The sequence below is a fragment of the Emys orbicularis genome, chromosome 15 (genome assembly GCF_028017835.1).
Source record: "Emys orbicularis isolate rEmyOrb1 chromosome 15, rEmyOrb1.hap1, whole genome shotgun sequence".
Taxonomy (NCBI): Eukaryota; Metazoa; Chordata; order Testudines; family Emydidae; genus Emys; species Emys orbicularis.
The window spans coordinates 33784329-33853003 of record NC_088697.1 but is presented as its reverse complement, the minus strand read 5'-3'; the positions used below and the strand labels follow the sequence as shown (position 1 = coordinate 33853003).

The following is a 68675-nucleotide window of genomic DNA, read 5'->3' as shown; positions in this document are numbered from 1 at the left end:
AGTTTAGTTTGATTTAATTCTGTTAATTTCATGTTGACTGTTTCATCAGTCATTTGAGAAGTTGTTCTTAGCTGACCAGGACCGGCTCCAGGCACCAGGCAACCAAGCACATGCTTGGGGCGGCACCTGGTAAGGGGCGGCCAATCTTGGGGGGGCGGCGCGGCATTCCGCGGGGGCGGGTGGGCTCCGGCGGCGCGGCGCTCGGCGGGGGCGCGGCACGGGGTGCGGCGCTCGGGGGGGGGTTTTTCCGGCGGCGCGGTGCTCGGCGGGGGGGCGGCGCGGGGCGGGGCGCGGCGCTTGGGGGGGTGTCTCGGGGGGCGGCGCTTTTTTTGCTGCTTGGGGCAGCAAAAAAGTTAGAGCCGGCCCTGTAGCTGACAACAGAATATTTAGCACTCTAGGAGGCGCCTTATCTCAGTGATGCTGATGTAGCAGCACATGGTGCTGCTGTGACGTGTTTTTCTGTTCATCTTTAAATATTGAAAATATTTTCAACTGTAAAATCAGTCGCACACAGCAAAACCAAGGAAGCTGCTTGCACTTGGATCATGAAAGGGGTGGGAAACCAGTGGAGGAGGTGTTTGCTGATAAGGCAGGTACGTTTGCGCCTCCTATTGTGTCAGAACAATGACCTGAGGTCACCATAAGGCGAGAAAGTGCCAGATTATCATGGTCACTAACGTAAGATATTGGGGATCTGAAGGCATGGGGTTGCTAGGAGCAGAGGCAGACTTCAGCAGTAGGATTTAGATGCATTAACAGTGCTGTGTGGCTGCCCACAAGCCTGTTTACAGGCACTCTGAGTGCATGTGCTTTTCTTTTAAATGCACCAAGCTGGGGGCTCTCCAGTCTCGTGTGGAGATTTTGCAGGAAGGAAATGGCTGCTTGAGCTGTTCTGGGTCAGTTCTCTGTAGGGAGTGGTGCTTTCAAAGGAAGCTAGTGCTTGGGGGTTGGTGTGGCAGGTGCCTTGTGCTTGAGGTTTGGTTGTTACTTCTCTTAAACCTGCTCCACGTGAATTTCTTGCAGTGCCAGTTTAACTGGGCTCCTCAGTGACATGCCAGAAGGATTTGACTGCAGACTCGTATAGAGACACTAGACCTAAGGCCTTTGCAGGAGTGCTGGCTTTTTCAAAATGAGCAGCTTCTGGGAAACACTTAATCTCTTGTCTGAACTGGCCCAGCTCATGTCTGTGCTGAACATCTGAATTGTTTCATGTCTTCGTGCCTAATCTCGCTCTCCCAATACTTTCTGTCCAGGACACGGATGAGGAGGAACCGTACTGATGGAAGGCCAAAGCTGCAGATGAAGGGAGAATGTGCAGTATTGAAAATCCCTTCCAGAAGGCCACTAGGACCCTTGGATACCCAGTGGCTCTTGGCGCGTTGGGAGAAGAATTCTGAGATGGGAGAATCAACTTTTATTCAGCCATAGGAATGATGATTTTAAAATCTTGTTATTTATTGAAAAAAAGTAAGTCTTTTGTATTCAAAACCCACTTGGCAATATCTTAAGGCAGAGGCAGATAAACCTGAAATACAGTTTTCAATTTAAAGAAACCACAGTGCTTCCAATTAAACAAGCTCATTCTCTCCTAACAATCTGACTCAGCACATTCTCTGGTGTAGAGTTTGTGTCTGTCGGATTGTTCCCTATATCACATGACTGTCTTCCAGTTTCCTTAAGTTGAAATTGCCTAAAGCACAGGCTGCTTAGGAGTGAGAGGTAGCGCCTTAAGCAGGTGGTCTTGAGACACATCTAGCAAAAGTGTCTTGTGTTACACTGGTGCAGCCTTGCTGAAGTGTTACACCAGCATAACTGAGGGCTGGATTTGGCCCACTGGGCAAAGGACGTATCTGAGTGTGGGCTGAAAGGAGCTTGCTGCTTTTTCATTGCTTCCTGGTGTCATCTGCCTTATAATGATGGAATAACCAACTTGTGCCTCCCCTCCTTTCAGCTAAGGTTTTAAAAAGCTGCCAGCTGCATTGTAATGAAACCCTGGTATTATTTGCTTTGAATCTTCATTACCCAGCAATCTGCAGCACCAGGTAATTCTGTGCCTAGAATGAAGTTCTTTGTAAAAAATGAAGTGTGACTAATTTGCGGCTATTTCCCCTCTAATAATGGCAAATAGTGGCTAGGGTGCCCCCAGCTCCGTCTGCCTGGACCATTATCTCAGGGCAATGTCTAAGGAAAGAACCCTTTGGGCTCTATTGTAAAAACCACCAAATTCCTCCCCTTTTCATAGGCTCAGACGTTGAGAAAACAGCTGAACAAACTTCTGCTCAGTGGGCTTCGAAATGGCAAAAGTGACCATTAATGCTGCAGTGGCTGTCTCTCTTGTGCTGAGCAGGGCAGACAGCATCTGCCTGCACTGAACATTGATGGACATTGTTAGCCGTCGCACTTGTCACATTTTATTTTCTCTTCTACAAGTGTTATGGAGCTGCGAGTGGAGGAGAATGGTGCAGAGAGCTTCCCTGGTCCATAAAGTGAAATGCCTCCATATGTAGCTGCCTTCATCATAGACAGGCCGGGAGGTGTCTAGTGAGTCTTGTGAAATTCATGGGTGGATAGAGGAAACTACCGAGAGGCTCTGAAGTTGCAGAATGAGGTGAACAGTGCATCAGTATATTAGCAAATACTAATGCACATTACAGAGGGAGGGCTCAGTGCATTGCTTGGCTGGGTAATCACTGAGTGCTTCAGGGGGCGAAAATTCTCCTGACTTTTCCTCCACCCGCAGCTCCAACAATAAGTATTGTGAGGACAGCGGTGCTATGCTCATAGTATTGTCTCCTGTTTTAGTTCTGACCTGTCTCTGTAGTGAGCAGCAGAGTCCTGTGGGACAAGGAGCAGTGTGGATAACATACAAGGCTCTGTATTCTTATGTTTCCAGGACAGGCTGAGCAATACTTACCACTTATTGCCATCTCAGGAAGTCCATTTTATAGCTTCCATCCATTGAGGGCTGCATGGGATACCCCAGTACAGCTCCCAGACTGACGAACAGAGGCAGGCGTCTTCCTGCGTGCGTCCCCCTCTGCAGGGACTGCACCTCGGCACACAACTCTGATGTTGCCTGTGGAACTCTTGGGTTTCTGGGTGCCCCTCCTGCTTCTGTGCAAGTCTGGGCGTGTTACCATTGAATTAGATGGGAACAGAGTTGTATCTTGTCCTACCCCTTCCTTTGCTCTTCAACTGAGAAGTGGCTTGCCTCATTCCGGCAGTCCGCCTGTGCCTCTGATTGCCTGTAAGCCTAAGCATTTGGTGCCTGCATTTACACAACAGCAGGCAGGTTTAAAGATCCCAGTCTCTCGTTAAATGAGAGTATTGTAAAGAGCCTTGTCCCACCTGCTATACCCATTGGGCTGGGGCCTGGCGGAGTTGCCATAATACTCTGCAGCTCAAAACTTGCTGTAACTTCAGGAGTGAGTTTGAACTTTTACATGTGCAAGTGCTGAATGGGGAATTACGAAGCTACCGGCAGGCTGGCCACCTCACTGCTGCCCCATAGTCTGCAAGGGGTGGAGTATCTTCTTTCACCAACCCTGCCCAATAAGAAAGAGAGAGAAGGGGGGAAGCAGTGACATTCATCTCCGCTATCCCACTTGCTTTCTCTGTGTGGCATTAGCTGGATGATCCCTTTCGCTGTAGATGTGCTGCTGTGTCATGGCCAATATATCATTTTGTTTCATTCCAGGCCACATTTTTCTTTATTTGGCTAGAAATAGGCAGACAGGTGGCTGAGTTTGAAGAGGAGCTTGTGAAGATATCTGGCTTGACTGATCGCTGTGAGCTTAAGAAAGAGTCATGGTGATGATGGGAAATATGCTTAGGAGCAGATTTAAATAGAAGAGAGACCACATACTCCAATCCCCATCCACAAACTCTGGCACGGGTGTCTCATTGTCAGCATGGTGCTATGTAGCCCATCAATGGGGTGTAAGCTGTAGTGCCATATGAATCTGACTGTCTAGTCCAGAGGCTGTGTCTTTAAGTAGCATAGCAACGTGGTATTCAGGGCTGGCTCCTGGTAGCTGCCTTGACCACAACGCACAATGATAAGAATTTTTCCCTTCCGTAGCTAAAGGGTTTTTATAAGTTTGCACTTACTGGTGATGCAGTGACTGTCCAAACCAAAAGTTACTGGCAAGCTAAAGGGATCTGGTTTTACGGTCTGGGCAGTAGCTAACTGCTCAGTGCTTTGCAGAAATAACCTCACGTTTTTACAGAACTTTTCACTGCAAGGGAGGCCAAAGCATTTACAAACAATGGCCAAATCCTGCGCTCGATTACGCTGGTACAAAGTGATACTAACTTCCTGAAGCTCGTGGCTTTGCTCTGAATTTAGAATGTGTGTCAGAGTAAAATTTGGCTCTTACTTTGTCAGCTATATGGAAATCCAGCTCTGGATGGATCACACCAGCAGTGTAACAATACCCATGTAGGGAAAGAAGTGAAGCAGGATATATGTTTGTGACGCATGACCAGAAAGGGTTAAACATCCTGCAAAAACTCAAAAGACATGGGGAGATAATGTTTATGTTTTTGTGTATTTACATATGTATGAGTAGGGTCAAGATGTAATCAACAGTCCCTGCCTGTGCTGTATTCTGATAGTTCAAGTCAAAAGAACATCCTATCATTTAAATAAATTTTAAACACAGGATATCTCTGTAGTCATCTCTCTTTGAAATGTATAGAAAATAATCTGTGAATGGTGGAGGAACAAGCAAATGGCCTTATGTTAATTCTACAGCTAAGTACTGGTGATGGACCTCCTTCAAAGTCATGCTAATTACTTTTTGAACTCCAACTTGTCAAAAGACATGAAATTGTACAAAAGATCATTGGGTCCTGATTCTGTCATCACAGATCTGCTTAGGCTTCATCAGGGGAAGTTTGAGGCACAAGATTGAGGTCCCAATTATGCTGGTACGCCCTGAATATGATTTTGGACATTGGACCTATGAACTATTTCTGAAAGAACTCTTTGCAACTACAAAGCTCACCATCTCTGCTATGAATCTGAACCTCAATAAATTGAACTCATGTCTGTATGCGTATTGAACTTTTAACAGACTCTCTCTTGTTTTTTAATAAAGTTTAGTTTAATAAGAATGGGCTGTAGCGTGTATTTGGGTAAGATCTGGAATATTCATTAACCTGGGAGGTAATGTGTCCGATCCTTTGGGATTGGTAGAACCCTTTTTTTATATGAGGAAATAAGTTTTACAGAAATTTTCACCATACTTGACGTGTGCACCTGGATGGGGGCCTGAGGGAACTGTGGTGTTTGAACTTCTGAGTAACCAGTAAGGTAATAAAGAAGCTGTTTTGTGCTGGCTTGGTAAATCTAAGTATTGGAATATCCACCAGTTTTATGAGGATTATCTGCCCCATTCTTTGCAGTTCACCCTAATTGAGTGACCATAGTTGGCTCCCCACTAGGACCCCGATTTACAATGCTGTTGAAATTGGGAGTTAGGGTGGGGAAGGTAATTGTCAACAGAGCAGATAACTGTGTATGCCAAGTATCCTGCCTTTCCATTCAGAATCTAAACCGTAAAGCTAGTGGCATGACATCAAACACATGACTTCATAAAAGTTAGCATTTAAATAGCGGCTTCTTGGCACAAAGACATAAGCTGGGCTATACTATTCATACAGCGACCGTATGCGTTGGGGTTCTGAGCCTCATCCCTCCTTGAGCTGGTTATTTTATAACTTATTTTGTCCCAGGAGCTCAGGCTAAGAGTGAGGGGAGGCCAGGGAGCTGAATTTTGAGGATCTGTGGCCCCATTAAGAGGATACGTTTAGTAAATTTGATTGGAGCGGTCTGCTGTGATTAAAAGTTTGGGTTTCAGGCACGTTCTAAGTAGTGATTAGCAGCTTTTCCCCTGGTAATGTGAGTGCTGTGTGTATCTACAAGTATCTGTCTACAATCCTCTTCCCCTTTGTTCACCAAAACCCTGTCTGCCTTCTGATTGTTAGCACCTTCCCCTTTTAACTTTAAAGCGACCATCTCCCTGCGAATGGGACAAATAGATCTGAAACAGACTACGTTGTAAATCCGCACGTGCAACCTCAAGCATCTGATTCGCTTAGGCCATCGTAGAAGCTCTGTAGGTCTCTGAATTAGTCAGCGGAGAACACTTTGCGTGAGAAGCTGGAGGTCTGCTACAAACTGTCTGGTGAGTGCCTGAATAATTTTTATTCATTTTCTTTCTGAGAGCAGAGGTCGGGAATGTTTAAATGCTCTGAGCTCAGCTACCTAGCAGCTGAAAGCTCCCAATGCTCAATAGCAGGAGAACAGAAGGGCACTGTTGGTTCCAAATCCATTGAGTTAAGGTTCTCGCGAGGGACAATTATACCATGGAAGGATTGTGATATCTTAGTGTCATCATGTACTTGACAGAACCCCAATGAGCTAACTCCATTGTCAGTTGCAACACACAGCACCTGCTGCCAGATTTGCTGTGCGGAAATACATAAACTGAGTCAGTGATGGGATTCTGAGTAATAAGGTAATAAATACATGGAGGATTTGGTGATGCTAAGAGTCAGATTCTCCAATGAGCTCAGTGGTTGGGGGCCTGTTAGGTGCTGAGATGTTTTGAATCTCTGGCCATAAGTGTCACGATAGGAGCTGCTGGATAGTGAGCACTTCTGGAAACTTGTCCCCTATTTAAGTGCCTAACTGGAGATGCTGTTATGACAATCTAGCCCCACATGAGAATTAGGAGGAGCGTGACCAACCTGCACTGGGAATGCTGCAGCCAGGGATTTTGGAGCTGTGTGCATGAAGCTTTGCTTTGTTTATCATATGTACGTACAACACATGCTCCAAGCAAGCCCTGAGTGCAGGCTAGACCTCTCAGGCAGAACTGTAATAGGCAGATTCTAAATACTTAATTCTTTTTACAAACATTTTTTTTACTGAGAAGCACAAGCAAGGAGAATTACAGAGGTCCTTGCTACTGCTAGCTGGACTTTGATCCTACAAACACACAGAGGACAATGGAAGGCAGGGTCCATTTTGTACCATTGTATTTAGCCAAGCACTCGAGCAGCTTGGAAAGTCTTCATTTCTCAATCTCAAAAGCAATTTTGCATCTGTGGCAACTGGTGATGGCTCTGGATTCCATTCCGGGAGCCGCAGGGGCTTTATCAGTTTTCACGGAGCTGTGCAACTACAGTTGCATGAGGAAAAGAAATCTGCAGCGATGTCTGTCTGTGAGAAGAGGTGAAATCCTTTGTAGTGAGGATCTGCAGACTTGGTGTGGAATTTTCCTCTCCCGATTGGTTTTGTACTATCCCAGCATTTTATCATTTCAGACCATTCCATAGCACATGCATACAGACAACACACTCTCTCTTACATCCCCAGGTGTGTACCATCCATTTTCACTGGTTACTGTTGTTTGGGTGTTCAGCTCTGCAGAGCACAAAGGAGACAGTCTCTGCCTCATGGAGCTTGCCATCTAAATACCCCGGACTGGTCACTCGTTGCTTCCTACTGCGCCAGTGCTGAAAGCAGTGATTTTTATTCTCTGAGAGCGGTCAGGAATAAACACGACTTTACTTTAAACCAACTACACGAGGCAGGTTTACTCTAGCTCCTTTTCATTAGCATCCCTGTTTCTTGGGGATTGATAAACCCCATCTCAAAATCATATTGAAATTTGTTTTAGGGGCACTGGCTTGTCCAGGGCCACAGGAATGAGAGACAGACAGAAAGGGAGAAGATTTTCAAAATAAAAAACAGGATGATTTAGTGGTGACAGTTTTTAGAGTAACAAAATTCTCACACGAGACTGTACATGTGTTGTCTGTGTATAGTTTGCTACTCTTGCTATTGCCAGCTTTGGATTCAACAGTGACACTTGTGTGTATTTCACAGACTGAAGGATTTTTTCCCAAGAACTTCTTGTTCTTAAAGAGTTCATCATCAGATGCTGAGCAAAAGCACAGCTCTGAGTGTACCTGCATTCATTCAGCTTTGTGTTCCAAGACACTTTCTTGGAACACAAAGTGTCACACTGAATGCTTCTTCCACTGATTTGTTCCTGTAAACACAGAGCTAATTCTGTCTGATGCAGAAATGCAGCTGGAACAAACTTTCAGTCATTATTACAATTTTTTATTAATTTAGTAAAAAATGGGACATTTCAGGTGTCCCAAAAGAAGTTCTCCTTATAGAGGTTTCCACTGTTTGAAATCCAGCCCTTGTTGCTAGTGACTAAATGTGTTACTGTGTGATCTGACCACATTGAGGGGGGCTCAGACTTTTCCGGAGCACTCTTTAACAGGGAGATTATGCTGATATTAACAATCCAGACGCCTTAATCTTCAGACAAACACTTACTTCCTATCACCTGCCTCAGCATCTGTGAACGAACCCAACCTAACCACCTCCTATTTCTACAGAAACCTTAGGCCTCAAACCAAGCTCAAAGTTCATTACGCAAAAGGAAATTTTAAAACCAGAGCATGAGCTCTCGTCAACTTCCCCTTCACGTAGCTCAGAGTTGTCTCAAACCAGAAACGTATCTGACAGCTGCCTCTTGGTTTTCAAAGACTGTTGTAATGGCTGGGACTTGGTGGATTCATTAAACTAAATCCCTGAGGCTGAGGGAGTATAGGTCAATCCATCTCAGTGAAAGCAAAGGAAGTGTCAGTCCAGCAACCTAGTTCATCTCTGAATCACCTTCTTGTGGGCGATAGGCTGGGATGTGGCTGTGATACAATTACTAGACTGAGTGATGGAGGGAACTGCTCCCGAAGGTGGGAGCTCTACTCTCTGGGGTTGTTTCCAGCCCTGCCTGTCACCTGAAGGGAGTTTGTACCAACGCAATAGCGCAGTCACCAGAAAGTCCCCTGCCACCTGGCCCCTGCTTTGCCATGGTTCGGGTGTGCGTCTTGTTAAAGCTTGGGCCAAGGCTGTGCCTAAGGTGCTGTGCATCCCCTGGAGAGAGCAGGGGCCCATGCAGACGGTGTTAACTTGTCTCTCCCCTTTTTAGAGTGAAATGAGAATGGTACCTGCCCTGACGCTCATGCGGATACTGATGTCACTGGGTAAGCGGAGATCCTGCTTTTGCCCCCCTCGCCTGCACCCCTGGAAACACTGCCTGCTTTCCCCTCCCTTTGCTTAGAGATCCCCATGACAGTGAATTTCAGAGCCCAGGCCATCCACTGTGAGGGAGCTCATGGGTCTGGGTGCCTGGAACTCTTCTAGGCCTGCTGCTGAGTCAGTGTGGCCTGGGGCAAGTCATGTACCCCTCCTGTGCCTCAGGTCTCCAGCTTGCGCTTTGTGCTAGCATAGGCCAGGACACTGACGCGGCTCCATTCGTTTCCTCTGCCAGGGTTCTCCAGCAGCCTCCTGGGCAATAGCTGTGTCACTGCTTGTGCAAACAAGCCGAGGACACAGCCAGCTGGGTCTGAGAGCTTCAGGGCCGGGGGTGGGGAAGCAACCAGGGAAGGGCTGTGAGAACTGACATTCACACACTAAATGCAGCCGATGCCCCGGTGCTATGCCAGGCTGAGGGTGCTAGAATGACCCTCGCCACAAGGATGCAAGGCCAGTCCAGTGGTCAGAGCACTAGTTTAAGACCTAGGGACCTGGGTTCAAATCCCTGCTCTGCCACAGACTTCCTATGTGACCTTGGGCCAGTCACTTAGTCTCTGTGTCAGTTTCCCTCTGCACAATGGAGATAATAGCCCTGCCCTGCCTCCCCGGGGGGCTGGGAGGGGAACTGCGTTAGAGTGTGAGTGCTCAGATACTCTGGTGATAGGCAGCGGTAAACGAAAGCCATTCATGAGGAACCAGAGCCCTCTGCTTCAAAAGACCAACATGGCTGGGGCTCGTGTGAGGAGTGCTTTCCTACTGCCTGTTCCCTGCAGACGTGCCTCCGCTGACAGGAAGTGAGGCCGGGATTCCCCTGCTGGGAGTACCGGCCCTGTGGGGCTGCACTGCCCGGCTTAGCTGGAATGTCTGGACTGGCAGCGCTAAGGCTGCCACTGTGGAGCAGAGCGAAGCGGCCTCGTCCTGTCCCAGCTGGCGCAAGCCCAGTATGAATCCTGGGGTGCAGTTTTTGACACCCCTCCACCCCAAGATTTGGTAAAAGGGATCTTCCCAGGGCGAGGTGCCAGGGCAGCAGTGCTGGGGGCTCGCGGCAATGACCCTGTCCTGAGGAATGGCTGGGCCAGAAGCATTTAGTTTGTGTCTTGGCTGCACCACGGGCCCCTGCCATGGAGGGTACGAGGCGTGAATCGGAAGCATGGCCCTAGGGGAGGCCATGCCCATTAGGGGGGCAATAGCAGACCTAGCACTTCATCCTCAGCTCTGCCCACTTCCCAGAGGCCAGGTTAGCAGCAGCCCATCATGGCATCACCCTGGCTTCAGGGTGCGGAGGGACAAGGCCCCAGTCTGGGCGTAACAAGCTGTGACGTGTGCAAAGCAGTGGGCCTGCATGTGACGTTGCTTCCAGTCCTTTGAAATGCCCCTCACCTCCACCGACCGGGTCCCAGGGCTCCCTCTCTGGTGCTGCTGGGAGGGCAGAGAAGGAAAGCCCACTCTGCTGGCTTGGATGTCACGGTCGGTCGGGAGGCTCTATGACTCTACCAGCAGCCTGGGGAGACTTGGCCCCAGGGCTGGCTCTGGCAGTGAAACAGCTGCAGGGACCCTCCCTCTGGCGGGAAGGAACTGCCCTGGCGCCCCATGTCTTGGTGATGTTTTGTGAAGGAGCTGGGTCAGGGGTGCAGCTTTTGTGCAGTCAGAGGGTGGGGAAGGGCCCTGCCTGTGTGAAGGGAGCAGGGTCTGCCAGGCTGGATGCGGGGAGGGGGTTGGTCTCTTTGGGGTGGAAGGGATGTCTCGAGGATGAGCAGGCACCTGGCTTGCCCAGGCTGATCTAGGCAGCACTGCTGTTCTCTGCACTGTGCTGGATTCTTCAGTTCTGGGCTCATCCCTCTTCGTTCCTTGGTGCCTGCAGAGAATGGTGGGGTGGTGGCTGGCCTGGTCATCACTCGCCCCGAGCTGAAGGCTCGCTTAGGGGACTCTGTCCTGCTGGAATGTTTCTTCCAAAGCCTGGTGCCAGGGGACTGGAATGTGACCAAAGTGGACTGGATACATATGCCGGAAAACAGTACTCAGGCGGTGAGTCCAATTGCCGGGAAGGGCCCAGGGTAGCACCACAGGTCCAGGACAAATGGGACGCCTGGGGGCAGAGATAGTGTTCAGCACATCCAGCTCAGAGAGAGCAGCAATTTCTAAGGGAGCTGGAAATCCAACTCAGCCTGGGGGGGAGAGGCTGTTCCCAGCTGACAGCTGTGCCGAGGTCGCTGGGTGAGGTGATGCACCTCAGCCCAGTTCCTAGGTGCTCAAGTTACAGAATCCACCATATCAACTGGGACTGACTGACCCCTTGTTGGGCCTTTCAACAGAGAGCCAGTGGGACCTAGGCTGTGATACCGCTCACCCCGGAAGAGCGTCCCGCCAGGGCAGGACAAGGCGTATGGGTGGGGGTGCCAGGCGGAGCAGCAGACGGGGAGGATATTCAGAGGAACTAAGTTCACACTTGGGAGTGTCTTGGCATCCAGTCACATGTCACCCTTATCTTGGTCACATGACGAGCCATATCCCCTTGCAGGAGGAGATGGTCTTCTACTACTACAGTAACCACAGCGTTCCTGTGGGACGCTTCCGGCCCCGAGTGCAGTGGCTGGGGGATGTGGCCCGCAAGAACGGCTCTGTGAGGCTGCAGGATGTACAGGCGGACGACAGTGGGACGTACACCTGCGAGATCCGGGTGTTTGGGCGGAGCAGTGTCTTCAAAAACTACACGGTGCTGCATGTGGCCTCTGCTGGACGGAGAGGTATGCGCCCTCCATTGCTAGCTTATGCCTTCCCTTGGCTATCGGTCAATTTCACAGCAGCCTCACCGGTTCACCCCTTCGCTTGGGGCAGCCTCCCCTTCCCCAAGCCAAGTGCCTCCCTGCCCTTCCGTCTCTAGTGCCAGCTACGCCTGTCTGGCCTGGCCCAGGATGGGTCTGTGTTGGGAGGGTCCCGTGGGTCATGCCGTCTGCAGCCCTATGCAGTCACAGTGATGTGCAAGCAGGAGTGTGATGCTGGCTCACCAGGGCAGGTTTGCCACCAAGTGTGAGAACTTGGGCAGAAATCCCTGGGTTTGTGCAGCCCCCAGGCTCCGTGCTATGCTCCCTGGGAACGGATCTCTGCCCCAGTCCTGTGGGAACTCACCAATCTGTTACAAAGGGGAGGAGACAGCCATCTCCCCTGAATGCCTTTGGGGGTGATGTGCCCCTCCCCAGTATTGGGCATCCGTCAGCATGGGCTGGGCAGAGACTGACTCCTGATGGCTAGTGTGCTGGGGCAGAGACATCGCTAACCCTGCTGCATGTGTCTCTCACCCCCCAAGGGTCCGGATTTGCAGGGGCCCAGTACTCTGAGAGCACCGGTAGCAGTGGCTGGGGGGCCATCCTGGGCTACGTCTGTGCGACCACCTTCCTGGCCCTCTTGTTGGGATTGGGGCTGAAGAAGTTTCTGCAGAAGCAGAGGTAACAGGTCCTGGCTCCCACGGCTGCAGGGCGGGTGTGGCATCATCCTGCCTGGTGGTTATCTCCTGCCACAGGCCAGGATGGGAGAGGGGGACGCTGGCGGGATGCGGTTGAATTTCAGCACCTGGGGAATCCTGGCCTGTGACAGCTTGGGGTGACCACACACACTATCCTCTGCTGCCCCCTGGTGGCTCAGTTGTGTCTGATGGGCTTGCCCTGCCCTCTCCTCTCTCACCACTGCAGGGCTGCTCCTGGGGTTCCACACCGTGCTCCTTTCCCGGTCCCTGCCGAACCCGCCTATTCTAGGAGCACTGGCAGGGAGGGTAGGGGGTGTCCTCTTCTTGACATGCCTGATCCCACATTGCCCTGGTTCCACAGACAGATCTCCTGTCTGGTAGGGACGGGAGGCGGAGTGCTGGGGTCCCAAATAGCCTGGCCCATGTGCCCCTGCCTGGCCCCAGTGGATGGGGGGGAGCTGCATCCCTGGCTGTAGCAATTGCATATGGGGCTGGAGCACTTCTGTGCACCACAGGCTGCAGCGAGGCCAAGGTGTCTGGGGTAGATGCAAGGCCAGTCACTCAGAGTGAGAGTCCCTCCACACCTGAGCATGGGCAGAGGCCCAGACTCACCGGTATGGAATGGCTGAGCAGTGGACTTGGCCTTTCCTTGCTCCTTTCTGTCACCAAGGGTTCCTGACCAATGGGAAGGCCAGAGTGTCAGGGGAAATGCAGACAGAGCCAGGCACTAGCTCTGGAATTAACACCCTCAGGTATGGAGGGGATGGGTGGAGATGGCGGCTCCTGGGGGAGCCTGCACAGCTCTTCACCTGCATGCAATTGACGTTCCTTCCAGACCTACGGAGAGCGGGCCCCTGTCGAGGAGTCGGGATGACGGCAGCCGGGATAAAGCAGAGGTGAGAGCTCAGTCTCTGCTTGCCAAGCTGAGTGGGGCTAATGTTGCCGGACCCTGTAACAGGGAAACGCCAGAATCCAGAGGGTAGTTCCTGGAATAAAAGGAGGATTCGGGACAGCCGAGCTGCTATCCAGCCTGCCCCAGGCACTGAATGCGCCTGTTCACACACGCCTACGGCCAGTAAGGAAAGCCTGGCATTTGTTTTGCTGTATCATTGGCGTTAGTTAGGAGGTGATTGGAATTAACCCCAGATAATTCCATCCTGCCTGACTCCTAATTAGGAGATAATGTCCATGGAGCAAAGTGAGCTAATGGGCTCCTGCTGCTCCCTAAATGCCCAGGCAGAGGGGAGAGCTTTATTTTCAAAGCAGAAGGTGTGGGGCCTGTGACAATGTTCTGTCCCAGCCACTTCGTTGCTGTTGCAGCCCAGGACTGGTGTAGGATTTATCGTGGTATCGGAGGGACGTGGGAGAAGAGCTGCTACGTTCTAGAACAGACGACTGTGTGTGATATAACTAATGGAAGGGCAGTGCAGGGAGTGTAAGCTAGTGGTTAGGCCGTGGAAATGGGAACCAGGACTCTGGGATTCTAGTTCCACTTTAGCCACCTTGGCAAGTCATGTCACTTCTGTGCCTCAGTTTCCCTGTCTTCAAAATGGGGATCATGATCCTGCCTTAACATGCATGGGGCTTCATTAATGAATGTCTGTGAAGTGCTTTGATGTCCTCAGATGACAAGCACCAGAGAAGGGTAAAGTGTTGTTGTGGCCTTAAAGGTACAGAGGCCCTGAACACCCACAGCTGAATAGACTTCAGTGGGAGGTGAGGGCTTTGCATTCCCAGGGTTTGTGGGGGTCTGTTGTCCCATTAGGAATAAACAGGCCCTTTACTTTGTCTAACATTGTATCTATTTGTTCAACTTTCATCCGAGGATGCAAGGTTTTTTTGACACTAGGTACTATGAAGGCAAGGAGTTGAGTATGAATCCTAGCCAGCACAAGAGTCGCCTCTGCAGTGACACTAGCTAGGATAAGCTGATCAATGTGCTCAATCCTCATGCTTCAGAGCATGAGCTGCTCCCTGGGGTCAGGAAGGTGTTTCCCCCCAGAGGCGAGGACTGCCCCATTGGATGTGTATTGGGGGCTTTACACAGCTCCCTCTGCAGCATTTGGTGTTGGTGGTTGTCACAAGTTAGTGAGCATCAGTCTGCCCAGGCTGGGGACTCCGCCGGCCAGCATGCACTTTATTTACTGTAATGCAGGTTACCCTGGTGGTTGCTTTGATACAGCTGTGTTGGCAAGTGACCCCCCCTGCCCCTTGCCCAGCATGTCTGAGTGGGTGGGGAGGGGAGCAGGCCGAGGAGTTTGGAGCAGAGCTGGGCCCTCCGGTGAGCTATTCAGCGTTTGTCTATCATCCTGCCCACCAGATGCTGGGAACTCTCAAAACAGAGGCTGCCTGGTTCTGCTCTGGAGAGCTCACCAGCTGAAATGAGCCTCTGGAACGGGCATGTCACAAGCCACGCAGGGCCTGAGTCTCTTTCTGATCTTCCTGGCAGGAAGGCATTTACTCCCTCATTCCCTGTGCTGAGATGCTTCAGGCTGGGCAGGAGGCAGAGCTGGGGAGCAGAACGGACACGACCTACATTACCATGGTGAGCTCTGTGTCAGGAGGTCCAAGCAGCTGGGGCAGGAGAGGAGACCAGGGTCTCCTCAAAACACAGGGCCTGCCATGCACTGGCATGACCCCACTGATATCAACTGCAGGGCACAGTGTGGGCAGTTTGCCTCCAGGCCAGCTGTGGGGTTCTAGCCCATTTATTTGGAGGTGATGGGGGATTGGGGATGTAATACCAAGGGTGACTTCTGGATGCAAACTCTCTAGAACTCTCTGTGTAAGGCAGGATCTGCTCTCTCTGCAAGGCAACGCAAAGGGGGACCTGACCGACGTAGTTGGGTTGATCCACCTTTTTAGTATGGCTCAGGCCTAACACAGCCCTCTGGCTCTGACAGTGCTAATGGCTTTGCACTTTGTTCCCTGCAGCGCCCCTCTGCTGCTTTCCATGGGGCGGGCACTGCACTGCTGGAGAACAACGTGTACGTCCAGCTGCAGAGGAAGAAGATCCCAGTGGAATGGCTGGATGAGGGGAGACTGTGCAATGAAGGAGCCCAAGAAAGCAAGAAAACCTGTGAAAAGTCCAACTGCCCAGAGGAGGAATTCCCTTGTGCCCTGGATGGGGGGAAAGCACCTCTGAGCCCAGCCTGGCACGACAGCCAGGGACATTGACCTCCCCCAGGGACAAACTCTACCCACTCCGTCAGCGTGCCACAGGGCTGCCTCTCAGTCTGTACAGGGCATGGGCCATATCACACTCGCTGTCCAGGTTATAATCTATTTGTGCTGTGACAGCACCTGCCAGCCCCAGCCAGGACCGGGCCCCACTATGCCCAGCGCTGTGTAGACTTGCTGCTCACTGAGGACATTTTCGAAAGGGTCACTTCACACTCTGATGGGGCTGCTGCTGCTTTCGCATCTGCGCCATGAGCCCAGCATGGCCTGGCCTGCGACAGGGCAGTGGGAGGGCACTCCTTGCTAACTGGGGCGGGCCAGGAGTGGGGCACAGGAGGGCGATGAAGGTAAATGGACTTTGCTCTGGTTTCACCCTCATTCTGCAGGCGGGCAGTGCCCTGTGGCAGAGCTTCCAAGCTCTGGCCGGTGCCGTCAAAACCCAGCGAGAGAGAACTCCAGGGAGAGTCCCACCTCCAGACAGGGAGGAGGGGGTGATCAGGTGTTGGGTGCCCTGCAGCTGCCTGGGCTGGCCTGCTGCATGGGCACCGAGCGGGCGCCAGGCTGCCAGCCTGGCACCTTCCACCAGAGCCACATGGGAAACAAGCAACCCAACGTCCTGGGGAAATAGTTCAGTGGAACTGTAGCAAAGCCAGTGCTCTGTGTGTGTAAATAGACGTGCAGCACCACCCCCTACATGTGTTTGTGTCTCCATTGATACACTTGCAATAACTAGGAATATTCCAGATCTGTAACGCCAGGGGCAGGGGCTTTTACTCTGTTCTACCTGGACAAAATCTGCATCTGAGGTTCCAAGTTGCTAGCAAACAACGGGACTGGTTCAGCCCCTTATTTCTGAGGGGGTCGGCTCCCTGCCCTGCCCTGGTCTCTTCCCTTGCGCTGGGGTTAGAACCCTTCTCCCAGAGCACAGCCTCTGCTGGGGCCAGCTCTCCCTCCAGGCTCTATATATAGATGTTTGACACCTCCACGTGCAGTGATCTGAGATGGGCTCGCTGCATTCCTGGAAAGGATGGGGGACCACTCTCTACTCTTAGCCTGAGCGCTGGCACATGGGCCAATGCAGCAAAAGTTGCTATATGCTGCGGTCGTTTGTTTCACATTGCCACCCCACTCATTTTTTGTTGGTGAGGCAGAAGAACCAGAGTGAGTGGCTTAAAAAATATGCTAACAAATTTGTATTGAAGTTGAAACAAATAGAAAGCTGTAAGTAATGACTAAGGGCCTGTTATGTCAGAGCTAACAGTGCCCCAGACAGGAATGCCTGGGGCTATTCATTGTAGCTGGGAGACTTCATGCTACACAATCAATAGATCTGCTTAGTGATTTAGTATATAATAATCCTGTACTTTAATGAATAATCTGATACTTCAGGTGCCTTCTCTCTGGCAGGGTCACGAGGCACTTTACAAACTATAGGCAGTGCTCAGCCCTGCACCGTGTGTGTGTGTGTGTGTGTGTGTACACACACACACACGCTTCCCTGTTCGTGTCCCACAGTTTTGCTAACCTGACTCCAGGGCGAGTCTCGTGCTATTTGGGGTTTGTCTTGAAGCCCGGCTCTGGGAGTCCTGTCACTGTAGGAGAATCTCAGCTTTCGTTTAACAAGCGAGAGCTTCTAGCCCTCATGGTTGCAAAGAAAAGCTTGAAAATGGGACCCAAGTGCAACCTAAAGGCTTAGACACTTGAAGGCAAAGAAAACAAAACCCAACCCCAAATCTCACAACTTTTAAGCCAATCTCATGATTCTGGGGGCCCAATTTGTGATTTTTGACTGCCTGGGCCGGCCGACGGTGCCAGCGTGTCAGTTCATGGCAGTTTCCCTGCCTGCCTAGCTGAGCAATGGACTGTTGCCAGCATAAGGGCAAGGAAGGAGGTGCTGAGCACAGCTGGGAGTCTGATCCTGCACGAGTGCTGCTGTCCGCTGAGTCCTGCCTGGCAGGAGGGAACGGAGCTGAGCACCTCGTTAGCCTGACGAGGAGCCTGCTCCTCAGACACGGGTGCTCCTGTCCTCTTTATTCCCTGAGCTCCTGTGCGCAAAGGACTGACCATGCAAGTGGTTTGACCTCTCCCCTGCTCAGTGAAGGTGGCCTCTGCTAAGATGGCCTTAACCTGTTCCCCTTTCGACACAGCATGGTTCAGAAGGCGGCTTTGATTTCTGTGTAGTAGGGAACACATGGACTCCCCCTCCCACATCCTGGGGACCAGCACCCTTGTGCTCCCTACTGCACACGGATCAACGCCACCACGCAAACTATGCTATGTGGGAAAGGGGAACAGGTTAATGTCCTCGGAGCAAAGGCCATGTGCTTGCATCTCACAGGCTGGTTTTCGTGTCACAGCTGGGACATGGTGTCTGTAGGGATTCCCATGCCCTGGCTTCTCCCAGCACATGCATTCCATGGATGATGTACGAACTCTCCCCAGCTTCAACCGACTAAAGCCCTTTCCCGTGCTGCTGTAGGCTGGAGCCCCTGTCAGTTCAGAGGCCCAGGAGGGGAGGAGCCAGGGGATACACAAGTGCTACACTGCCGGGGGGCTGCCCAGCAAGCCTCACTCATCCACTGGGTGCCTGGGATTCACCAAGCTGGGCCCGCATGTTAGGGAATGTGTTCCGTGGGAGTGTTCCCTCTGCTTCCTGGCTGGCGAGCCAAAGTGCAGGGCGTTACTGGTGGGTCCTGCAGCATCAGTTCCCTCCCCGTCCGTACTCATTTACCCCTGGGCGTTAGATTAGATCCCATTCCCTCATCCCGCCCATCAGTGAATTCAGTGCTGGTGAAAAACCGAGGGGCTGGCAGGGTGGGCTAGTCCCAGGTATGGTGGGGGCGGGTGCTGCGTGAATGTCCCTATGCTGCTCCCTACCGAGGGAGCGAATGTCCCAGTGGAGCACCCAGGCCCTGGAGAGCCCATCAGCCTGGTTGAGGTGCAGAGTCAGTCCGGGACACGCCCATGGCATGAACCATGGAGTAGCTGGGAACACCTTGTAGCCATTCGGGTCGGATGCTCGCCCTGCTCCTGAGCCCTCACTGCCTGCCCCCTCTGCACCGACTGGGAAGAACAGCAGTGAGAGTCATGCTGTCTGGGATGGGGGAAGTGAGCGCGCACCCTTTGCTGCAGCCAAAGCTGTTCTCAGAGGCCACACGGAGCTGTGATTTACCTCTGTCTGGGCTGAGCCTGGTCTCGGCACCGCCTGGCGTCTGCTGCACGCGGAGAGCCAGAGCGGGCTGTGCTCTGCAGGAGAGAAAGGCCAGAGGTGGGCAAGCTCCATCCACGTGGCTGGAGGAGAATTCTGCCCCCAGAGCCTAGGAGAGGGACTCATTGCTGCATGGTCTGTCAGTGGGGCAGCCCCAGACAGGTGTGGCTGATGCTCCCCGGGATGGGTGATGAACGGAGTTCAGATGTGGGCTTGGGCCACAGGAAACGTGACGCAAGTGGCATGCACCTAACTGACCCGTTAGAGCAGGAGCCCTACACAGGCGAGGCCCAGGGCTGTAATAGCAAGGGGGCTGCTAGCCAGCACTGGGGCCTGGGCAGAGCAGTGTGTGGCGAGCTTGCATGCTGATGGCAGCGTCGTTTCTCTGGCCTGGCTGCGTTTTCCCCAATGCTCTGCAGAACAAGGCTCAGAGTCCATGGCTGGGTGGGAGCTGAGTTCCCACGTATGTTTCAGTCTCCACTAGGCCGCGAGAGATTTTCCTGGCATGTCTTCATGCCAGTGGGTGGCGATCGCAGCGCTCATGTTCCTCTCCAGCCCTTAGCAAAGGGAACTGCATTCGCCCCAGAACTTTCTTCCAGGAAAGCTGCCCCTGCCTCCGCCCACCCAGTAAGAGCCCATACCACGGCTCTGCGCTGGAGATGCTGCATTGCCTTGGCTGGCCGCTAGGGCCCTGTGTCTGGTGGTTTATTAGCTCCTGGGATAGCGGTGCTCAGGTTGTTAGCAGCTGGGTGTGGAGATGTTAAGGAGGGTGGGTGGTGGTTTGCAGCCTAGGGCCTGGATGTCACAGCCTTATAATGGGGAAGGGGAACTGCTGGCTCAGCAAAGAGCCCGTTCCCTTCTCCTTTTGTGGGGAAAACAAGGGAAACCCCGTCAGAGCCCAGGGCAGCGTTTGCCCTACCAGGGGTCTTCTCCTCACCCCACTGCCAAACAGCTGTTATGCCAGAGCTCCGGTGTTTCCCTGGAAAGCGTGATTGGCAGTCAGCCCCTTGCCCATCTCCTGCCTCCAACTCAACACACCTGCGCAAGGTCTAGCAGGAAGTAACTCTCTGCTGTAGGGAAGCCAGGCAGGGCTTGGGAAGCTGCGAGATAACACCCAAGGTAACAGAGCCTGCACAACGTAAGGCATGGTGGGCAGGCCTGCTGGGGGTTAAACTGAGCCAGAACACAGGCTGCATCGCTCAGGTATGTGCTTAGCTAACGTGATAATCACCAGAGCACGCCGGGAGTTTCTGTAGGAGAAATAAACCCTGCAGATTACTTAGGCCAGAAGGTGAAGAGAGACTAACAGTTTGCAGTAATACAGCCCTTCCTGCCCTCATCACAGGCACTAACTGGCTCAGGAGGAAACCCACTCTGCTCTTTGATAAGGTGGCAATTTTAAACCGGATCAGGCACCAGAACCACCTCCCAGAGTGCAGAGCAGGAGAGACGCTGAGAGCATGTTCCTTTGCTTCCGAGGAAATTTTGATGCCCTCCCATGTCCTTTGATGGAATCCACCAACCATAAAATTTACTGCTTTTTTTTTTTTTTTAATAGCAGCAACCCTCCAGCCGGCCATATTGGAGGTTGGGAAATAAAGCAGCTCTAAAATTATATGTGTCTTGGAAATAACCCAGTGCACTTGAAAAAAACAAAGCCAAACAACAGCAACAAAAAGCAGCCACAACAAACAGCACAATCTTCGCCATACACAAAGGTCCTTGAAAATGAGCAAGGAGCCTTGGTTTGTCCGGCTCACCTGGTGCCTTACTGGGCTCAGCCTGCTTGTCTCTCTGGGTAAGTGTCTATTGCACATCTTGCATGCAGGCATCCGCCAGGGACCCAGCAGCCCACAGCTGGGGAGCACCATCCTCCTGAATGCAGCTTCATCACCCCCAGACAGAATCCCGGGGAAGGGCCGCGGCGGGAGCGTGAGGGACGGCGGCTGGGGACAGAGAGGGGCTAAGGTGCAGTTTTTATTGACGTGACAGATGAGAAAGTAACCGTTTTTTAAAGTCGGCTCCGTGGCTGTGTCTGCGTCTCTAAGCCGGCCTGCGTAGCTCTCTGCAGTCTCTCCAAGGGTGCCTGCTGTAGGTGGGGTAGTGCCTGGTGCAGGTGGAACGGCTGGGGGTGCTGCTCCTTTGATCCGGCAGGTTGAAAGGCAAAGTGTCGAACGGGTGTGGTGTGTGTTTTAATGCAATCGAGGGGCTGCCCCTCGTTTCGTTGGCTGCTGGTGGGGAGCAGGGTGTGCGGCGTGTTGGCCTGTTGGGCTCCGTTCCGTGCTTTTCTGCCCTGCCATGGAGCCAGGAATGCGTGTCAGCAGCTTTTTGTTTGTATTGATTCCCTGCAAGCAGGAGACTGTCAGACTAAAACATAAGTAGTGTTCGGGGGGGGGGGGGGGACTTTGCTTTCAGACAGATTGGGAAATGGAGGACAAAAACGACAGCAACTCCCCATCTTCAATGACTAGGACCCCTGCCTGTTGTTCGCTTTGGAGAGGCTGCGGGTAATGCTACCCCCCAAGACTGGGGGAAAGGGGCGTAAGGGGACAGGGCATGTGGGGCAGTGTGGAGATCCGGGAAGGAAGCAGTCTAAAGCTATCAGCAGCAGGGAATCAATGGACTCTGCATTAACAGGGCTCCCGGCAGTGCCCATCAGCTCTGGGGAAAAAGCCCATGTTGCGTGCTCCGGTGTTTGCATGGAGAGGAATACAAGTGTTTACACTGAGGAGCTGAGTGTGCCACGTGGTGTCCCCTGTATCCTCTCCCAGGAGCCCTTAGCTGTGACACTGTCAGACCTCAGCCAGGTGGCTAGCGGGCATATCGCAACCCCCTCTGACTTCACCGAGAGCCCCAAAGGACACTCTGCGTGGCATCGTCTCTCCCACGGTCCCGGGGGGGTGCCTGGGGGTCGTGCCTCTGAGAACCCCGTGGCCGGACGTGCCCACAGACCTGTGGAGCAAAGCGTGGGGCAGGGCTCCGTGTCCCAGCAGGGCAGGTCGCCCTCAGGGTTATCGGACAGGGAAAGGCACCAGCCAGTCTCAGTTTAGGATTCGCCACCTCCCTCACTGAGCGCGTCACCATCGCTGAGTGACGATGTTCACAGGCTGGTCAGAGTGTCGGGCTGGGCCCACATGAGCTGAGTCTGCAGCCACGGCCTGGCCAGAGCCTGCAGCACTGAATGCACCTGGCAAGGTTTTTTCTGATTGAGCCTAAGCCCATGTTGCAAACACTGCCCAAGCCCCGGTGCTGGCCAGGTCAGCTCACCGCGCCCCCCTAGAGCCGAGTGGGTGGAAGCCTGTCTGACAACTGCTGCAGTAGCTGGAGTGGTTCAGGATGCTCTGTGCTCAGGTGCTGTACTTTGCCATCTCCAGCTTCCCTCTCCCAGTCAACATGGATCCCACGGGCCTGGTGCTAGGGATTCTTTCCTCCCTTCCTCTCTCCAAGAGGCCGGGCTGAGGCTCTTCCCACAGCCTGGCATTCAGCCCACAGGAATCACTCCCCAGGGCACACCGCCTGCCCGGGCTGCCTTTCGCCAGCACTCACCATGGTGCTCTCTGAGCATCCCTCTGGTAGCACGGCCTGTCGCAGCAGCCCTGGCCTGGACTGGCCCGGGCTGGGGTTGTACGTGGTGTGTGCTGTAGGGTATTTAGCTGCCGAACTGCTATGGCTTCATTTTTTGTGTACGGCACCTTTAAATCGTTTAAAAGCGCCATCTGCAGAAGCAGGAACAGTTTCCAAAGGCCCAGAGGAGACTGCCCGGCCCACGGCGCTCAGCTCTTTCCGATCTCCCCTTCGCTGCAATCCGTCAGCTCTAGGGCTGCTCTTCACAGGTGGGATTGAGGTGCCAGGGCTCTGGTTTGGATCTCACTTTTCCAAAGTCTGTTGGAAGGAGCTTCTCAGCCTTCCCCGGAGCAGTAACCTGGAAGGATGCTACAGGGCTGCTGATTGGGTATCTCATAGTGATCAAATGTGTTCAGATTACAAGACAAAAGGTTTCCTAGCTGCCACTGCTGCAAACCCAGCTGTGCGCCTGCCTCTCCCCCCAGCACCAGAAACTAACGGGCAGGGAGCAAATTAGCTGGCTCAGCTACACCAGCGTCTCGGTCAGCAGGTTCCCGCCACACGGTTTCATTGTGAGAGGTCAGCGAGAGCAGCGTTTAGAACAGCAGCGGAAGCCAAGCTGGTCCCGCATTGTCAGACAGGCCCTGCTCAGCCTAGGCCAGCCAGCTGTCTGCTACCCACGTGCAGCCCGCTCCCATGAATCCTGTCCTGGTTCTGGGTTCCAAGGACGACTCCTAGCGACACTGCCCTGGCCCCGTGTGAGGTCAGGCCTGTGTGCCATGGCAGCCTGTGGGGGGGGAGGGGGGCTGCAGAGACCTAGCTTTCCGTGGGGCTGAGCAGTGCAGTTCCCCGCCGAGCACAGCCCAGGAGGGCCAAAGCGCGTTGGCAGAAATGCCTGGCAAAAGCCTGCGGCTGCAGGTGCTGAGCGGCTCCTGTCCTGCACCAGCCATAAACGCAGTGAGTCAGACCCTCCTGCTGGGGCTGTGTCCTGGGGGAAGGGGCCCCTACTTCTTCTCGCACAGGGTCTCCAACCCCCTGACTGTCATGGGGTGCTGATCTGGCTGCCTCAAGCATTGCAATTGGGGGTGGGGGTGTATGAATCTGGTGCTGGCTCGGCCATGCTCGAGACCGGCATGCATGTCCCTCTCCATAGAGCAGGGCTGGATGCAGCATCAGCTGTGCCGGGCCAGGCTCCAGGCTGCAGCAGGGAAGGGGAACTTGGGGGGTGGCCGGTTCAGCCCTGGGCCTCTGCTGAGTGGGTTGGGGGTGCGTTTCTGTGACCCAGATGCTGAACAATGACCCACCTGCTCATTACACCAAACCCCTCCCATTGAGCACTGCATTGGGGTGTGCTGCCCAGTGGGGAAAGGCCCGTGCCCCCCCACTTTAGCTCCTTAGCCCCTTTCCTGTAGCCTCTTACCCTCTGCTTAACTTCTCAGTGTTCATGTAGCTTGTCCCGGTGGGGAAGCTGCCAGCTGGGCTCTGCCCCACAGCACAGCCGGGCTCACTCCCCAACCAGAGCTGAGAACAGCAGGGACGAGAGCAGAGAGAGGGGGACCCACGTGGTCCCAGAGCCATCAGATGGCATCAGCCCTCGGGTTTCCCAGCACAGCCCGGGACCTGCAGGCGCTCCGGGGAATTCAGTGGGGATCCTGCCCTTACAGGTCTGGCAGGGGAGAGTCAGAAAGGAGGAGTGAGCGAGCAGAGGGGAGACGCGCAGATCTGGCCCTGCTGTGAGCAGCATGAGCCACTGTGGTCTCTGCTCTCCCCAGTTCTGGATTTGGCCAACAGAGTGGGTGAGAGCCAGGGTGGGGCTTGGCGAGGCGATGTGGGGGGTGCAGGGAGAGGGGGATGTGTGGGGAGTGGGAGGCAGAGGGAGCGCTATGCCATGCTGCCCCAGGGCTGTGTGTGTTAATCTCTCCATTTCTGCGCTGCAGCATGGTCTCCACTGCAGAAACCAGCTCTGCCCCCTCTCTGCCAGCAGGAGCATCTGGCCGCTTGGCCGCTTGACTTCCAGCAAGAGAGTGTTGCTCAAACACCAGCTAAGGGGGAAAATAAAGTGAATCTGCATTTTCCCTGCAGCCCCCAGAGGCCAGCGCTGGCAGGGGCTGGTCACTCCCCCAGTGCGTCCTGCCGGGAATGAAATCTGATGAGCGCAGCCATCAATTTCCCCAGCGGATGTGGCACTGAGCCCTGCACAGCTGATGCTGCATCCGGGCCACTGCAGCTCATCCAGGCCTCTGCATAGCAAACCTGATTTAAGTGGCCGTGAAAAGCGTTCACCTGCAGTCAGTGCTGAGTGGGGAAGGGCTGGGCAGCAGGGCAATGGAGCATGGGGCTGTGACGGGTTGCTAAACCAAGCAAGAGGCTTGCGTTCAAATCCCATGTAGATGGGTTATCCCACTATCCCATACACACAGCCCTCTCTCTAGCCAGGGACTCAGGCAGGTCCTTTCAGGTCAGCTCTCCCTAAGGGGCAGACGGGCCAATCTGGGATCAAGCTGTGTCTGTCTTTTGTGTCCGAGTCAGCGGGTACGTTATCACCCTGCCACTGGCAATGGGGGGAGCTGAGAGGTCAGTGCGCTGCTGTGGGCTGATTAGCGTCCCTTGGAAAAGCCCCTTTTCCTATGACCGTGTCCAGAGTGCCACAGCAGCCGTGATGTGTGTGTTTGTGTACCTGCCGGTCTCTCCGCCCCCTGGACAGCTCCACCAGCAGGCCAGGCCCACAGCCCCCAAGGGGTGGGACAGACATTAGTGCTTGCAATTTTCAGTATTTGTTCACTTCTTCCTTTCTTCTCCTCCCTCCTGTTTCATTCCTGTCTTCTCACCAGCGCCCTGTGGGCTGGGCATGGAGATCACGGCGCAAACTACCATCAGTGCTTTGAATGGCTCTTCCGTGCGCCTCCCCTGCACCTTCAACTCCTGCTACAAAGTGGAGAATAAACTGTTCTCCCTGAACTGGACTTACCAGGAATGTGAGAACTGCAGCGAGGAGCTGGTAAGTACCTCCTGCAGGGGGTTGTGGGTCCAGCTCTGAACCATCAAACATCATGAGCCAGGCCCCCCAAAATCATGAGACTGGCTTAAAATCATCAGATTTACCAAAGTACTAACTTGGGGCTCTAGTCTGCTTTCGGAGCCAGCAGGGTCTCGTTTTCAAACTTTTCTCTGCTCCAGGCGGGCTGGGAACTTCCTGCCTTAAAAAAAGGGAAAGAAAGCTGAGATTCTCCTGCCCCGGCGACTCTGGGAGCTGGGCTTTAAGGAAAACCCCGAATGTCACTTGGCTTGTTATAAAATGTCAAGAGTTGGCGACACAGATTCGAGTCCCACAACCCTGTTTGCGGGTCCCGCTGCTGACTGGGGTTCGCTCTGAGGTTGTCTCAGTGTGTGCTCAGGGGAAGCTCCAGCTGCAGTGCTCCGTCCAGTGTAGACACTGTCTGCGCTGACGGGAGGCGGTCTCCCCAAGAGGCAGCAGCCAGGTTGATGGAATAATTCTTCTGTCGCCCTAGCGCTGTCTACACCAGGGTCAGGTCGGTGTAGCTACATCTCTCGGGTGGGGAGGGGGAGGAATTTTCACACTGCTTAGAGACGTAGCTATGCCGATGTCAGTTCGTAGCGTAGTCCAGGCCTGTGTAAGGGCTGAATAGAAAGAGAGCAAGGCCCCAGGCTTTGGTCCTGAGAGCATTCCCTGGGGGTGAAGGGGAAGGAAGGACACACTGAGTGGAGGAAGGTATGGGAGGACGGGGATCGCTGACCCAACACTGGGTCTATCCAGGTACCCAGATCCCACTCCCATGTGAGTATTAAAGGCCTCTGTGTCCGGAGGGAATGTCCCATTTCCTGGGATGTGGCCACTGCTCAGGCCAGCCGCGGGTGAGACTAACTGGAAACGAGGCAGAAGAGGGTTGTAGGTTCTAGGCCAGAGATGAAGGATTCTCTCCAGGTGGTGAGCGGCTGGCTGGACCCTTGGGTTTGCTTAAACTTTCCTGCTACGGCTGGGGCAAAGCCCAGGCAGGAGACAGCCATGAGTGACCAATGCCCTGGCCCCGGCTGGCAGCCTCGCTCCCAGTGCCCTGACCCAGGGTGGCCACTCTCAGCCCGTGATACCAAAGGGCTCCCTCCCGTTCCCGCCGTCAGGCTCAGGGCCCTGTAGCTCTCGGGGCAGCTGTGTGATTGTCCGAGGGCAGGGTGATCCCAGCGGGGCCAGGGGAGCTGAGCTCTGAGCGGTGTGTGCCCCAGGGAAAGGAGGTGAGGTGCTGTGGTCTCTGACTGGCCTGTGGGCACCAGCATGGGTGTAGCCCCCCTGGCGTTCTCACTGCCCCGCCCCCCATCTCTGCCCAGTTCCTGCAGTTCCGGATGAAGATCGTGCACTGGCGGCTGGATCGCTTCGGGAACAGGGTGGAGTTCACCGGAAACCCCAGCAAGAACGACGTGTCCTTCACCCTCCACCAGGTGCAGTTGGAGGACGAGGGCACCTACAACTGCTACGTGATGAACCCGCCTGACAGGCACCGGGGCCACGCCCGCATCTTCCTGAAGGTTATCACCGAAGGTGGGTGCGCAGCAGGCTCGGCCCGGCTCGGCAGGAGTTGGGCGGGGGGCAAATCGGGGGGGAAGGGCGCTGGGGGGGGGCAGACGGGGATGGGGGGCTGCTGTTTTATATTGAATAATGGTGGCGATAGCAGAGGCCAGAGCTGGTACAGTGTAGGCAGCTGCTCTGACCCACGCTGCCCCACCCCTCCGTCCCAGCCCACATCCCACGGCCGCTCCAGCTCACCGGGCCGACGTGGGCAGGGACGGTTCAGTGGGGACTCGGGCTCGTCTGGCTGGTGACTGTCACCAAGGGGGCCAGGAAGTGACCCCCGGCCTTCCCCGCCCGCGGGCTGAGCTGCCACTCCCTGCCTGTCTCTGGGGCGTGCGACAGGTCAGGGCATGTTTCCATCCCCTGGGGAATTGGCCCTGCCATGGTCCCAGAGCCAGGCTCCTCACCGGGCCGGGAGCGATGACAGGAGGAGGGGGACTCTGAGGCCTCCCGTCGTTCCCCTTCTCTGTCTGTGTTAGCACAGATCAGCGTCCGCGGTGCCCCAGTTCCCTCCCAGCCCCAGGGAGCTCTCTGCAGCAGCTGGACGACTGGCATTCGCAGGGGGTGGGGGCAGGCGAAGGGCTGGGAGCCGGGCGCTCCTGAGTCCCGGTCTGGGCTCTGACACGGACTCCTGCAGCGAGGGGCAAGGTGAGGATCGCCTGGCTCTGTGGAGCCTGAGGATCTGCAGCCTGCTTGGGCAGCACTGTCCCTCCTCAGACAGTTACTTCAGGGTCTCCAATCAAGGAAACTACCCTACCCCTCCTCCCAGCATCAGCTGGCTGTGGGGCTGGTCCCAGTGTGCCCTCCCCCCACAGGCCCAGGGGCAATGCCAGCCGTGGCCCGTGTGATTTACGTGGCTACGTAGGGGCTTGCTCCTCCCATCTCCAGGCCGTGCCTGTCAGCACATCCCACTCCCAACCATGGCCTGTCTGTGTGTGGGGCCTTGCACGCGTTTCCTCCCATCAGACTCCACGTAAGGTAGGGCAGGGCCTGGATTTGCCAACATAGTCCCATTGGTGCTGGCCGGAGCTGCCTGGTTTCCCTGCTGCTCAGACTCCCTCGTCCCCCCGGCCTCCCTCCTCACCTGCCCTGTTCTGTCTCTGCAGTGCCCCCGGAGCGCGACTCGACGGTGGCTGTTATCGTGGGGGCCTCAGTGGGGGGCTTCCTGGCCGTGGTGATCCTGGTGCTGGTAATCGTCAAGTGCGTGCGGAGGAAAAAGCAGCAGAAACTGAACACAGACGACCAGAAAACGGAGGAGGAAGGGAAGACGGATGGCGAAGGGAACCCCGAGGAGGGCACCAAGTAACGGCCCCCTCTCCTTTCCCCCTGTACAGTGTGACCCCTCGTGTGCTTCTCCAGAGCACGGAGTTCAGACTCCCCAGAATTACTGAGCATCCCTCATCTACGTAGCCAGCCCCAAGCCCCAGGAACCCAGGCTTCAGCAGGGCCTGGGGAGAAGACTGCTGTGCGCCTGGCCTGGGCTAGGGCTTGGCGGAGGTGGGTGAATTACCTAAGCCTAATGAGCCCGTCCCCCACACCAGACTGCTGCCTGCTCCCGCCCACCTCTCCCTATGAGCCAGGATGCCAAGGTGCTGCCCAGGGCGGGGGCTGGCGCAATCCAGAGGCTGTGGCTGAGAGGGAGGAAGATGGAGCTAGCGGAGAGGGAGGCAGGACCTCCCCTGAGAACCGCGAAGGCGGGGAGTGAGCAGTGGCTTTGGGGAGGGAGAGAGGGCTGCAGCCTCTCCAAGTGATGGGTGATGGAGCCGGGGACGGGGGGCTAGCAAGTCCTTCTGCCTAGGCCCTGGCACTGGTGTGAGACGTTAGTGTGCTGGCCAGGGGGTTCTCCTGTGCCTCGTATTCATGGCAGAGCCATGAGCACAGGGGGCCCTTTGCTGTGTCAAGTAATCTGATCGGTCTCCCTGGAACCCCTCGAGCTCCGTCACCACAGGCCAGTCTCCTCCCCAGGCCCGTCTGACCTGGTCCCATCCACAAAAGCACCCGGCTCCTATCCGAACTTTGTAATGGGCATGAACAGGGCACCAGTGTTATAGGAAGGCAGGGGGCGCAGCGCCTCTGTCGGGCCGGGGGGTGGGAGGGTAGTGGGGGGTAGCGCCTCTGTCGGGCCGGGGGGCGGGGGGGGCAGTGGGCGCAGCGCCTCTGTCGGGCCGGGGGGCGGGGGGGCAGTGGGCGCAGCGCCTCTGTCGGGCCGGGGGGCGGGGGGGCAGTGGGCGCAGCGCCTCTGTCGGGCCGGGGGGCAGGAGGGTAGTGGGGGGTAGCGCCTCTGTCAGGCCGGGGGGCGGGGGGGCAGTGGGCGCAGCGCCTCTGTCGGGCCGGGGGGCGGGGGGGCAGTGGGGGTAGCGCCTCTGTCGGGCCGGGGGGCAGGGGGCGCAGCGCCTCTGTCGGGCCGGGGGGCAGGGGGGTAGTGGGGGTAGCGCCTCTGTCGGGCCGGGGGGGCAGTGGGCGCAGCGCCTCTGTCGGGCCGGGGGGCGGGAGGGCAGGGGGCGCAGCGCCTCTGTCGGGCAGGGGGCGCAGCGCCTCTGTCGGGCAGGGGGGCGGGGGGGCAGGGGGCGCAGCGCCTCTGTCGGGCCGGGGGGCGGGGTGCAGGGGGCGCAGCGCCTCTGTCGGGCCGGGGGCGGGAGGGCAGGGGGCGCAGCGTCTCTGTCGGGCCGGGGGGTGGGGGGGCAGGGGGCGCAGCGTCTCTGTCGGGCCGGGGGGTGGGGGGGCAGGGGGCGCAGCGCCTCTGTCAGGCCGGGGGCGGGAGGGCAGGGGGCGCAGCGCCTCTGTCGGGCAGGGGGGCGGGAGGGTAGTGGGGGGTAGCGCCTCTGTCGGGCCGGGGGGCGGGAGGGCAGGGGGCGCAGCGCCTCTGTCGGGCAGGGGGGCGGGGGGGTAGTGGGGGTAGCGCCTCTGTCGGGCCGGGGGGCGGGAGGGCAGGGGGCGCAGCGCCTCTGTCGGGCCGGGGGTGGGAGGGCAGGGGGCGCAGTGCCTCTGTCGGGCAGAGGGCGCAGCGCCTCTGTCGGGCCGGGGGGCGGGGGGGGTAGTGGGGGGTAGCGCCTCTGTCGGGCAGGGGTGCAGGAAGGCAGGGGGCGCAGCGCCTCTGTCGGGCAGGGGGCGCAGCGCCTCTGTCGGGCAGGGGGGCGGGGGGGTAGTGGGGGTAGCGCCTCTGTCGGGCCGGGGGACAGGAGGGCAGGGGGCGCAGCGTCTCTGTCGGGTAGGGGGCCGGGGGGGGCAGTGGACGCAGCGCCTCTGTCGGGCAGGGGGATGGGAAGTTGACAATTCAATGCAGGTGCCTGTGTTTTCTAGCTGGTTATTGTCTCATCCTTGGCGGGGATTGACACCATCTAATTTGTTGCCTCGTCTCCATCCCGGCCAAGGCCCGTAAAGGGGAGCAGGGAAGCATGGGCGTGGGACAGTTCGGCACCTGCTGCTGCAGGCTGATCCCAGGCACCCCTGCCATGAGGCCTTGGCATTGGGAGAGTCCCGTCCCCCAGGGACTCCTGAGCCAAGAGGACCCCTTGCCACCTCCTCTTAACCAGCATCTCCCTCTTGGAAGCAAGTGGGCAGCTCTGGGCAAATGCCAGCTCTGATTCTCGTGCCCCAAGAAGTGAATTCTGAGCAAGCCTCGCCTTCCCTGCCACGCGCTGGTGGGCCAAGAGCCACTGCCGCATTACCAGGGACGTAGTAACTGCAGGAGCCCCCTGCAGAGAGACCGTTCCGCGGCTAAGCAGAGCCAGGGAAGCATTACAGACAGGGACCTCCGGGAGGGGGGGCTGTCCATTTCCTTCTCCTCCCCCCCCCCATAGTGCAGATGTAACCCTGCACCTGGGTTCCCTCGTGGGTGAACAGAGTGTTTGGGCTGCCCCCCAGGGAGGGAGTGGGATTGCACCAGGGGTGTGATTGGAGACTAGCGTCCCCGGGCCGGGCACTGTCAGGGGTTTCGGGTTTTAAACATTCATGTGATAGGCAGGGGAGGGCCTGGCTTGGGTCCCTCAGGCTGTGAGTGCCAGAGCTGGCCACAGGGGACGTACCCCAGGGATACAGACATGACTACCTGGAGCCCCAGGGAAGCCTCTTTATGCACAGACTCTTCTGAGCACACCGCTCTGCAGCATGCTGGCCTGGGGCTGTTTCTGGTAGAGGGAGAAAGGCCACCGTGCCAGGCTCCACAGGGCGGCTGGGTTAACGTCTGGTCTTGGAGAACAGGGGAGCTGTATCTTTGCCAGCGTTCATGCTCGTTACCAGCCCTTCACAGACCATCCAGCATCCCAGGGCCTGGCCCCTGACCCTGGCAACTGATTTTCCATGGGCTGGATCCCGAGGGCCTGATTCTTTACCTAAGCACGGACTGGAGACAAAGCTGTCGGGCCCTGGGTTTATGTTTCCCAGGAGGAAATACTGACCCATTTTGTCTGCAGTCGGTGCATGGAGAGGACTCTGCAGGGGTTGGTATGGGCTGAGCGTGGGCCAGGGAGCCAGGAACTCCCTGACTCTGGCAGATGCCCTCTGTAGCCCTGGGGCAGGTGTTACTTCCCCTCTCTCTGCCTCAGCTTCCCTGTCTGTTACAACGGGGTAACAGCCCTGCCTCCCTGGGGGCTCTGGGGCCCAGTCAGCACGCACTGCTGCGAAGCGGGAGACGCAGGGCTCATGCTGTCGACACGTTTACTCCTCTTGTTAATGTCACCTGATCACACTGCCATGGACTGTGCCTTTGCCATGCCTTCTCCTGCAGGGATATACAGTGCGAGGAGAAGCAGGGGCTTTCTGAGCTGCAGTAGCTAAGGGGCTGTGTTGTCCCCAGTCGTTGCTAGCCAGATGAGGACCATCAGCCCGTGCATTGGTGCAGAACTCTGCTGCCTTGGGGAACCTTTCAGTGGCTTGCGTGCTGAGCGTGTAGTGGAGGAAATGTGTATCCGTATGCGTCCGAGTCCATACTTGGGCCCAGGCAGCTGAGCCAAAGTTACTGGCTTTGTTACTTTTCCCGGGGTGGGTACGTCTGATGGAAAATCTCATGCTGGTGCCTGTAAAATTGAACTCGCTAAGTGGGGTGGGGGGACTCCATGGGCTGCTGTGGGGAAGGTTTCAAGCGCAGCCATGGGGCCAGGGTGGGGCTGGCCTCTGCTTTCCTTGAGCAACAATGTGATGCAAAACCTGCCTCTTCCAAACTTTCTTAGCAGCAAAGGACAACGTGCCACTGCCAAGTCAATACACTGCCAGTCAGCCCAGCGGGGAACCTGCCCTGCTCTGCTTTCCCTGCCAACCTCCGCAAGTGGGGGTGCTCGGTCCCAGCCCCCAGAATTTCTATGGCTTGCTGGAACGGAGCCTGTTCCTATTCCCTGCCCTGTGCACAGCAGCTCCACATCAGCCCAGCACAGCTGGGGGAGTTTGCTATGGGGGCTGTTTGTTTATTAAAGACCTTACTCACCACGGGCCTGGATAGCACGGGTGCTGTGAATGGACAGATTCACTTCCACAGGGGGCTCTGGCTGGGTCCCAACCTGCTGTGGCCCATTCTAAGTGCATTGGATTGCGGGAGGTAATGTGGGCTAGAGCAGGGGCTAGGGGGACCAGAACTCCTGGGCTCTAGGTCTGGCGCTGCCACTCTCCCTGTTACCGTGGGTCTCTGTGCCTCGTCAAAGGGGGGTTAGGAGGCCTGCCTCACAGGGGTGGTTGGGGGCTGCATCCGGATTGTGTGCGAAGCTCCTGGGGCCCCTCGATGAGAGGGGCTAGAGAACGACAACATTGGAGCAGTTGCTGGAGGATAACAACAGAACCCGGAGATTGGAACTCCAGCCCGTTAGTGATGCTGGACACAGGTGGGAGAACTGGCCCAGGAGCTCTCCCCCTGCCAGCTCAGAACAGGGGGGAACCTGTCTCTTCATTAGAGGGGCCTCTTCCCCTTGCCCACCTAAGTTTGCTCCCCTCTAGCTGCCAGTCCCCGTCACGCATGCTTGGTCCCTGCCAGGGCAGTAGCAATGCATGGACCCCCCTGGGGCTGCTGCTGCACGAACTGGGGGACCCATGGTCCCTACGCTTCCCTGGGGCAGGGGCTTGGGGGAGCTCAGAGCTCCTCTAGGAGGCTCTGCAATGCTGCCCACGCAGCCCTTGGCCTAGACCCTTTGCCCTCCGCCAGCCTTCCTGGCACCCCCATCTCTAGAGCCTAGACTGGTGCAGTGCAGGAGATGCTGTCGCACCGGGAAATGAAGGGACAGAGATTTATTTGCAGTGGGGAAATTACCTCCTAAAAACCTGTGTCTGTTTCCTGGCTCTGGACCCTCATGGCTTTCCAGCGAGGATTTTGCATTTCCTCCCTCTGTCCCCGTGCTCTGCCTTGCTGTGCATTATCATCAGTTATGTATACAGTCTGAATGCGCTATTTATCTCCAGACTGTTGGGTGGCTTCCCAATCCCTGTGGGGCTTCCACTGCCGTGGAGGGCTGGGCACAAGCCACACGGCCACCCAGGTCTCCTCATCTCTCGCCCAGTTAAAAAGGCACACAGAGGAGAGCCAACCGGAAGGCAGATTCTCCTAGGACCGGCGCCTGCTCCAAATTTGGGACTAGAGGCTCCTCATGGGACAGAGTGTGACTCTTTTGTGGCCAAAGATCTTTGACTTTGGAAAACATCTCACTACTGACCTTGTTTCTGCCTTTTACTTCCTGCACACGTTGTCCTTGGATTGCAATTTGCCAATGAGTTTGTACAGAATACACAGTGTAAGTCTATCGCTGTATAAATATATACACATGAAGGCATTGTTATAGGTAGTGTCTCTTTCGTTTTGGTTTTGTAACTTCTGATCTAGTTGGCCAGATCTGAAGATGTTCTCATCAAAGCCTGCGTGCGGAACGTTTCTATTGTTCTTTGTACATTTCAAAACAAAATAAACCCCACCCCCCAAAAATCAGACTCTGCCCTGAACATTTTTGGCTGCTGTTTGTTGGGGGCGGGGTGCGTGTTTGCTACTGTCTCTGATGATGCTTTGACCCAGATGAGTCGGCTCAGCCTGAGCCTTCAACATTACTGTCTGGCAACAGGAATAAAAACAAAATACACACGTGTCTCCTGACAGTGTGAGGCTGGTCGCTTTCCTTGGGATGTGGGTTGCCAAGGGAAGAGGTAGGATTGGGCAGTTCATACGTCTACACTTAGGAGCTCCTTAACAGCAAGGCCCAGACAGGATGGAGAGGGATGTATGTAGGGAGTTGCTTGCACCATCTGACAGTCACGTGTCAGGGTTTAAATGGCATTTCACTGCAGCCTAGGCCTGTGGCTGCCCCTCTGCATGGGGGGGGGGGGGGGGTGAACCTCACCCTAAGCGCCAAAGACTTGTCCCTGGAGGCATTCAGCAAAGTGCTTAAGCACGTGCTTAGCTCCATCGCTATTCAGCAAAGCACGGGCTCATATGCTTGCCCTTAAGCATGACCTTGAGTCTCATTGACGTCAATGGGAATTAGGAAGGTGCTTAAAGTAAGCATGGGCGTATGTGCTTTGCTGAGTGAGGGCCTAGACCAAGGGTAGGCAACCTATGGGACGCGTGCCGAAGGTGGCACGCGAGCTGATTTTCAGTGGCACTCACACTGCCCGGGTCCTGGCCACCGGTCCGGGGGGCTCTGCATTTTAATTTAATTTTAAATGAAACTTCTTAAACATTTTAAAAACCTTATTTACTTTACATACAACAATAGTTTAGTTATATATTATAGACTTATAGAAAGAGACCTTCTAAAAACGTTAAAATGTACTACTGGCACGCGAAACCTTAAATCAGAGTGAATAAACGAAGACTCAGCACATCACTTCTGAAAGGTTGCTGACCCCTGGCCTAGACCCAGCAGGTACAGCGGAAGGACAGAACGAGATGGATTGCCCTCCCTGGCTAGGCCCGGGCAAGCTCTGCTAGCGGTCAGCATTAGCACTGGCTTGTCTGCCATCGACCAGGTGTGGAGACACACACTGACACTGATGCAAGGGGCAGGGGCCTGTGGTCTAGGCTTCAGTGCTGACAGAGGGCTTGTAAGAATCCCACCAGCCCCCTCCTGCTCTCGCCTCCTCACCTTTGGAAAGGAACCACGGCCCCTGGGCTTTGCTGAGCAGGGTTACTGGTAAGGAGAGGCAGGGTGTGACCACACAGAGCTCTGATCCTGCCTGCTGCTTCGCTCGCCTTGCAGTGGGCCCAAACCTGGGCGGTGCTGCACACCCCGAGCCCACGGATAGCGCTGGCACTCAGCACCCCGCCACAGCAAGAGCTACCATCTTACCATGGGTCACTTGTTTTTTAACCCTCCCGTAGAGCCGTCGGGTGAGGTGTGAGTTAGGCAGAGGGTCACTCCCACGCTGGGCCTGGGGCAGGGAGGGGCATTCGCAAAAGCTGCGCTGCTGGGAAGGGCAGACCCACCCCTTGGAATGGAGACAGGCAGCCTCGGATGGGCTTTAAAAGACATTAATCAATAAAAGTGCAGCGACAGGCAGAGCCGCTGGGCGGGATAGTGCCACTGGAGGAAGAAAAATGTCATGTGCTATTCTGATGTCAGGAATCAATCTGCTCCTCTCTGTGCCCTTCTGCTGGGCCGCTGAGTCCCAGGGGCAGCCAGTGCAACCGCACCTGACTTGTTAGCACTTGGACAGGAGGTGTCAGGCATGGCCTGTGCCTCCCACACCAACGCGCTTGTGCGTCTGCAGCCGGTGGGTGGGCGCGGGTAGACGTGCACATGCACCTAAACGCGCTGTAGGATAATGTGTGTATATGTGTGACACTGTGGGGTTGTGTGATTGTATGTACATGCATGATTTTGTATGTGTTCATTTGCACATGATATGTTTGTGGGTATGACAGGGCGTGTGCACACACACGATAGGGTGCGTATCATGGAGTGGGGTTTGTCACTGATGCCTGAAGTTGGCATGATACAAATCCTACCCAAATGCCCTGATTTCAGCCTCTCCTGCAGCAAGGGGCAGGGGATTTATATGCTAACAGTCCAGAGGCACTAGAGCACAGCCCGGTGACTAGCCTGCGTGTATGCCATACTCCCCTGTGCTACTGCTACCAGCCACTGGTTTCCTCCACCACAGAGCCACACTGCCCCTGCTGTCCCACAAGCCAGGGAGTGAGCAAGGGCGGGGCAGGTAGCTGGCGGGGTGGGGGGACTCCCCTGCCATCCAGGAGGCCATCCCACATGCTGTGCCAGTGCAGGCAGGGGACGCTGCCCAGCGGCTGGGGTGCACTGTGGGGAGCAGTGTGGATGCCTGCCTCTGGGCTGGGGGGCCCCAAGGGCGCAGTCATCTCCAGATCCCTCACGTTACCCTGCACGACAGCACCACGCTCCCGCCTCCCCTTGTCTGGCTGGTGCAGCGTCCAGCCCGCTCAGACACAGCAGCGCTGCCCCCACCCATGCTGCTGGGCCAGGCTTTGCTGCAGAATGGCTGCTGCCGGCTCGCCCCGCCGAGCTAGCCATTGCCTGTGAAGTGTGCCGGGCGGACACTAAGGAGGTCCCTGTTCCCTTGCTCCTGGCTGTGCAGGCAGTGCCCGGTGAGGGCTGCTCCATGGGGTGTGACCCTCCCTGGCTCCCATGGGAGCCCCTTTGCGAGGTGGCTGCTGGCTGCGCTAGGCTCGCCCTGAGTGGTGAGGGCCCTGGCTGTCCCCGTGGTTACCTGTGCTGAGGTGCCACCCGCCTGGTACGGATCCCACCGTCTGGCTTCCCACTGCACTGTTCATCCCAGCCCCTGCCACCCTCTCCATGGTTCAACACCCCTCGAAGGTGCTGGGGTTTAGGATCCCTGCCGGTTCGTGGCTTGCGGGGCGTTTGAAAGGGCCCCTGGTGCGGCAGGGCCGGGCTGTGGGCGGTAGCCGGGGGTTAGTTGTTATTATCTCGAGAGCGGAGGTGAGGAAAAACAATCAGAACAACGTGAATGGAATCAGCCTCCCTCAGAGCCGGAGCCAGAGCCTGGCCCAGGAAACCCTGCTTCAAGCCAGGCAGGGCAAGCTCAGGCCCCTCTGCTGCATGCAGGCCTGGGCCACCATGGGCTCTGGGACCCCAGGGCACACACACGCACCAGGCTGGCTATGTGCTTGGCATGCAGGGAATCATCCTGGCCAGGAGCTTCCCTCTGACAGCGGCCAGATGCCTCTGCAGGCAGTGCAGAACCCTGAGCTGAAAGCAGCCCCTGATGGAGAGCGTATGTCATGCCAGACTATCCGTCATGCCCTCTGCCTTGGCCATCACTTTTCTCCCTGGTCTCTGACGTTCCCCACCAATTATCCATGGAGCAGCTTTTCTCTCGGTTGCTGAATCAGCATCAGCAAGATGCTGAGACAGGATGCAGCCCAAGGAGCAGCGCTGCTTCTGCCACGCTGCCTGCCTCCGGTGGGCTCAGGGACTCCCTGGTGTCTCCATGCCCTGGGGGCCTGCAGCCACCCAGCAAAGCCCAGGCCAGTGACATGCGGTTTCTTGTGAGTGCATTGTCCCCGTGCCCGGCAGAGCCCCAGCAGGGAGGCCAGGCTCTGTAAGAGGCAGGGAAGTGTGAAAGCCGCAGCCATGAACCTGGCTAGCAGCAGAGGGACAAGTGGTGACTAGACACTTTGCTAAAGGCCCCTTGCTCATTTTGGCAGCTTTGAGAGCAGGTGCGTTGCTGTTTGCGCAGACGGTGTGCCAGTTCCTGCAGCTGCTCCTTGCCTCCCCCTAGCTCCCTCCTTCCCTTTCGTGTCCATTTATGACCTTGAGAACCAGTCTTTGCAAGTATGGGAGGAGAAAGGCACACGAGGAGACAAGGGGACAGGACCGCTGCTCTCTGCATTACAGCTAGAGATTCAGGCCTGATTAAATTCAGAGGATGGGGGTACATTGGGGCTCCAACGCCAGGTTCAGATAATTCATGTCCCTCTTCCCCTCCGACTCCAGCCCTCAGCAGAGAATTAATCATTTATTATTTAAACTGGAAACCTCCATTATTATCTGGAGCAGAATTAAAGGGTCATCCCATGTGCTGGCTACAAAAGCAGGTTGTAAGAGTGCAGATGTCCCAGGCTGACTGGCCCCTTTAAGAGGGAGCAGGGTTCAGTGCACCTGTGACTGATTACCTGGGAAGGCACCTGGGTCCTATGCTGGGGCAGCAGGAGAGGAGAAAAGCGCTCACTGACCTCCCGTAGCCCAGGGAGATGAGGATGCTGTCAGAGGAAGCTGTAGAGAATAAGGAGACCCTGAGTAACCAGTGGATGACTGGTAAACAGAGCAGGGGAAGGATGTTTATGTGTAGACCTCAGCCCATGGAGGTGAGCAAAAGAATTACACAGAGATGCTTAAATGAAGGAAGCAGCTGGGAGCCCAGAAATGCAGGCCCCAGGAGAGGAGGGCTGTGCACCCCCCTGAACTGAAGGGGCGAGGCTGGGGGCCAGAGACTTTATTTCAACTTTTTTTGGACTTAATGAAGTAGAAATCCAGTAGGGGGATTTTCTTGTTGCCTTTGCCCTGTGTGGTGTTCTTAAGTGGCCCTGCAAGTAGGGAACCTGAGGCAGGGTGCTGCAGAGCCGTCCTTAACCGGCTTGGGGTTCCTTTGGTCAGTGGGATTGACTATGTGGGATCTGATCTGTGGCCCCTCTGGGCCTGGCACTGGAAGAGTTCCCATTCCTGTGTCCCCACAATGATCTGGCCAGGCTGGGGAATGTAGTGGGGGCAGAAGAGTGGATCCCTCTTGACCCCTGCAGTCAGTAGTTAGCTTGTGCCCTGAAACATGAAGCCTGATTTTTTTTTTTTAGCATAACTACACAGTTTATTAAGATTGGTCACAAAATTACACAACTCCTCGGTTCCAGCTATATCTGTAACTTGCATGTCTATAGCACCTTTCATCCGCCAGGGTCCCAAACGACACAGATCTAGGGCTTACTTCACCTGCCACTGAAATGCAGCTGCCCCCAGGGCAGAATGTGGCAGCCAGAATGACAACCCCACCACACCACAGATGGGGACAGGAAGAGAAGGGAATGCTGCATCCGGGTGACACTGCAGGGGGAGTTTAATTAGGCTGGGGGTAATTCTCTGAGCTGGGACTGGTCTAGGACAGCGGGTTCTGGGAAATCTCTTGGGATCTTTCCTGTACAGCTGAGGGCTGAAGTTCTACATCTCCCCCCATGGGTGGGACCTCTTGCAGCAACATGGCCTCTAGCACCAGCCTGAGGCATTGGATCATTTGGAGCATGGTTAGGTTCTGCCTCTGGGGGAAGATCACAAACAATCCACTCAATCAGGCTTCCATCAGCACCTGGGTTTCCCTTGGCGAGCTCCCATCAAACCCCATTTGCTTAGATGAGCAGGGGATGCCACACTGTCCTGTGTGCAACCTGCTTGTGGCTCACAGATCACATTTCAGAACCCCGCTTCCCCCGCCATAGGGCAGAGAGGCTGCATTTAACTTCCCCTCCACTCTGCTGCTGCTAGCGTGGGCTGGCTCCAGCATGACAAAACAATAGTTTGCAGTGTGTGCAGATGGGGATGACTGACCCGCTGTCGTGCAGGGTTTGTGGCTGATCAATCCGATCATGCCTGGTTTGCACACACCTTTCCAGACTGCACAGTCCGTTTACAGGACGGGTTCAGTGTGTGCAGTCTGCCCATTTACTTGTCAATGTAAACATGATGCTAACCTGACTGGAGACAGCTTTCCTGATTCAGTATGTCGCTGTGTAAATGAAAATTGCCCTTGGAAACATTTACACCTTCCAGTCCCCATGAAATGGGGGAAGGTGATCACATCGCTACAATACACCTGTGGAAACTACACATTCCATGGAGTAAAACTGACCCTATTCCATACTCTGTCCCCTTGGTTACTGCCCTGCCTTACACCTCTTATTGGTACCTAGGTCAGGTGCCAATAATAATAGCATTTAGCACTGTCACACGGTCCTGGCCCTTTAAACTACCTCTCGTCTAGTCTAGTTTCATTCTTATACTGCAGCCAAAGCCGTGGTATCTGAGTACCTGCATGATTCATTCCATTCACCGATTCCAAGGCCAGAAAGGACGGTTGTGATCATCTTGTCTGACCCCCTGAATTGCACAGGCCAAAGACTGGCCCCAGAATCATTCCCAGAGCAGAGCTTGTAGAAAAACATCCAATCTGGATTTCAAAACCGTCAGTGACGGAGAATCCACCACAAGCCTGGGTCAATTGTTCCAGCGGTTAATTACTCCATGTGCCTTGTTTCCTGTCTGCCTTTGTCTAGCTTCAACTTCCAGCCATTGGATCACGTTAGACCTTTCTCTGCTAGACTGAAGGGCCCATTATTAAATATTTGTTCCCCACACAGGTACTGATCGGCTGTAATTGAGTCACCCCTTAACTTTCTCTTTGTTAGACTCAAAGAGCTCAATCTATTTAGTTTATCACTATAAGGCATCTTTTCTAATCCTTTAATCCAGTGGCTCTCAACCTTTCCAGGCTACTGTACCCCTTTCCAGAGTCTGATTTGTCTTGCATACCCCTAGGTTTCACTTCACTTAAAAAACTACTTGCTTACAAAATCAGACATAAGAATACAAAAGTGACATAGCAGACTAGTATTGAACAATGGCTGACTTTCTCAATTTTATCATATAATTATAAATCAATTGGAATATAAACATTGTACTTACATTTCAGTGTATAGTATCTAGAGCAGTATAAACAACTCATTGTCTGTATGAAATTTTAGTTTGTATTGATTTCACTAGGGCTTTTAATGTAGCCCTGTTGTAAAACTAGGCAAATATCTCAAAGCGTTGATGTACCCATGGGAAGACCGTGGTGTACCCCGAGAAGTACATGTACCCCTGGTTAAGAGCCACTGCTTATTGAATTGTGGACACCAGAACTGGACACAGGATTCCAGCAGCAGTCGCACCAGTGCCAAACACAGAGGTGAAAAATCCTCTCTGCTCCTACTCGACATTCCCCTGTTTATGCATCCCAGAATCGCATTTCACAGCATCACACTAGTAGCTCATGTTCAGCTGATATCCACCACAGCCCCCAATTTTTTTCAGTCACTCCTTCCCAGGCTAGAGGCCCCCATCCTGTCGGTATGGCCAACATTCTTTGTTCCTAGATGTACACATTTACATTTAGCTGTATTTAAAATGCATATTGTTTGGTGCACCCAGCTTACCAAGTGATCTAGATTGGTCTGAATCAGTGACCCATCGTCCTCTTCTTTATTTACCACTCCCCCAACTTTAGTGTCCTCTGCAAACTTTCAGTGATGCTAAATAGGAAACAAAAAGCAGGAATAAATGGTCAATTTTCATTACCACCAGAATAATAATGGATTTTAATGGCAATTCCCATCCTGCTAGGAAGGAGAATTTTGTAAAGGGGCTCAGAAATTGGTTCTTGGCCCTATGCTATTTAACATCTTTATAAGCGGCCTGGAAGATTTATTAACAATCTGGAAAAGGGGTTAAGCAGAGAGGTGGCAACATTTGCAGATGACACAATTATGACCTGCTGAAGAGCTCTATGGAGCTCTAAAGCTTGTGTCTCTCACCACCCGAAGTTGGTCCAATAAAAGGTGTTACCTCTTCCCCCTCCGTCATGCTCATGTCCTGGGACTCACACCTCTACAGCAACACTGCAAACAAAATTCTTTAGCTTAGACAAGACCAGAAGAGATTTTAAGGACTCTGGAGGAACCTAACCAAAGTAGGTGAATTGTGGCAACACACTGTCATATAAAAATGTGTGTTGTTAAATGCAAAGTGGTGCATGTTTAGAGGGAATAATCTGAATTACTTCTACATCTAATTAACAATATCAGCTCAGGAAAGGGGCGGGGCATGAGGTGAACATATTGATGGAGAGCTCTGTCCAATGTGCACCTGTGGTGGGGGAAAAAAAGGGTTAGGGTACACCAAGAACAGGGGGCAGAATCTAATGCCACTCTGTAAATCAAAGTGACAACCCATCTCAAGAAGGCTACAGTGGAATTAGAGGGGTTCAGAGAAAGGTAACAAGAATGATCAGGGGCCTGGAAAAACTTTCATAATGGGAGACTCAATAGACTGGGCTTGTTTACCTTAGAGGCAAATAAGAGGGAACTTGACAAAAGTCTATTAAAATAATGAGCAGGGTGAAGAAGGCAGCTCGGGCACTTGTGTTCACCATGTTTCAATGCACAGGGACCAGGGGACAGTCAATGCACTTAAAGGGGGGAAATTTCAAACTGGTGAGCAGGGACACATTTTCACACAATGCACAACTGACCTGTGGGACGCTGCCACACTCTGTTTAGGGACACCCAGAGCATGGGGTTGCATCCCTGACCACTTTGGCTAATACCCACTGATGGACCTATCCTCCATGAACTTTACTACTGTTTTTGAACCCAGTTCTAGTTTTGGCCTTCACAACATCCCCTGGCAACGAGTTCCACAGTTGACTGTGCATTGTTAGAAGTACTTCCTTTTGTTTGTTTTATACCTGCTGTCAATTACTTTCATTGGGAGACCCCTGGTTCTTGTGTTATGTGAAGGGGAAATAATGCTTCCCTGTTCACTATCTCCACCTCATTCATGATTTTATAGACCTCTATCATATCCCCCCTCAGTTGTCTCTCTTCTAAGCTGAATAGTACCAATCGTTTTAATCTCTCCTTTCATATGGATGCTGTTCCATACCCCAAATAATTTTTCTTGCCCTTCTCTGTATGTTTTCCAATTGTAATATGGTTTGTTGTTGTTGTTTTTTTAGTGCTGGGGCTACCAGAACTACATTCAGTATTCAAGGTGTGAGAGTACCAGGGTGGGTTATAATATTTTCTGTCTTATCCCTTTCCTAATGGTTCCTAACTTTGTTAGCTTTTTTGAGCTCTGCTGCATATTGAGTGGATGTTCTCCGAGAACTGTCCATGATCTTTCTTGAGTGATAACAGCTAATGTAGACCCATTATTTTTATATGTATAGTTGGGATTGTTTTCCAATGTGCCTTACTTTGCATTTATCAACATTGAATTTCATCTGCCATTGTGTTGCCCTGTCATCCAGTTTTGTGAGATCCCTTTGTAATTGTAACTCTCTGCAGTCAGCTTTGGGCTTAACTATCTTGAGTAATTTTGTATCATTTGCAAATTTTGCCACCTCAGTATTTGCTCCCCCTTTTTTCAGATATTTTTTGAATATGTTGAACAACACTGGTTCCAGTACAGATCCTTGGGGGACACTGCTAGCTACCTCTCTCCCTTGTGAAAATGGATCATTTATTCTGACCCTTTGTTTCCTGTATTTTAACCAGTTACTGATCCAGGAGAGGACCTTCCCTCTTAATGCATAACTGCTTACTTTGCTTAAGAGCCTTTGGCCTGAGGCCAAGAGCTCAGCAAGAATCAAATAAGAGATGAGGCATTTCTGGGCGTACTAAGAATAGCCAGAAGCATAATAGTAAATACAATAAACTAACCAAGAGTTTGGGAAGGGCTGTAAATCCTCCTGCTTCAGAGCATGAGCCAGCCGGTAACTCCTGGGGGTCAGGAAGGAACTTTCCCTGGGGGCAGACTATCCCGTAACTGGTGCGGCTGCTGAATGTCTTGCACCTTCCTCCGGAACAGCTGGCTCTGGACTCTGATGGAGACAGGACCCTGGACTAGACTGACCCTGGTCTGATCCAGACAGGCAACCCCCATATTCCAAAGAGTTTTAAGGGGCCAACTTCTATGGTCCTGTGGCATTACTGCTGGAGGAGAACAGCGGGATTTGATGGCAAAGGACTTTCCTAGGACTAATAAGTGACAAATCCTTGCCCTGAGCAGGAAGGGGGGCAGCAGAAGGACACTGCGCTGAAGGGAGGAGAGGAAAGGGTTAGAATGGGAAAGGCTGCCAAGCACTCACCGCAGTCTGCTGCATTCGGTCCTTGTTCAGGTTTCTAGGTGCTCGGTCTGTCTCTGTCTCTCTCTCACTTGGGACTGCACGGCAGAGCATCTGATCAGAGAGTTTTTCTCCCTCCCACTTCCCCCACCTCCTGCTCACTGCCTGACAGGCTTGAATTGAAAGGTCGGTTCGACAGGACCTTGCAGGAACTACACGGTGCTGATGGGAAGTTGTATTTCAGCGTCTCCTCTCTCCCCAGCCGGGGAGTTCTGACTTTCCCAGCAAAGTGCTCTGTGGCTCTGGTGCCCCAGCTCCATCTGCCTCCAGAGGGATTAGGGGTGCTGGGATTTGCCCAGCTCAGGGGGAGCAGGGTGGTTACCTAGCTGGGAAGTGGGGCTCACATCTGCCCCAGGGGCTTTATTCCCCCCACCCTTCTGGTCTGCTCCTGGCACCTGTGCTACAAAGAGGGCGTATGGGGGGCGCTGGGCACTGTCTCGGGAGGAGCCACAGGGATCTGCCTGCTCTGCTTAGTGCAAGCCTGCTTTATTCTCCAAATGGCAGTGGGACGGGAATGTGTCGGTACAGCCTGGGCTTGGGAACCCTTCTGTGCCTCAGGGACGTAGCAACTCCATGGCAGCCTCCTCACCCATGTGCCTCGTGTGGGGAAGGCATGGCCTGGGGAGGGGGGGAATGACAAGCATGAGTAGGGGGCCAGAGAAGGTGGGGAGTAGGGGGCACAGAGGCCTGGCCTGTGGGACACAGGGGCATGGAGGCAGAGGAGGTACAGGGGGCACAAGGGGGGATGGCTGGGTGGACATGGGGGCAGATTATTGTGTTATCTTTGCTGATAAATGACAAACTGTATTGCCAGAAGCATGGGGAGGCCTTTGAATTTGGACACAGACTCAGGGCATGGGCTACCACTGCCAGCCCCCGCGAGCTGTGCCTGCAGCACTTTGTGTGATGATGCTAACATGGCATTGGAAAACCGCCGGGGTTTCCCTAGATCTGCATGAGCCCCTGGGAAAGGGTAGAACAGTCGAGTCTGGATCCACTGAGCCCCTCCAGAGACAGGAGGGCAAACCTCACTCACACAGACACGGGCTGACCTTGCCCCATGCACCCATTAGAACTGCACCTATGTCATGGGAGATGCTCTGGCACTCAGCACTGCAGTACCAAGGTGAGACTCCAGACAGACCCCACTGGCACAGGCGGGCAGTGGGACGTTCTCCCCAGTGACAAGGGGAAGGTGGGTGGAAGATAAGATCCCGGAGCACTTGGGAGTGCAGTCTGCGTGCGTTGGGGGGGCTGGGGTGGGTGCAGGGCCAGCTCTAGGATTTTTGCCGCCCAAAGCAAAAACAATTTTGGCCGCACCCCCCCCGTTTTTTAATTACCCCACCCCCGGCCCCGCCTCAACTCCGCCCCTTCCCCAAATCCCCAGCCCTGCCTCCTCCCCCCAGGCTCTCAAGCCTGGGAGGGAGGGGGAGCAGTGGCGCGCGAAACGGCCGCTCGGGATCTCCCCCTCCCTCCCAGGTTTGAGAGCCTGGGAGGGAAGGGGAGACCCAGAGCGGCCGCGGCGCGCGAAACAGCTGTTTCGCGCGCGAGCGGCAGCGGAGGTGAGCTAGGACGGCCGGGGCACATTTTTAGGGGCGGCATTCTGGCGCCGGCCATGCCGCCCCTAAAAATGTGCCGCCCCAAGCACCAGCTTGTTTTGCTGGTGCCTAGAGCCGGCCCTGGGTGGGTGAAAGCCGCAGGCCAGTTCTGCTCTCACGGGCCTGCGGCTGAAGACCTAGGTGTGCAAGAGCATAATTTATCCCTGCTGCCAGGACCAGGAGGGGGCACAGGGATATGGGAGCAAGCCCATAATAATCATGGGTAAAACACCTGCCTGCCACCACTGGGAAGCGGGGGTCCTGCAAAGAATAACCCTGGGAATTGGGAAACCAGAACCTGGAGGGGTTTAGTGCCAAGAAACCGTGAGACCTGCAGAAATGAATGGGAGAGAGGGGGAGTGGATGGGCAGGGGCTACATAACTAACACAAGGGAGGAAGAGAAGGGGCAGACGGCCAGGCCTGTTTGTGCGTCAAGGCTATGTCCGTTCGGAGGCTGTTGGCTCAGTCTCCATCCTTCTCTCAGAATAACTCTGAAGCCCTTGAAATATGAGTCTCCCTCTTTCCCCTGGGCAGGTTTCCCTGTGACTAAGTGTTTGCACATGCCAGCGGGAAGGAGCCCTTGAGCTCTCACTCCCTGCCATGCTGAGAAGGTGACACCGTCCAGTCTAGGACTGCTTGGCTTTTCCTGTAATCGGACACAACTATTTGCAGAAGAGGGACCTGGCTAGGCAGCAGGCGAGCGTCTTCCAGGTCTCAACACCCCTTGGGTCACTTTTGCAAGGCTGGAAGGGGACCCAGGTTACACAAATGGGACCAAAGCGAGGAGACACCTGCTGCTGTGTGGCACCCCTAATACACCCCCAATGGCAGAGACAAATGGGGAGCTCACACTGCTCTTGGAGACAATGGTACAGCTCTGCATGTGCTGGGACAGTCCCTTTGGAATGCTCTCAGAACCTGGACTGGGCCCCTGGCTGTTTGGGTGGGTCAGCAGAACTGGCCACTGGCTTGTGTTCTGATCTGCACCTGTGCAAAGTGTGCACCTGGTGTGAGTGGGGCCGGGAATCGGAATGGGTAGTGTGTTACACCCACTTGGGCAAGCTGCAGTGGCAGGAGGTGCAGGGCAGAATGCCAGAGAACAGAGGGGTGGGAGAAGACGTGGGGATCCAGTGTCTGTGGATGATGAGGCCATTCCAGGAGGAAGAGGAGTTCTCCGAACCTCTGGGGCCTGCTGCACTGGCCTGAATGTCTCTGGGAGATTTGACCGAGTTGCCAACTGTCGTGATTGGATCAGGAGTCTCGTGACAGTTGATGTTTTACTTAAAGGTTGAGTTCCTGGAGGCCTGTAATTGCAAGAGAATTTCAGCTGTTGTGAAAAGGGGAGTTCCCAGCTCTCCTGGCTGCAGAGAAATACTGGGAGACGCAACCCCCACAGGCTCAGAAACCAGAGGATAAAGACCAAAGTTATTCATGTTTAAATCTTGTGGTTTTAATGCCAGTCTCATGGGTTTTGACCACCAGGGTTGGCAGTGCTGGATTCTGGCACTTCCTTTTTCCGGCTGGAAGCAGGAAGTGTGCAGGCACCGCCAGCACAAAAAGGAGATCAAACACTTCTGAACGCTAGAAAAGGTTCAGTGCAGGGGTGGGGGGGGGGGGGGGGAGGGTCGGGGGGATCCTAGTCCAGTTCTGCCATGCCCAAGCACTCGCCACAGCCGCTGTCCTGTCGCACTCCACACACCGGTCTCTGGACTGGTTCCTTTTCTCACTTCAGAAAGCTGCTAGATACCAAACACCCACATTCAGACCTCAGTGCAGCCCCTCCCCCAAGGCTGTGACACCCCCCCCCCATCCCCTTGGGGTGACATTTCTGCCTCTCTTCCCCCATCCTCCCTTGCTAGGTCTTTGCTCTCCTGAACAGCTGGTCTCCCCGCACATCTTCTCAGGCTCATTCAGTTTCTATTTTAACCCTCAGCAATCGATCACATGGCTGCGTATAGAGGGCACCTGCGCTGGTGTCCCCTGCCTGCCACTGCACTTGGGCTGGACCATGTAGCAACCTCCCCTCCCCACCTTTTCTCTTCCTGTGCAAATTAGTTTCCAAGAATAGCTAAGTAAGTACAGCCTGGTGATGTGCAGAACCATGGTGCCTGCTCCCTGCAGAATGTCTCCCAGTATCTTTCCCCGACCCCACCCCGGGGGGGGGGGGGATGCAATCCCACTCCACCCCCCAGGCGAACGACGTGGCCTCGGTACCAGCTGCAATGTTCTTTGTGGTCCAACGTGTGCCTTTTCTTGGACCGCTAATCATCCAACTTGCTGCTGCTTTGGTTTGAGGTGATCACCTAATTCTCCTTCCTACCCGATGTTGCATATTTCTAAAAGCCTCCTGCTTAAATCTTCCATTATTCTTTCCTCACTGCTCAGCCTGAGGTTCAGCCAGGATGAATTTCTATTGCCAGCTCCCTGAACTTTTTCTCAAACATTTCCCACCTTCCCGCAGCTCCAATCAGGAGCCCTCTGGGCTTTGCAAGCTGCCTCAAAGTCAGCTTCCCCAAAGCCCAAAACTTTGGTGTTGCTGAGAGTTTAACCACGTTAGCATGTCGAATCTCTGAAATCCTGCTCACTTAGGCCCCGAGAATCAGCTTAAGTCTTATTTATCGCTCCTGCTCTGTTTTCTGAGATGAGGCCCAGCAGAGCCGCTGACTGTGTTCCCTGTTCAACGAACTGCATCAAACAGCAATTGTGCTATTGCAAGTCTCTTCCCTCCCTCCGTTTGTGCAGAGCTGTGACGCAGAATTTTCTGAGATCCTAATGAATGCATCTCTGGCTGGTACACAGCTCCTCCTTACTTCACAAACCATTCCCTGATGCACGTTCTTTGCCTGCCCTGGAGGTTTTAGAGGAGCATCCGTGACTCCGCTCGCCTACCCACCTTCCCTGTCCTCCGCTTCCATCCAAACTCCCTTCTGCTGCATCAGCAGGACAAACAGCAGACTCTGGTGAACATGAATGGTAGCTCCTCCCCAGCCTACAGGGATGGGTCAGCCCCTCAAAGCTTCCAGGCTGGGGGCCCAGTCCAGCAGCTGAATCACCCATACCCGAGTCCTCCCACTGAAGGGACAATTCACATGAATTCACAGGGGTCAGCCTGGCGTTCTATATTCAGTGAGCTATTAATGAGCTATGGTCTTTCCAAGCTCCCCAGTGAAGGCTAGGACTATAACAGCGTTTAAAAGAGAACTGGATAACCTCCATGAATTTAAGTCCATTAATGGCTGTTAGCCAGGACGGGTGAGGAATGGTGTCCCTAGCCTCTGTTTGTCAGAGGGTGGAGATGGATGGCAGGAGAGAGATCACTTGATCATTGCCCGTTGGTCCACTCCCTCTGGGGCACCTGGCATTGGCCACTGTCGGCAGACAGGATACTGGGCTAGATGTAGCTTAGGAACCTCTCCATCCTGTATCCCATCCATTTCAGGAATAATCACTGTTCTGTTATTGCACCTCTAATGACCTTGGGAAGGGAGAGGAGATTTTTGTAAATACCACCAAGGCTTTCCTCAGGAGCCAAGAAGTTTTAAGCTCCAAAGAAGCAGTGTCCTGCAAAGGAGATGTGATTCTCTAATGCAGTTGAGAGGAAAGGTAATGCACCAAAATAGCACAATTGCATTATCAGAGGCCCCCATTAAGCAAGCTCTTCCTTGCTCCGGCTTGGATGTGGTCCGCAGAAGGTGAGGGCTAATGGATGCAGCTACTAGGAAGAGGTTGTTGATGTACAGAGTGCATGTTCAGGCAATTATCCTGAAATAAACGCTCAGGGTGTGAATGTAGGCTCCAAAGGCTCTCTCTGGCTTCTCTAACACCCTCTCTTTATAATCCCACATGCAGTCTGGGCCTTAATAGCCATGTGCTGCTATTTGTGGCTTCAGAGACTGGAAGGAAATATTTGCTGCCGGGAGCACCGGATGGATGCCTCCCAGTCATACACCCGGGGGATTTGCTTTGTTCATCCTGCCAATGTGGATTCAGGCATGGAGAAATCTGGGATTGCTGTAGCCTGGTGTCACTGTCATCTGCACTGACATGGGGGACATCCAGGCTCCATGCCCGGCTTGCTTCCAATGCTCTCAGCCCTATGGAGCTCTGCTGATAACTAATTAGGAGCTTAAATTCTGGGCTGGATTTTACCCCATAGTTTTCTACTAGCTGCACAAGAGAAACACTTGAATAGCTCCTCCCATTGGCCAGGTCCCCTGTTCCCTACAGGGTCCCATCCTGCAAGGTGCTGAGGGAGGACACCAGTGCACCACAGGAGGTACTCAGCACCATGCAGGGTCAGGCATTCTGTTACTGGATGCCACAGGGACAGGTATGCTAGAAAGAGCTGGTTTAGCTAGACTGAAGTCTTCCCTACCGAGAGGTTTTAATTCCATGAACCAGTTGTTCCTTTATCAGCCTTCATGCCCATTCATCGCTGGTTTTACAGCCAGAAGGGTGTCTCAGCTCCTCTAGTCTGACCTGTAAACCCCAGGCTATTGAATGTCATCCAGGTACCAGACCCTGCCCTGCCCTGCGAACTGCTTGACTAAAAATAACAGGAGTACTTGTGGCACCTTAGAGACTAACAAATTTATTAGAGCATAAGCTTTCGTGGGCTACAACCCACTTCTTCGGATGCATATAGAGTCAAGCAAAGATGCTTGACTAAAGCATCTTTGCCAGAAGGCAGCACTCTCCCTTTGAGGACAGCAGGAGCCTGAGAAGCCACCACTTCCCCAGCTAGTCTGTTCCAATAGTTATGTTCTTCAAGCGGGTGATTGTGGCCAGTTAAAATCAGTGGATGCCCATTACCTCTCAGAATGAGAACTGAGGTGTCAGGCAGGGCCCTCCAAAACGGAGACACCCCAAAGCAGTAGCCACTTTTGAACATTTTAGCTTCACTGCATATATGGACAGGTGCCATTCTTGGTTCCAGCTGTGCATTTTCTACTCAAATTAACAGCACTTCACTCCTGATAACTTTCCTTGCAATTACACAACCCCTATACACCTCTTGCACAGGATCTCTGTGCAAACTATACACAGGGATCCTGTCATCCGCCAAGGCATGTGTAAGCAAAACATAAACTGATTGAGAATGTACAGTGGATTATAAAAGGTTCTAGTCAATTGCAATTTCAGTCTATTTGATGATGCATTGTGACTGGAGAAAACCCAAGAATCTCTTTCATGGCAATCACAACTTTGCCAATAAAATTATGTCACTATTCCTTTAAACCCCCCCAACAATCTGTGTTCAATTAACTTGACAGAGAAACAAAGCACAGTATCAGTGGAGGGGAATCTGATGAAACCAGACTAGAAGGGGAGTGTAGGCTAGGGGTTACTGCAGGGCTTCTTTACCCAGCTACACACACTTCTATCTAGCTCCTACCAGTGGTGTGAGAATGACGGGGTGTTAATTGCTTTACTATTTTAAAATGAAAGATGCTCTAGAAACACCAATTATTTCATTGCTGAGGAAAAAGAGCAGTGAGCTTCCCAAGGGGGAGCTACCCAAAGTAACCGTGTAATACAGTGTCCGGTGGTTGTGGGGCTCCGCTGATGGGTGGATTCAGCACGGCTCAGCTGTGTGTCATAGACTCTATGCTGCTGGTAGCTAAGGGAGAGTCTCCTTGAGCTGAAGGGGCATGGCCCTGGGCTTTTGAAGCCAGGGGAGATAAGGCCCGTTTCTGGCACCCCAGGAGGAAGAACCCAGGAGCAGCAGGAGAAGGGGGCCGGGTGGGGCCCGCTAGGCTGAGCCCGGCGCTGGGAGGGCCGCAGGAGGCGGGGGCGGGTCAGGGGCTCCTGCCTGCAGCCGGGGAGCCACGTGTCCCCGGCACAGCGCGCACCGCAGAGCTGCAGCGTGGAGGGCGGCCCGGCTGCAGGGGGCTGCAGCGCCGCAAACCCAGCCCCGCCTCGGAGCGGTCCCTGTCCCGCCCAGGCCGCAGCCGGGCCGCCCCTGCCCTGGCCAAGCCCCTGCCGGGCCGGTTTGCCCCCCGCCTCCCGGTGCTGCGGGATGCCCGGCAGGCGGCTCCCCGGCTAGTCTGGCGTAGCCCCCCCGGCCCTGCCCAACGCCTCTCCGGCTGCAGCGCCCCCCCGCTCCCCGCAGCAGCCTCAGCCGGCCCCTGGCAGCGCGCCCGCCTCGCCCCCGCCTGCCCTGCCCGGCTGCGTCCCTCCGCCTTGGCTGCGCGGAGCCCCGGCCGGATGCTGCAGCTGCTGCGGGGACCAGACGGCCTGTGGCTCGAGCCTTGTCCCCCTGCCCCTTGCGCCGGGACCGGGCGCTCCGGCGGCAGCTCGCCCCGACCCTGCCCCGCCGCTGGCGGCTGCGGGGGGTCCCCGAGGTGCCCCGGCACAGAGGATGGCGGCGGACGGGAGCAGCGCCCGGCTCTGCCGGAGCTGGCCGGCGGCGGCTCTGCTGGGTAAGGGGGCGTGCGGGGACGGGGCGCCCTGGTGCGCGGAGCCGGGGCGCTCTGCCTCGGGGCTGGGCTGGGAGCGCTTCGCCCAGGCATCCGCTTTGCTGCCCCCGGGATCAGCGAGACACCTCGGGCCGGAGGGTTCCGCTTTTCGGGGCTCCCCCCAAGGCACAGAGCGCCCCAGGCTGCGGCTTGAGGATGGGGACTCGCCCCCAGCCGGCTCCGGGAGCCCCCCGCATGGGTAACAAGAGCTGCTCTGCCCTAGGGGAGACATGCGGAGCAGAAACCGCTGCTGCAGTGCTCTGGGGCCAGGCAGGGCTTCGCTCCCGGGGCTTTTCCTAGCCGGTAACCACGGCGTGACGGTCCGTTTATTGCCCGTTTATTAAGTGCCAGCCATGTCCTGCTGCTAATCGCTCGAGTTTCTTCATTGCTGTCAGCTGGAGCCTCAGACAGCGCAAGGCCAAATTCTGCTCTCCTGGGTCAAAGGAGACGGCCAGGGTCCAGGGAAGGCAGCAGGGTGACTTTGGACTTGCACCATGTCAGTGAGGGTGCCCTGTGTTGAGGGGAAGGAACTTGCTGTTGGTAACTAGCCCAAGGGAGTTGTGTCTGGAGGCTGGAGCGCAGGCTGGTTGTCAGGGCTTGGAGATGGGCACCGGTTTGGAGCAATGGTTCACAGCATGGCCAATGCCAAGGGCTCAAAAATCAGGAGTCGGGCCCCAAATCAGGAGACTTTTCAAACTACTAAATGTTGGGCTCTTTCTTTGATGGCTGGTTTCTCAGCCTTTAGGGAGCTCTCAGACCATGTGTTCAGGCTTTTCTCTGCAGTCAGGAGGGCTGGAACTTACTTTTGTTCTAAAGGAAACCTGAGAGTCTCATGTGATCACACAACTCCAGGAGCAGGTGCTTTAGGATGAACATCAAATGTAACAAGGCTCCCAAATAAATAGAGAGAGTCAGTTAATTCTGGACAGTTTGCACTATCCCACCCACTGTTGTAATGATATGGTCCTGTATGACAGTGTGTATCTTTCTACACACTAGACCCCTCTGAGCCTCTGTTCCTATGTTACTGTAATTTAGTAGCTTTAACCATTTCTATAAGTCCCATAAATACTGAAGTTATTGTTTCTTCCTCCTCGAAAAATATTTACATTTTAAAAGTAAACTCTATGTTTCCCTGAGGAAAGATCAACCCACAGCAAATAGCTTGCTTTGATTTCCGCTGCTCTGCAGCGAGTCGTGGGTACTCGGCACTTGCACTTTCATCCATAGTCTCCAAGTGCTTCACTCAGGGCTGGGCAGGATGATTTCCATTTTGCAGATGTGCAATGTGAGGCATTGAGGATAAGTGACTTGCCAAGGTCGCTCCAGGAATAGAGCCCTGGCTCCCAGGCCTTTGCCCTACCTGCGTCAATTACTAATATACATGCAGTGGTGTCTCCTTTGGCGTTTTCTCTCATAGGCTCCATCATTCTCGCTTTGCTGATCTGCTAGCGGGGGGTACAGCTAGCTAACTGCTAAAATTAAATGGGGAAAATATGTGTCAGGGACCAGAGGAAACAATTGTAAGTGTTTTAATGCAGCTGAGAATAATAATCGTTATGGATTTAAAAATATTTGTCATACCTTCCTTCCCAGCAGAGGAAAGAAATGCATATCTGGGGCCCTGCTTGAAGCATAACACCCAAATCTGAGCCTGCGGGAGGTTCTGTAAAGTGCCCTGGCTACATCCAGGGGCTAGGAGCCAAGACATGCTGTGGCAGCTTTTTCCGGTGCTGTTTTCTCTGTCCCAGCAGGCCCCACATAGGGCTGGTTCAGAGCTTCCTGTACCCGCCGAGGGCGTCGTTATCTGCTGGGCAGTTGTCCTAGTCTGTGTAGGGGTTGTTCTTTGAACAGAGAATCTGAAAACAAGAATTTAATTGAATTTTCAGTACTTAAAACCCACTGCCTATTGGAAAACTCCAGTGAGGGGCTTCTGGTAGGGCAAGGAGCTGTTGGTTCTCAAGATAATTTTAAGTGAGCTGGAGAAATTAGAGAGAGAGGGACTGGGATTTCAAAGGAGTTTGGATTCCAGTGAGATTTAGGTGCCTAGTTCCCATAGGTGTCTTTGAAAATCCAAGCCCAGATAACCCAAGGGCAGCCTCATTTTAAGAAGGAAAAACTGGCCATGTGTTGTCATAGTTAGAACAGAGGCTCAGACGTTTTAAGCTGGAGTCATCTTGAGTTCTAAGACCAGGTGCTGGTTCTTCTGATCTCAGGAAGGAAATCGGACCCCTTTGTACCTCGGGCAATTCAGCCAGGCTTAAACAAAAAAGGTTGGGGGAGGAATCTCAGTGCAAATTGTCTGCAGCTGAGTATTTTAATTCTGCTTTTCAGTGACTGAGGCTGTGAGGCTCATTGCATGGTCTGGTTAGCCAGAGCCACCACCAAGCAGGACTCTGGGGCAGAGAGGGAGTGGTACCTCGATATTACAACAAGGGAAGTGCTAACAGCTCTGCTGTCCTTCAGGGACCCTCACAGACTGTCCAACTCCTGTACCTCAAAGGGGTGGTTGTGGCCGTACCCCCCAGCACGCCGAGGTGCTTAGGAAAAGGGCTGAAGCGTAAAGGTTCTTTTAAGATGGCAAAACTGAATTCTGCTTCAAGCGGACTGTGAGCTCTTCCCTCCTTGGTGCTGTGTGGGAGGGGGTGGGGAGGAGGAGCCCACCTAGCCTGGGGAAGAGGTTATGTCCCCAGGGAGCTGTCTGCGGGACCGGGACGGGTTGATGGTTGTTAGTGATGTAAGTGCTCTTTTGCAGCCCTTTTGTAGAACAACAGAGGCCTCCAGTGGCCATTTAGGTGAATCCCAGCTGCCCGGGTCACGTTTCTGCCTCACGTTGGGACGCTGGCTGCTCCAGTCGATTCCAGGTGCTGTCCTGACCTGCCCCATGGCGGGTTGGTTGTTTCAGGTGCAGTGTGCTCCGGCAAGCCCAGCGCAATGAGGACGGGGTTACGTGAGGGTTGTTTTCAGTGATTAGATCAGGCCAGGGAATGAGGAGTTCGAGCTCCTGCCTGGGTTCCAGTCCCAGTTCTGCCACTGACTCTGTGGGACCCCCCTGGGAACTCAGCCAAGCTGCAAGGTGCTGGGAGGTTTAATGTTGGCAAAGGGCTTTGGGAGTTTTGGTTGACGGGGCTGTAGCTGGGCATTGTTATTCCGTGGGAACGTGCCAGCTCTTCCCTCCCCAGGCCAGGCCAATGACCGGTAGTTCCCTGTGGAGAAGAAATGGTACAATGCTGCAAAAACCTCGCCGCTCCTGGCTTAGTGTTTCCTGCTGCCCTGCTCTGGGGGGGGGGGGGGGGGGGGTGTCTCACTCATGCCGGGTGGGCAGAGGATTTAAAATGCTGCCAGCGGCCAGAGCGAGCGGAGAATTCAGCTTCGTGAATGTTTTAAGCCCGCTCCACAGCGGTGGGAATAAGCGCTGTCCCCCAGTGCAGAGCAGTGGGATTGGGCCCTGCTGCGTGTCTGAACAACGCTGCTGATGTCTCAAGCAGCCACCCTTGATCTCGGCAACACGGGGCAACTCACATTTCTTGATCTCAGAGCAGCAAAGAGAAGTCTTCTAAAGCTGCTGCATTAGCAACGGAGGCGGGGCAGAAAGGACACGCGTCTACACAGGCCTCCTCTGTTTCGGTGCCTTTGATTGGTTGCTGCCAGGGGACTCGGCAAAGAGCAGGGTGGTATAGCTCAGCAGGTGTCACAATGTAGGAATTTTTTACCTTGGTTTTAAAACGTGTTTTGTGTTTGGTTTGCTCGGAGGGCTCGGGCTCAAGGACGTTTTTGGAAGAAGCCAGTGACAGCTATAGCAAACATTCACTAATTGCTGTAGATCGCTTGCGCCTGTCTGGACGGAGTTCTTACAGACCTTGCGAAGCAGCCCTGCTCTGCCCTTTCCCTCAGGAACGGGAGGCCCAGCTGCACTGAGTGAGGATGTGGGGCTGAGGGGGGTGGCTCCTCTGGAGGGAGCGTCTCTGCTCAGGCGCCCCGCCCCACCCCCCCCACCCCCCCTGCCTCCTTGGGGGGGCGCCGGCAGCACTGGACAATACTGCGCTGAGGGGGAGGAGTTGACTGATGACCCCAGGGGAACCTGTCCCTCCTGGAGCCTGATGGGCCAGCAATCCCATTCCCCAGCAGCGATGGGTGGCTGGGGGGGTTGGTGAGAAGGGGCAGATTTAACCAGACAGACCCTCTCTCCCCCAGGACGGTCACAGGGAAATCCTGCCCCAGAGAGTCGAACTCCTCGTAAATATTCTCCGGCGCTGCCACTCTCCTTAGGCTCCTCTGGGCCTGGTTGGCTCAGACCCATCCAGGGAGCACCTAACCCCTGGGCTGCTCTCCGGTGTTAAACATGAGAACAGGTTCACCCCGGTGTCGTTTATCAAAGGTCCCATAATCCCGCTGTCCGGCTCGAGGGTGGGGTTGACCTCATGACTAATGTCTCCTTTCTCACCCTCCAGAACAGCTCCCCCTTGTGGCCCTGCCCTGGTCTGGGCCATGGCCCAGATGCCAGGACCCATCCAGCCTGGATTATGGGGGTGGTGCTTGGCTTGTAGACACCGCAGGACTGAGAGCTCCAGAGTGTGGTTGCCAGGGGCCTGGGGTGAAAGGCCAGAGCTGGGAGACAGACGCTCCCTTCCCTGCTGCTGCTGGCCAGGCTACTCGCTGTTGCCTTTTCCCAGGGCGTGTTCCTGAAGCTCTATCCTGCTCTGTGTCCTCTAGGAAGGCAGCGCGGGGACTGGCTAGGTTAGTCTGAGGCATGTGGTGCCTCCAGGGAGCCCAATTAATGGACCAGCAATCTCATCTTGTTACCAGGTGACTGCATGATGGTAGGCTCTGGGCATGCCCCAGGAGATGCCGTCTCTGAATGAGAATCGGGTATCGGGTGCCTGTGGAAACTGATGTGTCTTTGTTCTCTCTTTCCCCGGGCAGGTTTACAGCTCTTCTCCATGGCTGTCACCTTGGAGGTCTCAGTGGGGAAAAACCACCTTGTGATGGCTCTGAATGGCTCAGAAGTGCAGCTGCCCTGCATCTTCACCACTTGCATAGGATTCAAGAACCTTGACTTCACTTGGTATTACAACAGCACTGACATGGTGCGTGGCGCGCTCTGCTCCTCGCTGGGTTTGATTGCCAGTTCTCCTGGGTCCCCCCAGCACAGACCGGCTGCTAGTGCTTCAAACAGTGATTTGGATCCCGTTTCTCCTGCTTTAGGACACCCTGCTGGCCACGAGGGATCTGGTTTGGCAATTGCCCTCTCAGAGCCCACTGCACCCTATTGGCTGGGCACCATAACTGCCCGCAGGAGACACCGCTGGGTGGAGCAGTGTGGAACGGAGAAAATTTCTTCCACTCGGTTTGGCCGCAGCAAAGTCACCATTTCATTTCCTGTAGGCATGTCTGTGAGCTTCGGCAGCAGCGACTGGCAAATCCCCGGGTTAAATCAATCCCTTTTGCTCAGAAATGTCCCATTTCACTCAGGAGCAGATCAGCACTTTGAGCAAAACACAGTGAATTTTCCAGCTAAACAGGCCCCTTCTCGTGCTCGCCATGAGATGCCAAAGGGCCGTTGGTTATGGGGCCCAACAGGCACTAAACAAAGTTGTCATTTCATACAAATGTGGCTTAATAAGGAGAAGAGCCCTCCAGCATTTGGCCAGATGCAGGTGGGAGGGTGGGGGGTGTTGGCCGCGTGCTGAAGAGTCAGGAAGGGGCAGCATGCATGGAGTATGGTTCTGCTCTGCCTCCATTAAAAGACCCCCCCTCCACTCTGCTCAGCCCCTTGAGTTTCCCTGTTGATGACTGTTCATTTCACTGGTGCATACCTAGCATGCAGGAGACATCTCGGGGGTGGGGAAGGGATGTGCTGAGAGGAATAACTGGCTTTGGGAGCCCTGGGCAAAAGCCAAGCATTTAGATTCATTCTACCCCTAGCCCAGAGAGACAAAATCCTCAGAAAGCCAGGGAGGGATGGAAAGAGAATTTCTTGTCCCCTTGTAATCCACATTTAAACTACAGCTGTCGCTGACCCATGGCACTGTTACAGCGTGCTTGTCCCTGACCTGGATGCAACATGGTTACAAACTGTCATGTAGCCGGGCCCCAACCCTCAGCCTTGGTAGCTCTGTGTCTGTCTGACTCAGCCGGCAGAGCTCTCAAGGCCTTCCCTTGTCTGGGGCTTGCTGAGTTTGCGGCCTGGCTGTGCTGTTTGCTTGCTCAGCGTCCTGCTGCATTCCCTCCCCCTGCAGATATATCACGGGACTATACAGAACAAAGCATCCGAGCCAACGATGCTATACGCAGACTCTCGGGTTCGGTTCATTGGCACAACCACTGGGAAGGAAAACAACATCTCCATCTCCATGTTTGTGGACTTCGATGATGCTGGGAAGTACACCTGCCATGTCAGGAACCCAAAGGAAATGAATGCTGAACACAATGCCACCATCATCCTCAAGGTGGTCCAGGAGCGTAAGTGTCTGCCAGGAGGAGCCTCCCACCCTCACTCTGCTGGTGCCGATAGACAAAGGTTCCCCTGAGTGACCAGCAGGATCAGGCAAAGCTAAAACAAGATATCCTGCTAGTGGTCATAGCAGGGGACTGGGACTCAGGACTGCTGGGTTCTGTTGGGTTTCCATCAGTGTAAGGAAAGTAGAATCTGCTCCCAGGAGTTCTAGTGTGACCAGTGTATATTCTAGTTAGTCTTCAGCAAATGGCTGTCCACCTCAGAAAAGAGCCCCAGGAGAGGCACCTGTTTAGGAGAGGATCAAGGCTGGACTGGCCGAGGGGCATTGGCAGAATTGGGGGTCTTTCACTTCACATCCCTCCTCCTGCCAAGAAGTAAGGCCGACCTCTCAGAGTGGGCTCTGGGTTTTAGCTCTCTTGATCTATTTTGGGTGCCTAACTTGAGACCCCTCATGCTGAGCACCCACAACCTGAGACTCCTACAATCCCTCCAGGAGACGATGGCTAAGATAAAGATACGTGCCATCCCCTGTGGGCCCTGCTACAGGCCAGGAGCCAGGGGCACAAGGAGGGCATTCATGGGGTAAACTCCCTCCCTGGCTTACGGTCAAGTTGAACCATGAGCTGTGCAGTTGTTGGAGAAGGCTTGGGGCAGCAGAGACTAGAGGGTGACGCCCATGGCTGTTCGACTTGAAAGACCTGAACTGTTCTGCGGAGCAGAGGCAGCTGAGTGGCCCCTGCAGCTCCAGTGGTGGCCGAGGGCTGAGTGTCTGTCTCCTGCTGCTCAGGGACAGAGACCCCGTGATGGTGGGACTCTTCTGGCTGGCCCCCACTAACATCTCCTCTGGTGCTCTCTCCTGCAGTGGTACCAGTGGACAACACGCTGACGCGCATCATCGTGGGAACCGTGGGCGGGCTCGTCGGCCTCCTCATCCTCATCCTTGTCATCAAGAAAATCATCCTGCTCATCCTCAAAAAGTCTCAGGAGAAGAAGTGAGTACGGATGGGCTTCCTTTCTCCCAGCCCCCGCTGCGTCCGGCTGCGGGGTGCGGTGCGTAACCCTTGGCTGGCGTTGTGCTGGGCGCAGCATCATGCGTACCACATGCATGGATGTTTGTGCTCTTTCTGACCCTCCTCCCCAGCCTAGACACCGGAGTGGCATCACCTGGGTGTTCACAAGGAGAGGGCAGGAGGCAGCATGACCCAGCAAACTGGGCCCGGGACTGGAAACTGGGCTCTTCTGAATTCTGTTCCCAGCTCTGCCTCTAGCTGGCTTTTCACTTCCCCATTTCCCCAGCTGTAAAACTGGGACAGGGACACTGAGCTAACAGGATTGGTGCAGACATGCACAAAAGCCTGCTGCTGTCCTGTGTCTGGACAGTTCCCTGTGACCTGCCTCGCCCGGTCCTATTGTCAGTGCCTGAAGCACAGGGCTTCCCTTGGAGAGTGTGGCACAAACTGTTAGCTCTGTTTTGGGGTTGTAGTCCTGAGTCCTCTGCCCAGCATGGGGAAGGCACAGCTCTTTGAAAGTGTGAGCCAGGAACTCCTGGAGTCTGCTGCCCACTCTCTCTGTGCCCTTCAATGTGTCACTTGACCTGCCTGCCCCGTGGGAATGATCGTGCCTCTTGGGGAGCAGGGAGAATCCAGGCACTAGTGCCTGTCTAGTGTTTGGAGCCATGCCTGCACGTCTCTCCCTCCATGGCTGCAATGGGGCCGAGCTTCCCCCCCAGCTCTGAGTGCATACACCCCTGGGGCCTGGCCTCCGACAGGTGGGGAGGGGCAGTGACGCCAGGCTGAGGGGGCCAGGTCCACCTTCAGGCCGAGGGGGGCTGCAGGCGCCAGCCACGTGCTGTAGGTGCTGCTCTCTCTCCTAGGAAGGAGTGTCTCGTGAACTCCTCAGGGATCGACAACACTGAGAATGGTCTGGCGGGCTCCAAGGCGGAACAGAAAGCTCCACCAAAGGCATGAAGCAAACTCAGTCTGACCCACGAGGCAGCAAAACTCTAATGGCGGGGGGAGGGGAAATCTATTTTATTTTGAAACTAACCATGCTTGAGACATCTCTGTATTACGCACAGGCCTGCAATTCGCGCCGCTCCTCAGCCCAGACTTGGAATGCCGTGTGGCCTGGGAGCAGGCTGTGATCCCAGCAGGGGAAAGAGAGCAGGCCAGCTCCATTCTCTCTGGGAGGAGGTGGGAACTCCCGGAGCTGGAGCTGGAGCTGGGGTGGGTGTGTGTTTTCACGTGGTGCGTGCGTGAGAGCGGCTGGTTCAGCACGCACAGACTGGGCGTGAGGGCGCTGAGCAGAAACGGTGCCTTGCGAAGCTGAGAGGGTGGCGGAGGGGGGGGTGTCGCCTGCCTGGCTCCCAGGGGTGCTAACCGCTGGGAGGAGGCTGTGTATCAGGCAGAGGGCAGCTAGTTCCTGGAGCAGAGCCCGCTGGAGCGCAAGGCTGCATGGAGCGCTAGCAGTAGAGAGAGATGCTCCTGTCCCTGCCTGAGCATGGGGCTGGCTCAAGGAGAAAGGGGGCTCTGCTGCCAAGCACGCTTCTGAACCAAATGACTACTGCCACCTTTACCAAGCCTGGCTTTAATCTCTTTTCCTAACTGGTTGCTCCTGGGACGAGCTCTCCCTCCCCTGCCACTTCCATTCTGCCCCAGCAGGTGAGCTGCCCACTCGATCAGTCTGGGCTTGTGCAACTCCGTGGTATTGTCACCAGCTGCTGTTGGTGCCAAGGATGGAATACACTGCGGCCAGGAGTCACTGTAGTCACGGGGGGCTATGTCCGTTAGTTACATACAGCAGCCATTCACCTGCTACCCTGTGTGATTGCTATGGGCCTGGATCTCCACTGCCCTGCCCCTGGTGTCCTCACTTGCACTAGTGCAAGGGGAGTGCAGAGCACTGCCAGTCCGACTCCCTTTGCACAGGGCAGCACAAGGTGCAGGGGTCCTGTGTCTGGCTGCCTGGCAAACCTGCCCTGTGAGCTCTGCGTGGAAAAGCTGGGTCAATAGTAAAGTGTTGGGGGGAGTCGGGGGGAGAATTCATTCCTCTGCCTGCACTTTGTCACTAGCACTCGCCTGGCTCGTGGTGAGGGCACTTGTTCTGCTCTGGGGTGTTCCCTGTCCTGCTGGCAGCGGTGCTGCTTGTGGGGGAAGGGCAGCTGGGACACGTGTGTGTAATTCTTGTTCTCTCCCTTGTGGAGGGTCCTTGTGACTCTGCCAGGACACCGCGGCGACGGGCGCACCTGGAAAGAGGCAGCTGGGGTGACAAGCTTCAGGTTTCTGACTGTCCTCCTGGGACAGAGGAAATATTGACAAAGTGGGTCCCAGCCCATAAGCTGAGGGCAGTGGCTGGTTATGTGTCCAGTGCTGGCTGTGCTTTTACCTTCAGAAATCTCGACTCCCCTGCTCCCTGAGCAGCATTCAGGGGAAAAGGAGTCCAGATCCCACATTGGGTCCTAGCCGGGCTCTGGAGCATGGCACTGCGATCCCCTCCAGGCTGCATTAGCAATGTTCCCAAATAGCCAGGCCCACATTCTGCCTTCTGTTACGTGTGCCCAGACCCAGTGATGCCCGTGAGCTGCACGGGAGCAGCCCCTTGGAGTCCCCTTGCTGTCCCAGATTGACAGGGTGGCGGTGAGGATATTGTCACCCTTCCAGGTCTGGTACAAACCCCCTGGCACGGCCACTCCCTCTAGAGCACTGGAGCTTTCTGTGGAACTACCAGGGCATCCTTTCTTCTTCCCTATGCTGATTGGCTACTGCGGCCCCATGCCCTCACTGGGTGTGCTGGTGCAGAATTGGTGCCATGCTTTGTGACATCCGCCCTGGGAGGTTTTGTCTCCCACACGTGCTGGTGATGTACCAAACATGTCCTCTCCCCGAGCGGTCTGACATTCCCTACCAAACACGCACCCCAGTCCCTTTGGGGCTCAGCCATCTCCCGGAGCTCTGCCCTGTGACCCTGGTCGCGTCTCCACCAAACACAGTCCTGTCTCATCCCAGGGAACACAGGGCTTTACCAAAGAGTTGCCGTGTTGCTTGGTGACACCCGCAGTGCTGGGAATGTTTTTGTTTTAGCAGCGAGCGCCTTATCGGCCTGGGTGCTGCCTGCCTGTCCCTGCAGTGCTGCATAACCAAGCAGCGCTGCAGGCTCTTTGCATTGTTCAGCCCCACTGGGGTGGGGAGCACCAGATTGTAAGGAACAGGTTTGCACACCCCTGCCATGTAAGGGTGCTTTGCGCCATAGGGCGCCGCATGAATGGAGCTGGGGATTGTACTAAGCACAGTATCTTCTGAAGGAGCCAATCCAGGCGGACTGGGGAATCCTTCGGGAATTTGTTTAATTAGCACCAGCCCCGCAGGGGATTTTTCGCCAGCGGAAGTTGAGGGGGATGTGCTGGGAACAAGTGCACCTCATGGAACGGAACCAAGTGGGGCCAGGGCCACCCCAAGAGAAGCCAGTGCGGCCGCGGTGTCCTTGGAGAGGAGCTGGGCGCGTTGTTTGCCTGGGGGCTTGGGCTGCGAGAGGGCTGCGTATTGACGAGGAACTCCAGCGATGGGACTGGAGAGCCCGGGAGGCCAGTGCTAGGTGAGGACAGCCCTGAGCGATGCAAGAAGCCCACCGAAGTCAGAGTCTTTCTCTTGACGTCATTGGGCTTCGTGTCAGTGCCTCAGTGGCCGTGATCATGAGAGTTAGTGCTGCAGAAAGTGAAAACATCCAAGCGCGGGGAGAGTGGCCCGAGGCTGCCTGGGGACGAGACCGTGGCTCCAGACTGATGTGCTGGCGTGTGCAAACCCGGGCCGCGAGACGATTGCTGTCGGGCACCGGGCCTGATTCTCCTGCCCTACGCCTGCCTGATGCCCAGGAAGTGAGTGATGGGGCGTGAAAGGCCAGAGAACTGGCGCCTGTGACTGCTGGTGAATGGGCCTGCCTCCCTTCTCGTGTACACCTGCCTGCCCCACCAGGCGCTTCCTTCAGGGGAGATTGGGAAATGGGTGGGCGCGGTTCACACCGAACGCTACATTTCCTTCGTGTTGCAGACCGCTCAGCTGTGCCGTGTCATGTATGTGGGTGTAAACCAGGAGTAATGCCACGGAGTCAGTGGAGTAAGCCCAGTGTAAACCTGGTGTACGCGGGAGAAGAACTGGGCCCAAAGTTCTGTCCCCCTGCTCCCCTTGCCCCAGTTATGAGGGGCTGCTCAGGCAGCAGGGACAGAGGCCGGGGAGAGGGGCTGCTGGAACACAGCTTCAGACAGCAAAGCGAGTGGGGAAGGCAGCAGCTTGGGGAGTGGGAGCAGATGATGGAGCTACATTTCTAGGCTGCATGTTTAAACCCGGTGAGCTGTGGTGGTTGTCAGTGGCGCCTTTGAGCCGTGAATTTTAGCCCGTCCCTGACGGACAGAGGTCCGCATCCCAGTCTGCACCAACTGCTCGAGTCTGTAGAGAGAACCAGGCCACAAAGTTCCCAGCTCCGCCTTAGGGGCAGGGTGGAGGCACGTCACCAAGGCTAAGTTCACATACAGGATTTCTGAGGGCTCTCAGTCAAGAACCATCGCCTGGGGCGGGGTGGGATTGCCTGTTTTTATGCTGTGGAAGTGCCGCATGGCTCCTTGTATTCTGCTCTGTGGACATGCTTAGGCATCTTCCCAGGCCGTGCCCCAGAGCCAGGAAAAGCTGAGGTTGTCAAAGTTGCTGCATCTGCCCAATGGCAGAAGAAACCACCGTGAAATGCATCTGAACAAAGGTGTTGTGTAGGCCTGTGAGCAGGGCCCGTGCTCTGTGCTGCCTGCCTGCGCTCATGCCAGGTGGAGCAGCCTGGAATACACACTTTGACTGCACTGGCTCACCCTGTCCTGTGTCCTGCTGTGGCCGATGTACATTCAGTTGCTCTCACCACTGCGTGGCATGTACCTGGCCGGTTTTCTAGGGAGAAGTTGCCGTATTTTTTCCATCAGTTCCGGTTTTACTGTTTGTTTGTTTATTTTTTATTTAAAGCTCGGCGCTTACAGTAACAGACATGGAAGAAGCTGACCTACCCAAAGCTTTAATTAGTTACTCAAATAATTTGTATAATGGATTTAAATGGGAAAAACGGCTCATTCGGTTTCCCTTTCACTTAAAAAAGAATGTGGAGCTCCATTCGCTATGCAGGGAGGGAGTGTGGTCTAGTCATGGTTAGAGGACTTGGATTCAGGACTCAGGTTCTGTTCCTGGCTCTGCTGCTGACTCACTGTGACACCTCAGGCAAGTCGCTTTGCTTCTCTGTGCCTCAGTTTCCCCATCTGTAAAATGGGGATAATAATACTGACCTACCTCACAGGTGAGTAACCATTTGTAAAGTGCTTTGAAATCCTTGGATGACAAGTGCTATAGACGGGCACAGTGTCATTAGGAGAGAGCTACTTGGAAGGTTAGAAACTGATCAGGTGAAACATACATGTATTTCACCGTCAATGTGGAAATCAGATTTCTCTCTGGACACTTACAGCTGGCCCCTCAGCTGGCGAGAACTGAGAGACCTTTGCAGTTCTCTTCGGTTCGGTTCTGTTTGCTTGGTGACTTTGTCCACACTCTGTAGAGTCAGCCTGGCTGATTCGTTGCTGATAGATGGCGCCTCCTGTCTCGTGCTCTAGCCTGATGACAGGAAGCTCCCTGCACACTGTCCCCCAGTCCTGCAAAGAGGCTCGTCTCCGTAACAGCAGCAACAATATTGAAACTGAAGAGAGAGCAGGCAGTGTTCAGGGAGAGGTGCCAGAGACATGACTGAGTCTGCTAGGGGCTTGGGTACTGCAGTGATGGGTGGCCATATAAACCCTGAGACAGAAACAGGAGGGGGAGCAGAGACAGGCCTGAGATAGTTGGAGTTGTTCTCTGACTTAAAACCCTTGAGTACATGGGGAGCTGGAAAATCCTTCTCCATATAAATGAAAGGGATTAAAAACAGCCCCAGACATGCTATTCCAAGATGCTATAGCTGAAAATGGAAATTTAAAAAATTCTCCATTTAAAATAATTCTAGTTGACTGTGACCCTTTAAAATCATGTGATTTGTTGTTTGAATGTCACAAACGAACTTCGTTACTTGTGTGGGCTGTATCTTTGCCTTTGTTAATGAGGCTAAGGAACTAAACTCTGCTGTTCTCTCCGGCCCCTTCCCCTGTAGGAATCAGGAATCCGAGCTGGGTGTTGGCTTTTCAGGAGCGGGGTGGGGGTGGGAGCAAGAACAGCTTTCCGGCTCTGTAACGGAATGGGAGCCCGTTCTGGATGAGCTGTGTAAGAACTTCGAATTGCAGGGGAGTGTTCGGGAGTTAGTTTATGAACCTGACCCAGTTAACGAACAGGCTTGCCAAAGCAGTGCAGGGGGGTTACTGGAGAAGAAGGGGATGTGGTGCCACTTCATCTGCAGACAGGAGTATGACGGCCATTTGAATCTGAGCGTGATTGACACGGAGTCCCACCTACCTACTTGTAACTGCGCTCAAGTCTGCAAACGCAGGAGCTGTTGGACTAGAGGAAACCCAAGAAGCACCCTGTGCTGGTGCATCGGTGGCTGTGCCTTTCAAGAGGGGAGTGATTCGCGGCTGTGCTGCACCTGGCCTAGTCGCTTACACCAGGGCACAGAGCTTCACAAGGTGCAGGGCAAAGGTGACGTGCTCTGGAAGGGTAGGCTTTGTGGTTGACAGTCTTTTCCGCTGGTTAGAGTAGGCAGCTAGGACTCCTGGGTTCTGTTCCCAGCTCTGCTTTGGGTAAACATGGGCAAATCATTTGAATCTCTCTGTGCTTCAGTTTCCCCATCTATAAAATGGAGCTGATAACACTGACCTGTCTCAGGGGTTGTTTGTAAAGTGCTCTAAGATCCTTGGACGAAAGGTGCTGTATAAATGCAAAGTATTATTAATGTATCATCATTGCTCATGACGTTTTAGACCAAAAGACACGAAATCTTCCAGTTGCCCCATGAAATCCCCAGTCCAGCCTTTGTGAAGAACTTCCATAGACCAGTAAAGTTTGGGGAGGAAAATAATTTTTTTAAGTATTATTTTTAGCTGTCATAACCTGTTAGTCTTTTTTAGAAGTGGTATCTGGACATTGTTCCACTTACCACATGATATGCAATGCTGTTCTATGCATGGATTATTCCTCTGGCTTGAATAGAGAAAACTTAACAATCAATTTTTGAGATACATTTCTGTACCTGTATGGATTTAGATATGCTGTACAATGGGCATGCTTAGAAAGGTTCCACTGGCTTGAAAATTTGACCAATTCTTGAGCTATTCCCTCTCTTTAAAATGGGGTGTCCCACTAGAACCTTTCAAACAGAGGGGATGTTAAGGATGAGTGTATATGGTAGACACACACATGTATATGTGTATATAAATACGTATAGTATATAGTTGTAAATAAACACAGAATGTAGAGGAACATTCTGTCTGTTGCCTTTAAAACACATTTTGCACTATAGAGTTTTATTTAGCTTTGCCTTGAATGAAATAAAAGTTTGTTTAATAGAGAAACTCTCCCTCGCCTGGGTTCTTTCTGATGTTGATTTGGGATCTTTGCAAAGCTCGGTGTGAATGCACGTGTGGATGTGCGGAGTGCAGCAGAAGTAGCAAGCACAGGATTTATTCCACCGCTGATCCGTCAGGCCTGATAGCCTCCCGCCCCGAGGGGCCAAAACCCGAGACAGCATCTCCCAATTACCCATGCAGTGTGTGTGTGTGTGTGTGGGGGGGGGAATCCTTCCTGACCCTGGAGCCACTTAGGGTGACCAGATGTCCCGATTTTATAGGGACAGTCCCGATTTTTGGGTCTTTTTCTTATATAAGATCCTATTACCCCCCACCCCCTGTCCCGATTTTTCACACTTGCTGTCTGGTCACCCTAGAGCCACTGGACTGTGCCATGAATCATGAGGCCTGACTGTGCTGGGTGAGTGCATTGTGCAGCATTGAACCTTCCCAGGGAGCTGTAGGGATTATTAGTGTCATTGTTTGGATGGGTTTTTTGTTCCAAATGATTCAGCTGGATGAGCCGAGTACCATGTTAATCTTCACCGGGTACATCCATTGGGCAAAGCCTGTTCTCAGCTCAGCAGTGTGTTACCCCCCGTGCTTTGCTCTCCCTGCGTGCTCACCATACCCCTGGCATCAGTGAGAGTGGAGAAAACCCTGCGCTCTTTCTGCCTTCCTCAGCTGAGCCCATGGGACACTCTTTGGGCATGTGCGCCGCATAGCAAAGCTGAGAATCACCCGACCTTTAAAGCACCCCTGTGAAAGTGAGAAACCCCCTATCAGCTGCCTGGGTGACTAGTGGCGCCTGGAGCATCGGCACGCTCTGACTGATGCATCAAGAGGGAATGTTTCCAGAGCTGAGGGCCTGCCGTCAAGGTGTGGCAGGAAGATCTAAGGGCCTGACCCAAAGCCCACTGAAGACTGGGAGACGCTATTAATTTTGAAGTGCTTTACGTCAGGCTCTGAGAGGGGATCCCGCCTTTAGAAACACTTCTCTCTCTCTCTCTCTCTCCCCTTCCGCCCGCCAGGTCAGGGTTGGCTCTGGAATAAAACTGCAGCCACTTTGGAACAATATGATACCCAAGGGAATGGGAAGGGGTGGAGCGATCGCCTCCCCTGGGTGCCACAAGAAACCGTTGGTGCCACAAGCAGCCCTGGCGGTGGCAGTGCCGTGCGACATCCTTGGCATGCTGTCCCCGGTTCCACTGGGTCACATGCAGCAGCGGTAGGACTTTCACTGGAAGGCGACGCTGACAGTGAAAGTTGGCGCTAGCTAAGCCCCTGGCTCTAGGTGCTTGAGTGAGGACAGGACAGGGTGACAAGGTGCTGAGCATGTGCCACTCGGTCACTATGTGCCCAATAGCCAGGCGGGGTAAGTGTGGCAAGGGATTGTACAGGGCCTTGCACGTTCAGGCTCCTGGGTTCTGTTCCTGCCACCGCCACTGGCTCGTGCCAGCAGCCTAGAGTGGCAATATTCTCTGTGGAGTGGCTCAGTGCATTAGGTCGCAGGATGATCCTGGCTGTGGCCCTGAGCTTAGGCCCAGCACTGTGCCAGACAGGGCTTTGGAGCAGAGCCCGGAGCTGGAGCGCGGAGCAGCTCCGGAGCAGAGGAGCTGCAGGTTTTTGCCTGGAGCT

At 54.6% G+C, this 68675-nt stretch overlaps 4 protein-coding genes across 4 annotated transcripts in view; all 4 read left to right on the top strand.

The window, feature by feature from the left end:
* MPZL3 (myelin protein zero like 3) overlaps positions 1–1280 on the top strand; it is a 9104-nt gene extending 7824 nt beyond the window's left edge. Inside the window, exon 6 of the mRNA XM_065417431.1 lies at positions 1254–1280. Within this exon, the coding sequence (XP_065273503.1) occupies positions 1254–1280 (27 nt within the window). The remainder of the gene's footprint in view (positions 1–1253) is intronic.
* Positions 1281–9026: 7746 nt separating this feature from the next.
* On the top strand, positions 9027–15764 carry JAML (junction adhesion molecule like). The gene is made up of 7 exons (XM_065417070.1): positions 9027–9075; positions 10989–11152; positions 11646–11871; positions 12432–12570; positions 13423–13483; positions 15037–15132; positions 15522–15764. Exons 1-7 carry the CDS (start codon positions 9027–9029, stop codon positions 15762–15764), a joined length of 978 nt encoding a protein of 325 aa, XP_065273142.1.
* A 4939-nt stretch (positions 15765–20703) lies between these two features.
* SCN2B (sodium voltage-gated channel beta subunit 2) lies at positions 20704–28427 on the top strand. Its single transcript, XM_065417306.1, has 4 exons — positions 20704–20773; positions 25371–25537; positions 26881–27091; positions 28228–28427. Exons 1-4 carry the CDS (start codon positions 20704–20706, stop codon positions 28425–28427), a joined length of 648 nt encoding a protein of 215 aa, XP_065273378.1.
* Positions 28428–51971: 23544 nt separating this feature from the next.
* On the top strand, positions 51972–60492 carry SCN4B (sodium voltage-gated channel beta subunit 4). Its single transcript, XM_065417445.1, has 5 exons — positions 51972–52032; positions 56992–57155; positions 58308–58530; positions 59388–59517; positions 60399–60492. The coding sequence occupies exons 1-5, from the start codon at positions 51972–51974 to the stop codon at positions 60490–60492; spliced, it is 672 nt and encodes a 223-aa protein (XP_065273517.1).
* Positions 60493–68675: the final 8183 nt, after the last annotated feature.

Coding starts and splice junctions, on each gene's coding strand:
- JAML (XM_065417070.1), top strand. CDS start 9,027: ATGAGAATGGTACCTGCCCTGACGCTCATGCGGATACTGATGTCACTG. Junction 13,484..15,036: donor GCAGCCGGGATAAAGCAGAG/GTGAGAGCTCAG, acceptor TCTTCCTGGCAG/GAAGGCATTTACTCCCTCAT. Junction 15,133..15,521: donor ACACGACCTACATTACCATG/GTGAGCTCTGTG, acceptor TGTTCCCTGCAG/CGCCCCTCTGCTGCTTTCCA.
- SCN2B (XM_065417306.1), top strand. CDS start 20,704: ATGAGCAAGGAGCCTTGGTTTGTCCGGCTCACCTGGTGCCTTACTGGG. Junction 20,774..25,370: donor CAGCCTGCTTGTCTCTCTGG/GTAAGTGTCTAT, acceptor TCTTCTCACCAG/CGCCCTGTGGGCTGGGCATG. Junction 25,538..26,880: donor AGAACTGCAGCGAGGAGCTG/GTAAGTACCTCC, acceptor ATCTCTGCCCAG/TTCCTGCAGTTCCGGATGAA.
- SCN4B (XM_065417445.1), top strand. CDS start 51,972: ATGGCGGCGGACGGGAGCAGCGCCCGGCTCTGCCGGAGCTGGCCGGCG. Junction 52,033..56,991: donor GCCGGCGGCGGCTCTGCTGG/GTAAGGGGGCGT, acceptor TTCCCCGGGCAG/GTTTACAGCTCTTCTCCATG. Junction 58,531..59,387: donor CCTCAAGGTGGTCCAGGAGC/GTAAGTGTCTGC, acceptor TCTCTCCTGCAG/TGGTACCAGTGGACAACACG.